General features: G+C 45.7%; 2 protein-coding genes and 1 long non-coding RNA gene across 4 annotated transcripts in view; 1 reads left to right on the top strand and 2 right to left on the bottom strand.

The window, feature by feature from the left end:
* The window catches only part of SQLE (squalene epoxidase), a 24,412-nt gene extending 21,842 nt beyond the window's left edge, over window positions 1-2,570 (bottom strand). The window contains exon 1 of the mRNA XM_059395152.1: window positions 2,279-2,570. Coding sequence (XP_059251135.1) covers window positions 2,279-2,569 — 291 coding nt within the window. The 5' untranslated portion in view covers window position 2,570. The remainder of the gene's footprint in view (window positions 1-2,278) is intronic.
* A 6,487-nt stretch (window positions 2,571-9,057) lies between these two features.
* Window positions 9,058-18,936, bottom strand: ZNF572 (zinc finger protein 572). 2 transcript variants are annotated; one of them, XM_059395147.1, is made up of 4 exons: window positions 18,832-18,936; window positions 17,938-18,009; window positions 16,773-16,883; window positions 9,058-16,110 (listed from the first exon to the last, which is right to left on the bottom strand). In XM_059395147.1, exons 3-4 carry the CDS (start codon window positions 16,849-16,851, stop codon window positions 14,603-14,605), a joined length of 1,587 nt encoding a protein of 528 aa, XP_059251130.1. In that variant the 5' UTR covers window positions 16,852-16,883; window positions 17,938-18,009; window positions 18,832-18,936; the 3' UTR covers window positions 9,058-14,602. The 2 variants fall into 2 exon arrangements, with proteins under 2 accessions (XP_059251130.1, XP_059251131.1); XM_059395148.1 differs by lacking the exon at window positions 17,938-18,009.
* Window positions 18,937-35,117: 16,181 nt separating this feature from the next.
* On the top strand, window positions 35,118-56,404 carry LOC132013269 (uncharacterized). Its single transcript, XR_009402948.1, has 3 exons — window positions 35,118-35,189; window positions 35,570-35,766; window positions 56,253-56,404. It is a non-coding gene; the product is annotated as an uncharacterized LOC132013269 (long non-coding RNA).
* The last annotated feature ends 14,895 nt before the right edge of the window (window positions 56,405-71,299 follow it).

Genomic DNA, 71,299 nt, shown 5'->3' with positions numbered 1-71,299 from the left:
GCCAAACAGCTGGTCCATTTAGTTATAAACATCAAACCTATCACTAGTTGGGCTGATGATAAAAACTTTAGTCATAAGATGATGAAAAAGTCCTGTTTTGAGAGATTAATGCCCGCTCAGAGTAACAGTGCCTGTTGGGTTTTTTAACATGAATAACTCAGGGTTAAAATGAGTTTTTTTCTTGGTATGTAGGTTGACAAATACAAATACATTTCAGATACAGAATTGCAAGGAACAATCTCCTTTGAGTTCTCTGGCCATGTTGATTAAGATAAGCCCAACCCATTCTGAAGGGATTTTAACAGAAGACCTGAGGCAAAAAGGAAGGAAATAAAATCTAAAATCTTTTAGAATTTTGATTCTCTGTGATTTTAATATGCATCCAGTCTTCCTTCACTCTACAGGGACTGGGGCCTTGTCCATTCCATTTTTTAAATAATTTTTCTTAGAGAAATTACCTTTTTGTCCTTTACTAAGATAAGACAAGAGTCTCCTCTTCCCATAAGTTTTTCTTAATGGCCAGCATAACTGACTATATTTAAACTACTCTTCTGAAAGCAAGATAAGCCCTCTTTGCATCTTAGCCACTTCGTAACTAGTTTTTCTTCCTTAGTCTTCCCTGTTAAACACATACACACACACTCCTGAAATGGGAGTTTAGTTAGTCATCCAGAGAATGGTCAGTAAAAGCACTAAGGGGAAATTAGCACTCAGTGAGTCCACCAAGTCCCTGATGTTTAGGAATAAGCAGAAAGCCTGAAGCATTCACAAAATGGAACCAATCATTGATCCCTGGCAATCCAGTTCTCCCTTCCCCAAAATGTCTCAACATCACATGATGTAATCGCATTCCAGGCACCTACCTACACGAGTGCTCAGTGTCCTTGGCAAAAGTTACCTCAGATAACGCCAAAGATTTCAAACTGAGATTAAGATTCCCTCTCCCTCCTTTCCTGCTGCTCCAAGCCATACCCACCATTACTGTTGCTCAAAGCACTTGTCAAAAGGTTCCCAACATGTTATGTCTAGAAGTACACTACCTTTAAACTAATAAGAGCTACTATTTATTAGCCGGTTACAGGGCACATTACATCATTTAATTCCTTAGCTAAGAACAAGACTGGTGCCACCCCGGTCTAATAGAAGAGGTAACTGACTCTTACAGAAACGAAGGTCTTGCCAAAGGTCTCAGAGCCAGAAGTGGTGGGGCAAAAATTCTAATTCAAGTCCCCCTTCTGCAAACCTTGCTAATCTGTACTGTGGATATAGGAAAATAAAGTAGCTCTGGAACCCTCAAGGAGTAAACGACTTTTTTAGGCCACTGGTCGTAACCTGGAATCACCATCACCGCTCACCTGGCTTCCTCCTCCAGTCTCTCACCGGACAGCCCCGCTACCATTCTCCTGCCCCTGCCATCCACTCTCCTCACACCAACTGGAAATGCTTTCTAAAGTTAAAATCAAGTATTGTTACTCCCTTGCTTAAAACCCTCCAGTGCTTTTGGGGAAAAAGTCCAAACACCCATGGCCAACAGGCCCCAAATGTTCCGGCTTTGAAGCCAGACCTCTTCTCCCTCATGTACCATTGTCCTCCTCCGCTGTCTTTGCAGAAGGCCTCACTTCCCATGTGATTGAAGTCTGGCCTCAGAATTAGGAACTTGCCTGAACTGTGGACCTTAATCAAGTATCCACATGATCTGGGACATTAAGGTACGAATATACTGAAGGCCCCACTGACAGCGAAAGAGGAGGGGATTTTGCCCAAGACTTTTTAAAATGCTCAACTAATTTTTACTCCACCAGCCTTCTGAATTGTTCTGTTACTCTTCCCAGACAGCTGTCATTTATAAACACAGGACATAAACCACAGCTGCTTACATTCTTCTCAGGTACAAATACAAGGATTTCAATAAAACGCTTTTTCCCAATAGCAAAAAGCGATTCTGTCCTCCTTCAAAATGAAATTCTAATATTTCATTTCCCCTTTCATAATCAAATCAATTTCAAATAGCACTGGCTCAACCAACACTAAATGAAACAAAGCTTTTCAATCACTCCTAACAGTGGCAAAAAATGTAGCCAAGGAACAGTCAAGAGCTTAAAAAGAAAAACACAACAAAACAACAAAAAGCACAATTAAAGGAGAATTTACCATAACCAGATTATCTATATTGCTGCCTTCTGGCCTTAGAGTAGACGAAAATTTACATCTGAGTGACCCCAACCCTAATTTTAAAAAGAACACCCTCACTCATTTGCCTACTTAAAATTCCACCTACCCGCCTAGACCCAAGTTGCTCTTTATTTTCTGATCCCGGGGGCGACTTGGCCCAGAAGAAGCCAATGAGAGGCAAGGCCGACAGAATGTCTGAGAAGAGCGCGAACTGGGAGCCGCTCTGCTGGCGCCCCAGGGCGGCTCCGCTCCGGTAGCGATAGCGGTAGGAGAGCACCAGGCCCAGGGACAGGAACACGAGCACGCACAGCAACAGCTCCTTGTTGGCAAAAGAGACGAAGTCTCCGCATTTCTTGTAAAAATATGTGAAAGTGGCAATGCCCAAGAAGGTCCACATCGTTCAAAGGCTCCTCCGGTGCTCCCGGGTCAAAGCTAAGATCCTCTTTTTCTCTGTAGGGTTTTGGTGACTCGAGGATTTCCCCAAAACGTGTCACCAAAGGGAGCACGAGGAATTGGCCAACCTCCAGCAAACACCGTCACAGGGTTACAATTCAAATCTGAGGAATCTACAAAATTATATCAAGTTGGTATAAAAGTACGGAAAGAAGGGAAAGTTGTCCAGACTTAGAAAGGAGTATTAAAAAAATCGACTGCTCCAACAGCTCCCGGCCAGGCTCTCCTCTTCCCAGCAATCCATGTATTTCTTCTGGACGGGCTTCTCCAGGGTTGCTGCTGGTGGCGTCTCCAAGGCCGCTGTGGGCTCGCCGTGCAGGAGAACCGTCCTCGCCCACCTGCAGCAGGTGCCCTTTCAGAAGCGGATGGGGAGACGGAAGAAACGTCTGGGCGCGGCCTGGCGGGGAAGCGGAGCGCGGAGAGACGCCGCCCCGCGCTCGGCCTGCCTCTTCCCACCGCGGACGGCCTCGGACTCGAGACTGCGGCCCCCGCGCACACAAGCGCGGCCGCTCCGCAAAAGCTCCGAGTCACCAGCCCCCGAACCTTCCAGTCCGCGCCTCCGTTTCCCCGCGGGTGAACGGCGGTCTCCACGGAGCTTCCTCAGAGGGCGGCGGCTCCTGACCGTCTCCTCGCCAGCATCCTTCGCGGGCTGCCGCTGCCCTCCCTGACCCCGTGCTTCCGCAGTAACCAAGTAACCACCACGCGCCCTGTGCTCGCCGCTCTCCCCAGCGCGCGGGGACCGTCCAGGGGCTCCGCCCAGGCGAGGACCAGGAGGCGGGGTGCCAGGGCGCGATCCCGCCCCGCCCTGCGCGCCCCGGCGCCCGCCCCGCCCACCGCCGCCGCTGGCCAATCAGGACGCGCACCGCGCGGTAGGCCGAGATGGCGCTATGCCGCGTTTGACCAATCGCGGGCAGCGCGGCCCGCGCGGCGTCGCCGGGTGAGGCGCTAGGGCGATGTTGCGTGGTGTGAGGTGGGGGCGTGGGGTGTGGGCCTGCCGCCGGGTGGGCGGGTGGGAGGGCGCTCGCTGGCTGCGAGGGTAGGAGGGGGCGGAAGGGGTCGTTCCCTGCGTCCCGCGGTCCGATTACCCGCCGCAGCCCGGGCCGCTGGGGTCCTGCGGGGGGAAGAGGGGGCGCTCGTTCCGAGGAAACCGCTGCCGGGAGAACGCCGCCGACTGTCGGCCCGGGGCCAGTCATCCCGTGAACGCTTTTGAGCGCTTACTACGAGGCTGGGGGACCCCAGAGATGAATCGGACACAGCCTTTCTGTCCCCAGCCGAGTGTGTGAAGAGGACAGTGGAGACCGGCACGTGGAGAACGTGACACATTCAGGCCGAAGTTCTGGAAGAACGAGTTGGGCTGACTTGTGTCAGAAGGAAGGAGAGGATATGCGGGGTGTTCCCTTCCTTCATCCAGAACTGTGGGCGCCACGCGCTTGTCACTGTGCTCAGCCTGAAGAGGCACTGATGTCCGCGGCTCTGTTCGCTCGGGATCAAGCAGAAGCGCGGGGAGCGGGGCCCGCGGGCAAACACGCGGTGTGTGGGAAGTCCCCTGAGTGCGCGAACGGGAGGCCGTGGAGGAGAAGGCCGCCCTGCCCCGCCCTCTCCGCCTCCGCCCGGAGGAGTCGGGGAGGACCTTCGGGGGGTGGACTGGATTGTGTCCAGGACAGAGTATTCGGAGGGGAAACGAAAACATGTGTAACAGCTGCAAGGTGAGAGGTGGGCCTTGTGAGGAAATGATGAAACCTCCCTCGGATTCCCTGCGGACCGAGACCAGTGCCTCAGCTCACCCTGTTACCTAACCCTGCACGGTCTACTTAAAACCAGTCCCTCCTGCTGCGAGCGGCGGTCACCTGTCCCATGAGTTGGTTCATACTTTATCGACCCAATCTCTGACTCTGCACTTAGGGCTGAGTCTTATTCCACATATGAATCAGGGTCACCCGAGCACACTCTCCCTAAAACTCTATTTAGTGAATGAACGAATGATCATCGATGATGGCGTAGTAGGAAGACCGAGTGACTAGGAAGTGGACACCTTGGCTCTGGCTGTCACTAACTAGCTTTATGACCTTGGACAAGTCAAAAATCAGTCAGCCTCTAGGGGGAAGAGAGCAGTATCTTCATGAAATTGAATCCTACAGTCCTGTAACACTTCCCTGAGTTTAAGAAAGTATGGCATCAGGGCGCCTGGGTGCCTTAGTGGGTTGAGGGTCTGCCTTGGGCTCAGGTCACGATCTCAGGGTCCGGGGATGGAGCCCTGTGTTGGGGTACCTGCTCGGCTCCGTCTCCTTTTTCCCCTCCCCCTGCTCATGCTTTCTCTCAAAAACAAATAAAAATAAAAATAATAAAAAGATGGCATCTGTCATCATTTTTTACCCTGAATATATGTCTTATCTCCTAATAAAAATAACTATGTCAAAATACTTTCACAGGAATCATTTAACCCTCAACAAAAATGAAACTTAAAGAGGTAAAGTGGCTTGGCCAGATCACAGCAGATACCTGATGAAACCAAGTCAAGCTCCCGGTCTCCAAAACTTGTGTTCAGTACTCTTACTTAACTATCAATTATTGCCTTAACATTCCTCCATTATAAAATCAAGACTTTAATTCCTTCCCTGACAACAATCCTCACTGGTATCAACAAATGGGACTGTTTGAAATATACATCAGATTTAAAAGGACTCAAGAAATTCAATTTAATGTGTGGGAAATAGTTTTCCTAAAAATAAATTCTTCAATAAACTTCAATAAATTCTTCAGTAAATTCCTATATTGCTAAAATGATGGAAGGCTTGAGCAGCTGACTTTTACAGATGAGAATACAGTATCACCAGGATGTTATTTGATTACCCTGTACTTGAAATTAGCATGAGGATATTTTTGTTTTATTTATTTTTTTAAAAGATTTTATTTATTGACAGGCAGAGATCACAAGTAGGCAGGGAAGCAGGCAGAGAGAGAAGGAAGCAGGCTCCCTCCTGAGCAGAGAGACTGTTGTGGGGCTCAATCCCAGGACTCTGGGATCATGACCTGAGCCAAAGTCAGAGACTTTAACCCACTGAGCCATCCAGATGCCCCAAGGATATTTTTCTTAACTAGGTAACCATCACTTGGTTTGAAAGTATGTTTGAATCTTGGAATATCTCCACTTACTCAAAAACAAAAATCTTGTCACTCGGGCCTGAAGCAAAGGCAATGAAATAAGACACAAACTCAGCCACTTAACTGGCAGAAAGTAATAAACTATAGAGTAAGTCCAGGAAAAATATTTGTAATCCAACCTAGGCAGTGTTAAGAGACCTTAGAGACAAGGGAAACCCCCCCACCCCTGCCCCAAAGAAACAGGAAACATGGTGGACCTGTCTGGTGGGAGCAGGAGTCTTGCTGGAGACATGGCTGCCACCAGAGGAGGAGGAGGCCAAGAAGAAGTGGAAGAAGTGCCAGGTCTTCTCTTCCCCAGGGGCCCAGTCTCACACTACTGTTCTCTCAACTGTTGGCTAGACACTAGTTGAAAAGAAAATTTGGGAAACTCAGCCTGCAGGGATTGGCCCACCTGTGATTCAGAGCAAAGCATGAGATATTTTCGGTAGGTTTGAGCACAGGTAGGCCTAGGATTGGCTCACTTTCTAACATTTATGCCTCTTGATTCTTTTTCTCATTTTGTTGTGTTGATGAGGACCTAAAGCACAATATTGAAGAGTGCTAGGGATATCAGCTTTCCATGCTTATTCCTGGTTTTAGGATTATTTCTAATGTTTTAATCTTGAATGGGATGCTTATACTTGCTTATAATTTCTCTATTACATTTTTTTAAATCAAATCTTTTAAAGTATATGCTAATATATATGTATATATATAAATTTATTCTATTCATGTAGTGAATTTAGGGTAGGGAAATCTTATGCTAACAGATTTGGTAACAGTGAATCAGCCTTCCATTGTCTGGCAAAATGCTACTTCATTATGGTGTATCATTTTCAATGAAGTGCCATGTTAGATTTGTTTCTTTAAAAAAACATTATTTGAGGGAGAAAGAGCAGAGCAAGCAAGAGAGAATACAAATGCGGGGTGGGGGGGGAGGCAGAGGGAGAGAGAGAAGCAAGCTCCCCACTGAACAGGCAGCCCAGTGGGATGTGGAGGGCTTGATCCCAGGACCTGGGGACCATGGCCTGAGCTGAAGGCAGAGGCTTAACTGAGCCTTACAGGCATCATTTGTCTTGGAAAAATACTTTGTAATCATGACAAGAGCTAATACTTACAGTCAATCAATTAAGGGAAAGGAAAGAAAGGGATGGAGGGAGAGAGTGAGGAAAGAGAGAAAGAGAGAGGGGGGAGGGAGGAAAGAAAATCTGGTTCAGGAATCTAGGATTGTTTGACTAGAATGCATCCCCCCCTAAAAGATCTAGTTACCTTAAAACAAACAAGAGCACATTTGATCTTCCGGTGACGGTGACGCCTCTACTCGCCCTGTTGGCCTAGATTTGGCATGGCAGGACTGGACTTGTGCCATTCTCAATTCAAGGAAAAACTTTGCCCTCCTTTCTTCAGTTATCCCTTCTTTCAGATCCAGATTAACCACCATCTCTTTTTGTAATTCTGCCTCTTGGCCATGGCAGTCACTGATTTATAATCGTCAACTTTCCTTTCTTCATTTTATTCTTTTTTGGTACAAACTGAGCAATTCCTTTTTCATCAATGTTTTTGTTTGTAACACATTATATCAAAACCCTCGGGGGCACCTGGGTGGCTCAGATTATGATCCCGGAGTCCTGGGATCCAACCCCATGCTTGGTAGGAAGCCTGCTTCTCCCTCTTCCACTCCCCCTGCTTGTGTTCCTGCTCTCCCTGGCTCTCTCTCTGTCAATAAATAAATAAATAAAATGTAAAAAAAAAAAAAAAAAAAAAACCCTCAAGAGTTACTTGATCACCATTCCTCCAGTCCATAAACTTTTTTGTTTGTTTATTTATTTGACAGACAGAGATCACAAGTAGGCAGAGAGAGAGGAGGAAGCAAGCTACCTGCTGAGCAGAGAGCCTGATGTGGGGCTCCATCCCAGGACTCTGGGATCATGACCTGAGCTGAAGGCAGAGGCTTTAACTCACTGAGCCACCCAGGCGCCCCCCATAAACTTTTTAATGCCAGTCATTTAATTATTCTGCATCCCCTTAGTGCTTATGTAATCTTTTGCAAATTCTAGCCGGAATTTGGAACTGTGTTTTCATTTTCTTTTTCTTCTTGAATACTCTCTTAAAGCCGTAGAGTATAGACATCAATGCAATTCAGTGTAATCAGTGTGTGTCAAGTGTCTACTTTGTGTCAGGCTCTGTGCTTGGTGTTGGGAGTAAAGCACTGAACAGAGCAGACATAGTACCTGTCACTTGGGGGTTCAGTTTCATGGAGAAGACAGCAGCATACAGGCAATTAAGGATGTGATATGTGTCCAAAAAAAGAGCAAGTACATATTGCACTGGAGGGTGAGAAGATCTAAATGAACCTAGGTGTCAAGGAAGGCCTCCCAGCAGAAGTTATGTTTAAGCTGAGGTTGGAAGAATTAGTAACCTGTGGTAATGGCAATGACCACAACTTACATCTCTTCCCCCTGTCCCACAGTGGCTGTTCCTTGATCCCTGCAGCTGACAATGCAAGTTCTTCCCTGAATTGTTGATGGCAGTAGGACAGGAAAGATGAGAATTCTAGCCTTCTGAGCAGTATCACTTGGTATCCTCAGAAGCTTCCAATGTGCTTTTTCCTCAACATCAATTTTACAAACAAAAAAGATACTCATCCATTTGCCAAAGCTGAATTTACCTTCGTCTCCTAAATTTGGGGTGCACTTCGTTCTCTGAGTCAAATGACAGGAGGTATTGAACTAAGTAGCCAGCCCCTTTCCCAATCATTTTTCTATTAGTACTTCCAGGCTTTGGGCATCACAATTGCTTCCCTAGATCTTAGAGCAGCTTCTAGCGCCATCTACTGGAATTGTTCTTGGAGCCTCACAAGGAAAAGTCTAAGTAGTTCTTAAAATGATCCTAACTCAAGAAAGGGAAAAAGAGGTTAAATAAAGGGGGGGGGGGGGGGGGGGGGGGAGGACAAGATGCCTTAAAAGAAGCTTCCATGATTTAGATATACTGACTCCGAATTACATGTTTACCTTCCCCAACCCCTCCAAAAAATGTTTTCACTGGGGTAATTTAAAATTATTTCACGGGGGTCATTTAAACTGATAAACAGTTCTGGAAAGAGATTAAGTAACAGGCCTTTAAAAAACTTTTGTGTCCTCTGACTCAATAATCTCACTGCTAGGAATTCATTCTAAGGAAATAATTAGAGATGGGCACTAAGAGTTGTGTACCAACAAAAAACAAAATAATTGATCGATCCCAACCACAATATCAAAACAGAACAAAAACCACCAAAAAAGCCTTGTTGACAATAACATTCTTTTTAATAGCAAACAACTAGAAACAATATCAACATCTACCATCAGAACAACTGAGTTCTTATGGTACATCATTCGGTATATTAAAAACCTCAAAATCATTTAAAACAAGGAAACTGGCAATGACAACAGATTAGAGAAAAAAAATCAAGATACAATACTCTATAAAGACATACACAAACACACCACATGATCCATTTTTAAAAAATACTTATTCAGATACACACTTAGAAAAAGGGCTATTGGGAAAGATTCCAGAACTTTCATGGTGAGTGATCTCTGGAAAAAAGTGATCATGGGCCATTTTTATTTTGGTCTTCATACTTTTATGTATTTCCTACTTTATACTTTTCTGTATATTTTACAATTAGCAATAAGTATTACTTTAATGTTTCAAAAGTAAGCTATTATGTTAAGGGGGAAAATCTTTCACCTGTGTTGTTCAGTCTAATCAACTAGAATTTTCTTTAATCTGTTACTCCATATGATGAAACATGGCTCAAAATTGACCATGACTCTTTTTCAACCAAAGGGTCCACTTCATCCCTTACTGTGTCCGGTCCTAGAACATATACTGATTTTACCAGTCATGCAATGTTAGATCAGAAATCTCACTGTCTTAGCCCTCTCAAGCTACCTCTGCTTGTAAGAGGCTCCATGCCCTTGAAGTCAGGACTCCCAAGCATCAGGTTTCCACCTGGACCTTTATAACCAAGAGTCTGGACCATCCTTAGCCTTGACTTCATTCCTTCTTCACTGGGAGGGAAGAAAAGGGGACAGAATAAAGGGTAGAAAAAGCCCAAGTTTGGGTTTGAATATGGATGGGCAAGGCAGAAAAGGTTAGGGCCAAAGAGAAGTAAAAGAGAACAAAAGTGAAATAAAAGAGACAGGAAATTAAAGGAAAGGCCCTTTTTAAACAGAAAAGGCAGTCATTGCCTAAACATGTGCCATAAAATAATAATGATGTGCTACATTACTAGCCTACACACTCAGCTTGCTACCTCCCCCTAGCCATGCCCCTTCATGTTCATGGGGGAAATAGTAACAAAAGGATTGCAGCATTCTAGTGGCCCCAGGGGATGCCCACATCTCTGAGGCTACCTTCAGAGATGATCCAAGGACCCATGGTTGTCAAGAGGCATTTTATAATGGTCTATCAGCTAACACTGAGTGATTACTACATCCTAGCAATGCTAAGCCCATTACATGATTATCTCACTGATCCTCACAACAAGCCTATGAGCTAAATGTTATTAATATCTGTGTTTTAGAAACCTAGAAATAATCAATCCAAGAAATGATTAAACATTTCTGTGCATAGAATCTATCCTTGGCAAAATTATGCACAGATGAGGGCAGATAGGGAAGGAAAATGCTGGTTTTTTAACACCTATAACATGCCAGACACCTTACCTCCTTCACGGCTAACCAGATCTTACAAGGTAGGTACAGAGTTCAAAGTGATGGAAACATGAAATTGAAACAGATTTTTAACCTATCCTGGACATTCTGAACCAAAAGCCTAGGGTCTTACTTCCAGAGGATTTTGAACAATTGGGACATTGAAGGGTCCTCTAGGGTCAGTGTGAGGATAGACCCAGCCTCTTAGGAAGTCATTTTCACTTCCCGGCTGGACTGGGTGATAATGGTGTTAGAGGGACCCAGGGGGATCCCGAAACTGGACAGCTTAACTTCACCATTGGCAAAGGCCCTTCCTCTAAAACCAATAAACACTTCACATGCCAGGCTTTGTGTGAGGCATCAGAATGACAAAAATGAAATCCATTCTCTGCACTCAAGGAGTTGACAGTCTAATGGGAAGGCACATCCTGGAAAAACATACTCTTGGGCATGAGCATAAACACATAAGCTCAGTCACAGTTGACTGCCATTATGTGCGAAGCACTGTGTCACACTTCACAAGCATGTGTTTTGACAGAGCAAACCTAGCCCATTTTAATATATAGTTATTTCTAGCTCCTTGGGATTATCAAATTATTTGAAGATGAAGATTTGAAGCTGGAGGGTTTAACACAAGTTACATAGTTCAAGAGCTGTCAAGAAGGTAGACATCCAAAAAGCTGCACATTTTCCAACTAGTCTATCCTTATATCTGCCCCACCCAAGGTCATTCGAACATCTGCTAAACACATATTAGGCATCAGGTAAATTTCTGTTGAATGAATGACCATACTGTTTGAAAGGAATTACAGAAACTCAAATACAAAATCAAGAAGCAATGACAGTTTTGTCACTACCCTGATTTCAGAAAGTGAGACTGGCCAAGATTAACACATTGGACTAACGGATGACAGGCAACAGTCACAAAACATATTCCACTACTTCCCACCATCAATGAGGAAATTTGTACAGCACTAAGGAGAAGGCTCATTTGGTAGCTCCACCTTGGATGACCTGGAATGATGGGAGCAAACCCTCACCTCGGGTACTATGATGAAAGACTCACTGTTTGCATGCCTTCTGGTAGACTCTACAGCAGCTAGGGAGTAAATTCCCCCACTACATTTGTGGGTATATGCATTGACATGGATTTCCTCATTCCACTGTAGGGGAAAAAATACAAGCCCCTTCTTTGAGTAGAATATAAGAGTCTCTCTATATATATATGGAACAAATCACTTAAATAAGAATGCTTTATTGGGGCGCCTGGGTGGCTCAGTTGGTTAAGCAGCTGCCTTTAACTCAGGTCATAATGCCAGGGGCCTGGGATCAAGCCCCAAAACAAGCTCCCCGCTCAGCGGAAGTCTGCTTCTCCCTCTACCCCTCCCCCAGCTCGTACTCCCTCTCCCTTTCTCTCTCTCTCTCTCTCAAATAAATAAAGGCCAAAATTCAGTTCCAAGGCAGGCACCATTGGGTGGGGTGGTGTAGCACCAATCACATTTTGTGTGACAAGTTCAAAAAAAGAAAGAATGCTTTACACATTCTTTGTGCTGGCAAGAAAAATAAAGAATACAGAATGTTTACTTCTCGGGAGGCTAAAAAAACTTGTTTGCTGATTAATGAAATTGAGGTAAAAGCATCAAATATGATTAGATTTACTATTAAGTCCTCCTCATAAGTGACACATCTCTCTTCTGTTTTCCTAGTTTTTAATCTAAAGAGACAATGATTCTTGCTAAATTGTTTTACTCATGGAGCCCATCCTAACCCATCTAAAATGGGGTCATCTATGATTCTGTAGACATCAAGGTTTGTGAAACCGGTTTTATGCAATCGTGGGCAGTCATAAAACAGAGTAGGTGATGCTATTAGGCCAGAAACTGTACCTGTTGTTAATCTCCTCAGATGGGGAATTAGCTGAAATTGAACTTGCGATTTTGTTCTTTCCTGCCTTAAACTGAATCCTTTGTTTCAACAACAAAAACATTCAATAAGCTGAATCAAATAAAAGGGTTTTCAAAAGTCCGCAAACTTGAAACACTATATATAGTCTTATTCTTTTACAAAACCGTATTCCTCAGGGTTCCTGAGGTTGGTCATAAAGAATTCTCACGTAGGATATAAGCTGGGGTTGCGTTGCTTCTTCTGCAAATGTGGGGAGGACAGTTTCCAATTTATTTCCACCAATAATAACAGACTGCCATGTATTTAGACCTTGTTATATTGTAAGTGCTAGCTGCTTTGCAAACATTTATTTAATTCTGACAGAAACCCGGTGAGGCAGCCATAATCTCTGCTTTACACATGAGGGGGCTGGTCCAGAGTGGTTCCTGCCACACAGAACGTGACTGATGATGGGGCACAACCCCAACAGCCCCTGCCTTGCAACTGAATTTCGGCCTCGATAGCAAATGACCAAATTTAATTACCCAACATTAATCAAACTCTTAGTTGTCTGTGGTAAAAAAAATACCATAAACACTTGTCCCCAGATATTACAGTCGAAGACCATTTGAATGATCCTACCGAACATACAAAGGCGAAAAGATGGTTAGGTGAGGGTTACATAAAAGCCAATGACACCCTATTATGTTCTCCCCTTTCTTGAGAACAGAAAATCACCCCAAATATTTTGTAAGTCTTTTTGTTAACTTTTGGTTTATTTTTCAATCTTATAACAATATGAAACAGCTTAATTGCCTAACCAGTATCAGGCAATGATGAAGTACATGAAGGAAGAAATATTCCCCATGCACTTCGGTTACCTACCAGCTACAGCCCTTTGCAGCAGCTCTAATTGGCCCTTTCTGGCTCTACATTCCTAATTTGTATGTCTACATGGTCTTCTGAAAATATATTTTGAATCCAAAAATGAGACCAGAAATCCTGCGCAATTCAGGAGTCTTGACTTTCCTACACATTTACTCCCTGCACTGGCAGGAAAAAATCAGGGCTAGGAGTATATGAAATAACTTAATACTTTACAAAGCATCCTACCCATTGGCCAGACAAACAGGGAGGATCCACACACCTTGTAAGTCAGTCAGGAGCCAAAAATTCCTGTTAAGACTGTAACTAAGGAGTCTCCATCTCCAATGGCCAACTGTCCCCGCAGACTGGCTCAGACTCGGGGTTGTTAAAAAAAGAAAAAGAACCCAGGATCTGATCTGTCTAGGAGCTGTGTAATGAGAAAACTGAGGGGAAAAGACTATTGGTCAGAATTTTTTAAACAGAATTCCAGAATTCTACTTCTTAATCTGGCTTTGGCCAAGGCAATGGGATCATATCACCAGATTACCAACATGGCTGAACTTAAGACATGCATGCATTAGAACGGCCAATCTCTAGACTGAGTGCCTCTATCCCATTTCTACTCTATGTTACAATTCTTCTTGGAGAGCAGACACCTCACATTACATTTCCTACAGTCTTATAGGGAATTTTTATGAGTCTGCCAAGAATAATAATCTTGAAAGAACTTTATAGGATATCCCATATAGCAGTCACCAGTCACATGTAGCTACTGAGTGCTTGGCAAGTGGTTAAAGCAACTAAGGAACCAGACTTTAAGTTTCATTTCATCTTAATACAAATTTATTTAAATAGCCACATGTGGCTACTGTATTAGACAAAATAGTCCTAAATACTACGGGAGTTAATTTTCAGCAAATAAAAATGCATTTTAAAAACTGAGCTTTTTCTTTCTTAACAGACACCAAAACAGCGTGGAAATCACATTATTTGTTCATAAAGAATCTTTCTCTGGATAAATCCATGAGGCCAAGAATAAATTATTGCCACCCAGTCAGGAAAAAGGAAATAGGCACATTCAATGGTAGCTCAGCTTCAAGCTCTCAGGTAGTCTTATTTCCAGCATTTCTCTTTGTTTGCCTCTGAAGCTATTCCAATCTTACCTTAATCAAAAGAACCATTTCTTCTCCATCGTTGGCAGCATCTCACTGGGCAGAGGTAATGAGCTGGGGATCAGGACCTTCCTATCATCTAACCTGGAAGTTGACTTTTTCCAGACATAATGGCAGACACACCAAAGAAAACTTTGTAGCCACCCCATCATTGTAATGGCCCAGTAAGAAAAAGAAAAAAAAAAAAATTAAAAAATAAAGAGGCTTTGAAACTCAAGAGGAAGATGGACTTGGGACTGAAAAGGAAGAGAGGAGGGCCATTTCCCCTGGACAGTTTTTCCAAGTCCACCCATGAGGAAACTCTGCAATTTCAGGAGACTCGAAAGACTTTTCTATGTGAATTTTCCGGTGCTGACTGAGATAGGCACTTCTGCTGAAGCATTTCTCACAGTCAGTGCATTTGTAAGGTTTTTCTCCCACATGAGTCCGCCGGTGCCTGATAAGATTAAAGCTCTGACTGAAGCACTCGCCGCAGTCAGGACACTTATAAGGTCTCTCTCCTGTGTGCGTCCTTTGGTGAATCACCAGGGTGGAACTTTGACTGAAAGTTTTCCAACACTCTGAACACCGGTAAGGTTTTTCTCCCGTATGTGTTCTCTGATGTCTAATGAGATGAGAGCTGAGACCAAAACGCTTTCCGCATTCACAACATTTGTACGGTTTCTCCCCTGGCTGGAGTCTGCATTCCTCTATCACACCGCAGTTCTGACTCAAGCTTTCCTCATGTTCGGAACTTTCATAGGGCTTTTCGCCTGTGTGGGTTTTCCGGTGTGTAATTAGGTTTGAACTCCGACTGAAACTCTTCCCGCATTCTGTACACTGATAGGGCTTTTCTCCCGTATGAATTCTCTGATGCTTTATTAGGGTCGAATTACAACCAAAGTTTTTTCCACACTCAAGACATTTGTAGGGCTTCTCACCTGTGTGTGTCCGCTGGTGGCGAATCAGGCTGGAACTCTGACTAAAACTCTTTCCACAGTCAGGGCACTTATAAGGTTTTTCTCCAGTGTGAATCCTCTGGTGCTCTATTAGGACATAACTGTGGCTGAAGCATTTCCCACAAACAGGACATTCGTATGGCTTTTCACCAGTATGTGATCTGTGGTGCTGAATCAGGTGGGAGCTGCTACTAAAGCTCTTCCCACACTCAGGACATTTATAGGGTTTCTCTCCTGTGTGAGTCCGCTCATGGATAATGAGATGGGAGGTGTTGCTGAAGCTTTTCCCACATTCACCACACTGGTAGGGCTTCTCTCCCGTGTGCGTCCTCAGATGTTGAATCAGGTGAGAGCTGTTACTGAAGCATTTCCCACACTCGGAGCATTTATAAGGTTTTTCTCCCGAGTGGGTTCTCTGGTGAATTCGCAAATGCGAACTGTTATTGAAGCTTTTCCAACATTCAGGACATTTGTAGGGTTTGTCTCTGAAGGTTGAATTCTGCTGGACAGAGCCACCGCCCTGTTCCCCTGGGTCCCAACTCCAGCGATTGGGTTTTTCATCTTTTCCTGTAGAATTTCCCCGATTCTCTGACTTGCCACCATTCTCATAGGAATCATTACACCAGATCTCATCTCCTTGGGACCATGTCAATGAAATTTCTTTTGTACCCTCATGCTTACAATTTTGCATGCCATCTCTTTTAGACCACTTTGAGGCTCTCTCTTTCTCTGCCTTGGAGTTATTGTGTTGAACAGTTTCCAAATTATTCTTACTTTCATGTCCTGTAAGAATAAACAAATGTTCTAAATACATTCCCTAATCTCTGCCGGGGGAAGGAAATTCTGAATTGCAGTGGAAGGGAGGGAATAGCAGAGTAAAACCTCATAAATTCTTTTATATTTAAAAAAAAAAAAGTTTAAAACTGGTTTTATTTTTTTATACTCTAAGTGTTCAGGAGAAGCAAGTGAATTTTTTGTGCTTGATAACAACACTAATGAAGTATTTGAACAGCTGTCAGCAATTACCAAGGAGGGGCATACTGATCTAAAAACTTCATTAAACTTTATTCTAGAAGACCTAAAAGAAAAAAGGGGATCTGAGTAGGGGAGAAACTGAATAAGACACATTCTAAAGGGAAAACTTGATGATACTTTAGTTAAAATCTGAGAAAATACAGAAATAACAATGATACCTATTATTTATTAAGAACAATAGCTTGGCATGTAGTATCTTGTTAATCCTAAAAAATATGAGACAGATATTCATTTTTCTTAAGGATGAAAAAATGGAGGTTGTAAAAGTTAACATGGTTTGTAGGCAACTGAGCAGGAATCAAAGTTTGTCCGATTCAAATGCTCCGTTCTTTCCACACAGTCTATAGCACTCCATGGCACATCTTACATTGAATTTCCAATGGATTCAGATCAATTTCTTGATCTCTCACCTGTAAAAGGGCTTTTCGAATTCTCCCTCTCCTTGAAGCCACTAGAGTCTGAGACCAACAGTTTTTGGTCTTGCTCCATCAGTGGTCACAGCAGGGTAGGGATCAGAAATCCTGTGGAAGGAAACAGGTTATGTTTGCAGGCATCAGCTAAAATGTGTTCTTTTTCTTTCCTTCCCAACCAGTGCAACATAACCACAGTAGGCACCCAGGCTGAAAAAAAGAAACATGGTCTTTTGAAGTCTTTTTTTTTGGGGGGGGGGGAATCTTATCTCAGATGCAAGTGTTTCAAATTAACTTTTTCGAAGGCAATGTCAATAAAAAAATTAAATCTTCACATTAAAGTCTGAGGATCAAGCTTCAAAAACAGAAGAAATACTAATACTCATTGTCCACTCAGAGTTTAGATACAGTTCTAATTGAAAACATGAAGGGGTTTTTTTGGAAACAGTAACAATAGCAGGACTTCAAAAAAATGGATATGTAGGTCTAAGAAGCTTGTTCAGAAAGAAAAGCTGGCCCTTGACAGAAAGATGAAACATTTGAAGTTCAATTTCAAAATGAAGTTAGAATTTATATCAGAAAAAAAAAAAGAAGAAAAAGAAAAAATAGGACAAAGCAGGGCGAGAATAATTATAGCCTATAACCCCTAAAGATAAAAAGGAAGGTAATGAGAGAACTCTTCCTTGCCTCTGACTTTCTCACTCTATCATAATCACAATATTCCTTTTAGCCTAAACTTTATGGAGTCAACTAGGATTCTTGACCTACTTTAAGGTACTGATCTATCACTGGAAGGCAGGTATATATGGGCTTGCAATTCATTTCAGGGTCTAGAGAACAGTATTATATGGGGAAAACAAGAGCCTAAAATAAGGATGTACAAAGGCACACATGGAAAACAGAACAAAACAAAAAGTTGTTTGGGGGAGTAAAAAAAGGTGTAATTTTTACTTTATCACAGCCTATTATGTGCCAGGAAGTAAGCTAAATACTTTACTCTCATTTGAATTTCATAATGGCCCTTGGGGGTCTATAAACAATTACCAGTATGTTATTACAGATGAACAAAAAAGACATTAATAAACTTTCCCAAGGTCATGCAACCAGAAAGCAGTAGAGCAGAATTCAGTCCCAAGCCTGTTTGGCTACTGACTTTCACTCTTACCTATTACAGTAAACCAGAGGAGGCGGCAGAGCTGGGCACAACCCCAAACTTCAAATGAATCTCAAAGAGTACCTTTATTTTGGAAAACATTAACTGGATTAAAAAAAAAAATTCTACATCTGTAGCCGTGATATCAAACGGAGCTGGCATTCCCTAAGCACTCTCAGGAACTACGGATTTGTTACAGGAAAAGGGGACACTAGTCTAAATGACAAATAGCCCTAGCGTTTGGGCGGAGGGGAGGGGGGAGTTCACACCTCTAAAAGGGGGAAAAAAAGAAAATTGTTCCTATGGAGTAATAGGTTTTGCTGTCCGAGTTATCGATTTCCATCAAAGTCTTTACAAACGAAGTAAAAGTCCATGTAACAGAGACCCGTGCGGCACTTTCCCAGCTAAGAAACTACTAACTTTGGTAGCAGGGGCCCTTGAGGAACACTGGCTCAGCAAATGGGTAGCAAACTCGGGCCATAAATGGTATTACAAGGCTGTCCCTTAGATGTCATTCCACAAAGATGAGCTGTTTTCACTGTCCCTGAGCAGAGGTGCTTAGGATGGGGCTGCGCTTTGAATTAAAGTCTTCCAAAGAAAATGCACTGCCTGAAGCTCAGAAGAACCGCTGGCAGGGGGCAGAGGCTGGGTGCACTGCGCGGTGAAGATCCAAGAGGCCAGACCGTCTCCAGCCGACAAGCTCCTTTAAGGGACCCGCCTGGCCAGGGCGGCGAGGGCGGCGAGGGAGGCGAGGGCAGCGCGATGGCCGGGGCGGCGGGAGACCCCGGGCCCCGGCCCCTCGCAGCCGCGGGATCCCCCTCCTGGCACACTCTGCAGCCTGGATGGTGCAGTGGCCACTCCTCCAGCCCGCAGCCCTTGGCTCCCTTCCCCCCAGAAGGAACTCACAGTTCCGGGGGCCACACACGAGGCGCCCAGCACCCCAGCAGGCCCTGCTGTCCCGGAGCAAGGAGCCCCCAGCTCCTCCCGACCCCACCAACCCAGGGTCCTAAACTCCCCAGCCCGGAAGACACAGACAGGAAGTCACCCTAGCCCCCCTGCAGGCTATGCCTCAGTCTCTCTAGGAAGCAGGGATGGCCAGGTCTCGATGGTCTTAACCCTTACGGCCCCGGACCAAAAAGGACGTGCTGGCGGATTTCCTTCCCTCGAGCTGTCCGTGGTCTGTCCGCTCGATTCTCGCTCCTCACACTTGCCAGGAGCCTTATAAGAGGGGCCGACTGGAGCGAATACTTTCCCTTGCCACCAGGGCATTGATCGGCTTTATCATCATCAGTACAAGAGAAATGAATCTAGCATTTACTAAGCTCCTGTTGTTGCCGTTGCCACCGCTGTGAACAGGGATGTATATTTAGCTACCTGCGAAACAGCTGAACAGCTGAGGCATCCACCCACGCACAAAAACACTTAGTTAACAAGGCGCCCTTACTAATAACACCCGGAGAAGCCCTTGAACTCTGGTCTTTCATCACAGAGAAAATGGAAGGCAATCCCTTGTCTCCCCCATAGCAAGCCTACAAATCTACGTCTGCTCCCTAACCACTCTCTCCCTCCTGTTGCAACGGAGGATTGGTCTACATTTAAAAGGAGCCCTTTCCTGGTACTCACTTTCCTTCCCACCTTCTTGGAATCCTTACACTAACAACTAACCTCTCAATTCTACCACTTCCATCCCAAAATAGTTCTTAGGCTTTTCCCCCCATCTAATTTCTTTTTTTTTTTTTTTTTTTTAAGATTTTATTTATTTGTCAGAGAGAGCGAGCACAGGTAGACAGAATGGCAGGCAGAGGCAGAGCGAGAAGCAGGCTCCCTGCCGAGCAAGGAGCCCGATGTGGGACTCGATCCCAGGACGCTGGGATCATGACCTGAGCCGAAGGCAGCTGCTTAACCAACTGAGCCACCCAGGCATCCCATCTCTCACAACGTTTTCATTTAATGGTTTTCCCACTGACCTTTTTTTTTTTTTTTTAAAGATTTTTATTTATTTGCTAGAGAGAGAGATACAGAGCGCAAGCACAGGCAGACAGAGTGGCAGGCTAGAGGCAGAGGGAGAAGCAAGCTCCCTGCCGAGCAAGGAGCCAGATGTGGGACTTGATCCCAGGACGCTGGGATCATGACCTGAGCGGAAGGCAGCCGCTTAACCAACTGAGCCACCTAGGCGTCCCTCCCACTGACCTTTTAACTCATTTCTCCCGCAGGAAAAACAATAAATCACCAACATCACCATTGACCTCTGTGCTGGTATTTTTCAGTTCCCAAGTCTTCTTTCGGGAGTTTTGAGCCTGCTGTGAATTCCTCTCTTCTAGAAACACTTCCATTGTAACAGAGCCTTGTTAATCTTTAGTTACCTTTGCCCTAGATTATATTATCATCTTTAAAATAAATGAGAACTTTCACAAAACAACATGAACATAAGACATCAGTGTAATTTTCTTTTAGATTGTTTTATTTATTTGAGAGAGAGAGTGAGCCTGCACAAGGGATTGAGGGACAGAAGGAGAGGGAGAGAAGCCGACTCCCTGCTGAGTATGGACACCAATTTGGGGCTCATTCCCAGGAGCCTGAGATCATGTCCTCAGCCAAAATCAAAAGTTCACTAGTCAACCAACTGAGTTATCCAGGCACCCCAAGATCTTGGAGTATCTTATATAAACTGATAATAGAAACACTCTTAAAGTGACACCACATTATCCTCATTATCCTCCAACATCTTTAGCAGTCCTGATAGTCTCTTTTGCAAGCTCGGTCTTCTCTAAATGTTGAGGTTCCTTAACGCCGTCCCAGGATTTCTCTCTTATCCTGAAATGTCCTCTGTCTGAGCAACCTCATTCACTTCCACATTTTAAAATACCTCCTGTGGGGCACCTGGGTGGCTCAGTGGGTTAAATCCTCTGCCTTGGGCTTGGGTCATAATCTCAGGGTCCTGGGATCAAGCCCCTTGGCCTCTCTGCTCAGCAGAGAGCCTACTTCTCTTCTGGCCTCTTGTGATCTGTCTGCCAAATAAACAAATAAATAAATAATAAAATCTTTTTTAAAAGTTAATAAATAAAAACTAAAATACTTCCTGTGCAGACGACTCACAAATTTTATATCTCCAGCCAAGCTACACTTCTGAGCTCTTTACTGTTATCACCAATGGGCTACTTGACATCTCATCCTAGGGATCTCAGTAACACCTCAAAACCAAAATGTCAAAAGTGAGGATCTTCTCTCTGACTTTCTTCTCCCATATATGCAAACGAACACAAAATAAACCTGTTCTCCTTCCGATTTTCCCTCCCAACCAACCATCCAAATCTGCAGAAGCCCAGAAGTCCTTTTCGGTACCTACTTTCCCCCTCCCTTCCTGTATACAATCCACAGGCCTCATCTGTTGTGTACTTCACACAGAATCCTCAAACCCAGATACTTCTCCCAACCACCTGCACCACCCTAAATTCAGACAACTATCACCTTCACCTGAAGGATTTCAGTAGCACGCTAACAATCCTACAAATACCCATTGTCCCTTCTCATCCAATCTCCTCAACGAGCCCAGAGTGATCCTTTCCGAAGATAAATTTGAATCTGACACCTTTCCTCACCTAGTCAAAACCCATTATTAATCCTTTAGACTTCAGGTCTAAAGCTTTCCTCACTTCCTCACAAAAGCTTTCCACACCCTTCCTGACAGGGACAAATCCCTGTTATGTGCCCTTCTAGCACCACATTTCTCTCCAAGGCCTATCTTCTGACTGCAACATAATTTTTATTTGTGTGATTGTTATTTTATTTTGCCTCCCCAAACATATGTCAAGCTCCATGAACGCAGAGTTCATCCCTGTTTTTGCTCACCATTCTATCTTAGAACCTAGCACAGTGTCTGACTCTAACAAACATTTGTCAAGAGCCTCCTATGCCCCTGTTACTGTATATTGTTAGGCACTGAGGGAGGATATAACAAAATAATGTGGAGGAGATCATCAACAAGCAACCCAACCATGTCTATTTAATCTATAAACCTATGTATATTTCTCTCTCTCATGCTGAGGGAGGTCTACTATTTTGGTTAAGGTGGTCATGAATGTTCTCTCAGATGAGATATTTTAGCAAAAATCTGAAAGAAGAAAAAGTAAGAACCATACAGTTATCTATCTAAACAATTAGAACAGAGGAGCAGTAAGAGAAGAGACCTTGAGATGGGAATGTGTTTGACCTGTTCAAAAACAGTAAGGGGCAAGTGAGATGAACAATGGGAGGAAATAAGACAGAGAAGTCAGGCCCCATAGTCCATTGATGGACGCAGAAATGCATCACTCAGATTCCCTTTTAAGAAAAGACTCATTGGGGCGCCTGGATGGTTGAGTCAGTTAAGCGTCTGACTCTTGATTTCAGCTCAGATCATGATCTCAGGGTCCTGAGATTGAGCCCTGTGCTGGGCTCCATGCTGGCTGAGCCTGCTTAAGATTTTCTATTTCCCTCTCCCTCTGCCCTTTCTCTCCACCCCCTCAAATAAGTAAATAAATAGATAGATAGATAGATAGATAGATAGATAAATAAATAAGGCTTGCTGCCCAATGTCTGGGAGTGCTATGAGCAGAGAGCTCTCAGCTCTCAGCCCCCCTCAAGGATTGTCTCCATTGCAGAGAACAGCCTCTCCCAAAGTCACAGTCTTCCTGGGCAGCCCGAAACAATGACTGATAGAGGCAGAAGTATAAAAGCCTGGACCTTTGCACCCAAAGCAGACAACTCCCATGAACAACTTCAGCTCCTAACTTGGCGGTGCGGTGGGCAGGAGAAGCTGTGGTCAGCGCCTCCAGGTCAGAGGCAAACCTCCCCTTCGGCTCAGGCCTGAGTTCTTGCCCTCCCTTCCACATCTGAGACTGGCTTCAGGAATGAATAAATGAGTGAATTTGCTCATCAAATCTTCTTATATTGTAGGAGGCTGTGACCGATATCTGACCCCCCAAGGTAGCAGGTGAGCTGAACACAGAATCCGGTGTCATTCTTCCATTCCAAGCACGTAGGACACAGTAGGAGCCGATGGCTATTGAATGCTTTCATAAACTCCTCGGATGTAAGGTCGGGAAGGCAGAGGAGGTTTATCCTTGGGTGAAGCTGGGAAAATTCATCAAGTCCTTTTCTTTTTTTTTTTTAAATATTTATTTATTTATTTATTTGACAGAGAGAGATCACAAGCAGGCAGAGAGGCAGGCAGAAAGAGAAAAGAGGAAGCAGGCTCCCTGCTGAGCAGAGAGCCCGATTCGGGACTCGATCCCAGGACCCTGAGATCAGGACCTGAGCCGAAGGCAGAGGCTTTAACCCACTGAGCCACCCAGGTGCCCCTCATCAAGTCCTTTTATTCCTTCTTCCATATCCCTTGTTTCTTTTGTTCTTTCATTTGTTTATTCAACCGACACTGAGTGTCACCTAACTTCCCGAGAGGGCCCCCCTGCACTGGGGTAGGGATCGCTCGCCCTTGCCCCTGGCTGGCTGACTAAGGGCGCTGGCAGAGGAGGCTTGTGCCCTTCCCCAGCCACAGCTGTTTTCAGGCAGCCGTGTCACTGAGAACAACAGTTGCAACTGTCTTACATGGGTTCTCTTGGGGGGGGGGGCGGTTTCAGCCTCACATTGCAACTTACCTTACTTGCAGTTGTTTAAACCATGAGGACTATATTATTCACCTAAGAAATGTCTAAAGTAGGCACTGGGATAGATTGGGCCACCCAAAAATTCTCCTGCGTCCAAGAGAGGGAGGGGCTTGGTACTTGCTGTCAACTGAATTAAGTCTCTTCAAAATTCTTACGTTGAAGCCCTAACCCTTAGTGTGATGATCTTTGGCCACAGGGCCTTCAGGTGGCAAGTACGTTTAGGTTAGAGGCGGTCATGAGAGTGGGGCCTCATAATGGGATTATTAGAGCTCTGATAAGAGTAGACTACAAAGATCTTTCTCTCTCTCCCCTATGCGAGGACACAGTCGGAAGGCAGCTGTCTATAAGCCAGGGACAGAGCTCTCACCAGAAGCCCACCATGCTGGTGCCCTGATCGGACTTCCAGGCTCCAGAATGACGAGAAAGTAAATATCTGTTGTTTAAGCCACCCCAGCCTGTGCCATTTTGTTATGGTTCTCTGTTACTTGAGCAGACCAACGCAGTACTGCGCTGACGATGTGATCATAATGGCTTGCGTGAAATCGTCAGTTGTCATGTTTTATTCTTTGCAGGGATATTTGCATTTCAAAGGAGAAGGTGGTTAGAATGGTGGTGTCCCTGTCCCTTGTTGGCAGGGGGACAAAGCCATGGACATACAGAGATTTGCTACTGCAGTGATCCTTAATCCACGAACCTTTGTGCCTGATTCAACGCCTCCGGGTGCAGTCAAACAGAGCAGAGACTTGGCTGAGCAACAGAGTATGGACTGGCACAGAGCAACAAAGGCATCAGAAGTCCAAGAGCCATCCATCCCCAACGCAGAGGATTGCTTGGGTTGAAACTGATACTGAGGACATCCTGCCATCTTTTTTGAAGGTGGGTGGGTGGCTGGCTCGGAGGTTGGCAGGGGCAAGACACGTCCAGGTTGATCAGATTCTGTGCTACAGCAAGGCAAAGGATCAACAGAAACAAGCCTACATCGTGCCTCTCTCATAATCACACAGGAGGGCTCTTTCCTTAGTTCTAGTAAATGCTGAGGACTCTAAACTGCGTCAGCAGGGGGCCCCAGAGGCAGCTGTTTGGCAAAATGTACGTGACTGCAGTGACTGAATCCTGTGTAAGCTTGGAGTCTTGACACAAACACAAAGTGGTATTTGTACCAATTCGGGTTCACCAGGATAAACCTGGGTGTAAAAGAGGATTACAAGGATTATGGATTCTCTCTAATGTGAACCATTCGGAATTAATTAGCATAGAGGAAGAGAGACTATTGTCCCGAGTGCCAAATAGCACTCTTTAGAATTTCAGAGGTCACTTCTCCTCCTTGGCCACAGATTTTCTCCAAGGTTAGTTGTCTTCAAATGTCCTCATCTTGGCACCCATTCTGCTGTAAGCCAGTCTTCCTCCAGAAAGGAAAAATCAAGGCTAGTCAGACCTCATTCCTGGCTAGGGAGAAGAATTCTAGTTCTTGGGGTCAGGTCTAATTCTTGGAGTCTCAGTTCACCTGAGCCATTGATGTGCTTGGGGGATATCATTTGTTACTGAGGGACTGCCAAGAGACAGACTGGGGTAATATTTTGCTGTTGACATTCAAAAATAAGATTTTGCTGCAGGACAACCTGGCATTCTTTGCCAAGCTCTTGTCTTGAGAGAGGATTATTTAAAGTCCTTTTCACATATGAAGGGTCTGCTTTGAGGCTCAAAGAGTTTTTCCTGTAGGGGTTCCCAAAAGAAGACAAAGCCCTTCCTGGGAATAGGAAGCTAGTGCCCCTCCTCCCTCTCCTAGCACCCCTGTCTAGAAATTGTACCCCAGTCACTTATGGTTACCTGACAATCAGTTTTATATTTGTTTCTTTGTTTATTGTTTTTCTCTTTGACTAGTGTGTCGATTCTAGGAGGCAGTGTTTCGTTTATGTAATCACTGCTATAGTCCAAGCATCTAAAACAGTGTCTGGTAGTTCAATAAATATTTACTGGACGAATGAATGAGTTTCCTTTTTCTTCATCTCCCTTCCACATCTAAAGAAGAAAGAGAAGAAGAAATAATTTAATACGAGGGGGTATCTTTAAAACTTTTCAACTCACTCACTGGATTTCCTTTACTTGGAAAGGAAACCCTAAGAACTGGTTTCATAAATTCACATCCTGGAAGACCTCAGGACAGGCCCATCTCTGACTCACTGCTCATTGTTCCGCACTCCAAGTTTGCTTCCTTCGGATTTCTTCTCAGAGTTTGTGGTGTGACAAATGATATTTCTAATGGCCTTGGGCCACTAACTGTTCAGAAAGTGTGTAAAGAAAGTAGAGCCGAAGTCCTGCTGCCTGCCTGTTTCTGGCAAGCAAACCTGGGAATGTGTTACATAGGCAGTGGGGACACTTTCCCAGTCGTGGGTTTAATGGCACTAGGGCTAGGAGGAGCTGCCCAAAAAACACGCTGTGTCCCTGAAGGAAGCCATCCCTTCTTGAGCATCTCTCTAGGAAGGGAGTATGGGTGAGAAGGTGAAGACAGGATTCTGCATCAGAAAACAAGTCTAGCGGGAAAGCCAGTGTATTCAGGTCACTAGATTTAGCAGTCGGCCTTGGGACTTTCCTTTTCTACGAAAGAATAGATGTCCAAGCAAACACCAGCCTGAGTGACCAAGAATGCGCATTTTCACAAAGGATTGGGACCATTACGTTCTTTGTTTACCAGGATCCAGAAAGATCAACCACATTCCTTTGGGATAAATGACACAGTGACTCTTTATTAGGATGGGAAAGGGAAGGAGAGAGAAGGAAGGCACAAAGAACGCGGTGCTTTACAAGATGACATCCGCACACTGTCAAGTTCAACGAGTCAGCTCTTACCCGTGACAGTCTCTATTCTAAAATGGAGTCTCATTTAGTATTTTGCTATTTCCTTATTATAGAATTAACAGAATTCTAAAGCCAGTTGGGAAGTAAGAGGTGTCACCCAACCTTCTTTTGTGGATGAAAAAGTGAGCAGCAGAAACATTAAGTAACTTAGATGGGTGACGTTGCAGCCCAAGTGTGAATTATGTCCTTGCTTCATTTTAGTAGGAAACAAATACTTATTTTATGAAAGAAGAATATTGCTGTCTGCTTTCAGGAGACTAATTAATGGAGTTACATAATATTTTAATTAACTTGGGAAGATAATAAGGTCACTGTAGCACCAATGCGACAGACATTTTTGACACTTATGTTACTGGCTTTAGATAGAAACTTAACCATTGTTGAAATTTCTTTGCTACGAAAGCATTTTGCTAATAAATACATATATTGGGTAAATACAGAGACAAAAATTAAACAATGCGGCTGTTCTCACTATAAGCTGAGGAACCTAACAAATATATGCCAGAGAGTTTTTGTGCCCTGTGGTGTCCACTTGCCATGAAATTTTCCAGAATATTTTCAGGTTTATGTATTTTTACTCCTTTTCATGAATGTTATTTATAAAATGTGTGACTACATGTGATTTAATTTTTATATTTTGTATGACTTTTCCATAAATAAATTTTAAAATTAAAAGAAAAAGAATAAAATGGAGTCTTTTCATCTGCCTAAAGGACAAGCCTAGTAAGCTGTTAGTCAATAGTAGGAAACAATGGGCTGCTAATGTAAATTGTCATCATAAAAAGAGTTTTCATGTGCTGAGTGTGCAAAGCTCACCAAGTACTTCCCTACCAGTTTGTCACGTATTCCACACCACATGTCTGTGAAGAGAACAGAACAGGAACCATGCCCATTTTGCAGACAGGAAAACTGAGGATCCGGAAGAGGAAGTGAGTTGCCTAAGCCCATAGAGCCGGTGATGGAGTCGGGTTTTTTATTTTAATTTTTTTAAAGATTTATTTAGAGAACGAGCATGTGAGTAAATTGGGGGCGTGGAGGGGTTGGAGTAGAGGCAGAGGAAGACAAGCAGATGACTTGCTGAGTGGGGACCCGATGCAAGGCTAGATCCCAGGACCCCTAGACCATGATGGAGCCAAAATCAAGAGTCAGATGCCCAACATCTGAGCCACCCAGGCAGCCCTGGAGTCCGGTTTCTTACAGCCCTGGTCTTCCAGCCCCCATTCTCAATGTGTCTTTCACTACATTTGGACTCAGCCCTTCATGGTGAGTCACCAATAGAGTGACCATGAGATTATCAAACCAGGACACTCTAGAGAGTGAAAGAGACTCTATGAGAAATTACTCCGAGACAACACCCAGAAGCCAGAACTGTCTCGGGAATATTGGGATGGACAGTCACCTTAATCACTGGGCAGAAGCAGAGGTTGACAACACATTGTCCTGTTCCTATTTCTATGGCAGAAGACATCAATCTTCATCTTTTTTGGGGGGAAGCTTGTGACTTTTCAGTCCTGAGCAGCACAGTTCGATAAACAGACCTGGTTGTTTCAAGTAATGAGGTGGTAGTTCTCTACGGTGGGCCAATGGGTTTGATCAGTTTGGACCCCAAAGCTCAGGAAATATGGCCAGTGTTTGGAAGATGCAATCAAGAATAAAGGAAGGAGGGGTGCCTGGCTGGCTTTGTTGGGGGCATGTGCAACTCTTGATCTTGGGGTTTTGAGTTTGAGCCCCACATTGGGTGTAGAGATTACTTTAAAATAAAATCTTAAAAAAAAAAAAAGAGGGGCGCCTGGGTGGCTCAGTCGGTTAAACGTCTGCCTTCAGCTCAAGTTATGATCCCAGGGTCCTGGGATCGAGCCCTATGTTGGACTCCCTGCTCAGCGGAGAGCCTGCTTCTCCCTCTCCCTCTGCTCCTCCTCCCTGCTTGTGCTTTCTCTTGCTTGCTCACTCTATCTCAAATAAGTAAATAAAATCTTAAAAAAAAAAAAGAGTAAAGGAAGGAAGGATGAAATGGCTTCTGTTGGAACGAGAGGAGGAGGTTGATGAGAACAGTCAGGAAGGACAACTCGGCAACTCATGATCTGACAGCTGAGCAGCAAGCAACTCGGGGGTTATCAGTGTCCATGTGTTTCTGCTGGGGGAGGCAGATTTCTTTCATGGATAAGGCCATGAGGCTTGTGGAGTCTACCCCATCTGTCTGGCTAAATTATTTGTTTTCCGGTCCCTGTTAATATCTCAGTGGTCCCGTGATATCTGTTATGACAAGAGCTTGCTTCTGGATAGAGCTACTCCTGCAAATGTGCCTGATAACAATGAACAGGAATTAATATTTCTAATAATAGCACATTTCCTTTGCCGAATGCATTTATCATTTTGAATGTTTTTCCCACTGTCTTGAGTTCAAACATGTAAAGTTCTTACATCCGTACCTACCATGTAAGAAGTGCTGTGGTTTTCTATTATTTTATTTCACTGGATTCTCATAAACATCCTACAAACTAGATGAAACAGATATGACAGAAAAGAAAATGAAGCACGCTTTGCCTCAGCTTATTTTCCATTGTTAACCAGCCTGCCTATTTCAACAGCATGACCCTGGGCAGAATTCTTTGAGTCCCACAAAGAACATCTCCAAACCTATGATCTTAAATTCAAGTCTGGACTCCCTCCTGGTCCAGGCCACTGGAATATTTGGTAACACTTGGATATTTGGAACCTTGAAGAGTGTATGCCAGTCCCCAAAAGCTCATCAGCATCTTAAGGCGACAGTATGGCCAGCTGATGGTGTCTGTCTGTGCTGTGTCCTGTCTCACTCACTCTCCATCACCAGCTCAGTAAAACAATGTCCCATCGCAGGAGACACATTTTGGAGTCCACACTACATAGCTGTGTTTGCAAAGGCACTACGGGAGCCAAAAGCACCTGTCAGAGTACATTTTTGCTGCATTTCCAAAAAAAGCTCAGTGAAAGAGGAAAGAATTGGCTTCTTTCAATCACGTGGGAGGGCATTGCTGATTTCTGTCAGCTCCCAGCAGCAAAGGTGGAGGAGTGAGATTGATACAAAAGCAAACTGAGGCTGTTTCTAGGGTAGACATGTAGATGGTTTGCCAAAATCATGTCTTTAAAACAAAAGAAGAATGGAAGGGAAAGGTTACTGTGGGATCGCCCGTTGAGAAAGGTCAGATCTGAGTAGGGATAAGCCACATGGTGCCAGCGCAAGGTCAAAGCCATTTGAGAATTAAATGTGGAAACCAGAAGAGTGAGTGCTTGGGTTTGATTCTGACGAACTTCAAGGCTGGTGACATCTTGTTGGGCACTTCTCTGGAAAGGCCCAGTCCTTGGGACTGGAGGTGAACATTTGCTGGCATATTAGTCAGGGTTCTCCAGAGAAACAGAACCAATAGGAGACAGCAGGGGGAGGGGAGGGAGGCAAAGAGATTTGTTATAAGCAATTTGGTCATGCAGTTATACAGGCTGACAAGTCCCAGGGTCTGCAGAGTGATTAGGCTAGCTGGACACCCAGAAGAAACAACGCTGACTTCTAGCCTGAGTCCAAAAACCTGAAACCTAAGAGCCAGCCTTTTGGTTTGAGTCCAAGACAGGAAGAAACACCAGTGTCCTAGTTCAAGGCTGTCAGGAGGGAAAACTCTTTCTACTCAGGAGAGGGTCAGCCTTTTTTTTTCAGTCAGGCCTTCCCCTGATAGGATGAAGCTTTACCCTCATTAGTGAAGGCAATCTACTTACTCAGTCTACAGATTTAAATGTTAATCTCATCCAGAAACAACCTCACAGAAACACCCGAAATCATGTTTGACCAAATATCTAGGCACCACGGGGCCCAGTCAAGTACTAACCATCCCAGCTGGGAGCACAGGTGCAGCAGAAATGACCAAGAGTCATCCGGGAACTGCTGGAAGCAGACGTCCATGATCTTGGTGCACATGTAACGAGATGTTCAGCTGGCCAGGGCCTTCGGTAGAGTGCTGGAAGTCAGGGAGACATAGGGAAATTAAGACCATGAAACAGCCCACCAGGGAATCAGCACAGCCAAGTATTACTGGTATTCCTGGACTGAGAGCTCTTCCTACATCTGGCTGTTTAGAAAGTCCATCTCAGGGGCGCCTGGGTGGCTCAGTGGCTTAAAGCCTCTGCCTTTGGCTCTGGTCATGATCTTGGGGTCCTGGAACTGAGCCCCACATAGGCTCTCTGCTCAGCAGGGAGCCTGTTTCCTCCTCCTCTCTCTTTCTCTGCCTGCCTCTCTGCCTACTTGTGATCTCTCTCTGTCAAATAAATAAATAAAATCTTTAAAAAAAAAAAAAAAGCACATCTCAGGCACAGGCTGCATTTACCGCCAAAACAATCTGAAAACCTAAGAAACTGCGATCAGAATTCCATCAGAATCTAGCAAGGATTGTTTCTTCATTGTTTCTCCCCATTTTTATTCATGTATTTACAGGTTTTCATGGAGCGGTGGTATATATGTTGAGTATGTGTTACACTTGACCAAAGGCAAATTTGCCCCCCACGGGACATTTGGCAAAAGTGTAGAGACATTTTTGGTTGTCAAAACTAAGCAGGAGGGTGTGCTACTGGCCTGTTGGTGGAAGCCAAGGGTGCTGCTGATATCCTGCAAGACACAGGACAAACCCTGCCACCAACAGAGAATTATGTGACCCAAATGGCAACACTAAAGGTTGAGAAACCAAGTCCTAACAAAGAAGTTTAAGAAACCAACAGTTGAGAAACCAGCAACTAATTTTACTTCTATACAGTGTTCAATATTATTGCGTGTCTTTTTTTTTTTTTAAAGATTTTATTTATTTACCTGACAGGCAGAGATCACAAGTGGGCAGAGAGGCAGGCAGAGAGAGAGGAGGAAGCAGGCTCCCTGCCAAGCAGAGAGTCCAATGCGGGGCTCGATCCCAGGACCCTGGGATCACGACCTGAGCCGAAGGCAGAGGCTTTAACCCATTAAGCCACCCAGGCACCCCTATTGTGTGTCTTTGATTTAATTTAGTCTATGTGTTGAGTTGTTGGCACTGAATTGTGGACACTGAATGAAATTTATAAATGCATAATATTCCATTGAGTTGATGTGCAGAAATTTCCAAAACTATCCCCTTATTGTTGAACATTAACTTGAGAGGTTTTGTCACTAAACATAGCACTGCAATGAACGTTTTGAAAATACCTTGGTTTGAAATATTTCTTTTGGATTAATCCCTGCTTGGAGAGATACATGTACACACACACAACAAAACAATAAATCATAGCTTCAACACATGGCCTCCCTTTTTAGTATCTTTAAAGAGAGCAGAGAACTAGTATGATGCCAGACTAACATAAATCTCTTTCAAGTAAATAAATGAATGAATAAATAAATAGCCTTCCATCCTCAGAGAATTTATTCAATGCTTTTACATACATCAATTATTCAATAAATATTTACTAAGCACCTAACACAACCAGCCATCGTGCTGGATGCTATAGATATCATGGTGAATAATTTATTCTGTCTAGTGGAAATAGCCATATCTTGGAAGGTACACTTCGGGCAATGCTACTCTTAATTCAAAGTGCTGGGGGAAAAGAAGCGATTTCTTTAATTTTGGAATTTAACATATGCTTAGTGGAAAAAAAAAGAAAGAGAAAAACACCAAGATGTTTATATATATCCATAGTTCCATTACCATTCAAATATAGCTGTTGTCTTGTTGTGTATAAATGTGTAACAAACAACCCCCAAACATAGTGGTTCAGACAATGTATTCATGTCTGTCAGAGTTCTGGGCCTGATGCGTTCAGTGAGGCAATTCTCACTAGAAGGGTCTCAGATGATGGCATCCAGAGAGAATCTTTCTACACAACCTCCCTGTGTGCCTAGCTCAGGCTTCCTCAGACATGGTGGTTTCTGGGCACTCAGACTTCTTAGGCAGTAGTTGACTTCTCTCAGAGCAAGTGTTCTAAGAGATCCAGGCAGAAGCTAAAAGGCCTCTTAGGACCTAGTTTCCAAAGCCACATAACATGACTTCAATAGCATTCTGCTGCTCACAGCAGTCCTAAGTCAGGCCACATTCAAGGGAGCACAGGAGCAGGCTGCACTTCTGACTTGTGTACACAGGGCAGAAGGAATTCATGGCGGTCAGCCATGTTGGAGACAAGCTATCTTAATTGCTCATCGTCATCTAGAGCATGTTGATAATTATTCTATGTAACCAAAATATAAGCATTAAAGTCAGGAAGCTGACATTGATAATTATGACTATCTACACAGAATTCACTCAAGTTTTGTCAGGGATTCCAACAGAAAAATCACACACTGTGTTGTGCTATCAAGGCTCTTTAGTCTCCTTTAACTTGGAACAGTTCTTCCCTTGCCACTCATGACCTTGACACTCTGGAAGATTACAGGCAAGTTAGCACATAAGACTTACATAAGACTCTGTGTTATGGGTGGGCTGGTGGAAATAGGAAGTCCCAGACCTCTGTTGCACTCATTTGGAATTTAGACTGTGCCACAGGTCTTTGGAAGGGTCAAAAAATGCTGGTGGCCTGATCCTTCAGAGAAAATATCAAAGTGCTTGACCAGGAGAACCATCAAGGTCCTATTGACTCACCACAGTGTCTCCTTCTTACTTCCATTCTGGTCCTCACCACACCTTCTACTTGACCATGACAAAAGCCTCCTACCTTTGTTCCTGCTGATTCCTCACCAACAAGTCAGTTAACTCATTTCCTTAAAAAGTCACTCAAGGGTCTTCCAGAAGGTGTGCAGTCTCAGTCTTCATTGATCATTCTTCATCCTTTTTCTTGATGTTTTACCTCTATTGTTACGCATGCCAATATCCAAAAGTACAGATTTTCATTGGGGGGATACCATGTGTCAAGCCCTCTGTTAAGTGCCCCCCCGTTCCGGCTCATTTGCTCTTCAAAACAACCCTATAAATTTGGCACTTTCCTCGTTCTACGGACAATGGAATGGGAGCTCAGAGAAGTAGAAGAAGTAGGCCTCTGTTTCACAGCTAGAAAGTGGGAGGCTGGATTAAATTGAATGAGGACCCAGGGTCTCTGGCCCTGATGTCGTTGGCATGTACATGGGACAACAAGACAGTACATGTGAAACAATTAGCAAAGATGTAAGATGTGTTCAATTGCTTTGTTTTCCTAATTTTATTTTATTTTATTTTTTAAAAGATTTTATTTATTTATTTGACAGACAGAGATTACAAGTAGGCAGAGAGGCAGGCAGAGAGAGAGAGAGAGGAGGAAGCAGACTCCCTGCTGAGCAGAGAGCCCGATGCGGGACCTGAGGATCCTGAGATCCAGGACCCTGAGATCATGACCTGAGCTGAAGGCAGCGGCTTAACCCACTGAGCCACCCAGGCGCCCAGTTTTCCTAATTTTATTATGGCTTGTTTTTTCCCCCTCTCCCAACTATAACTGCAACCAGAGCAAAGACTATATTTTCCATTAACTTTATGTTTTAGAACACTCAGTGCTCTGCGGGGCATAAAAAGAGCCCCCAGTAAACTGGTGTGAAGGGACAGTGAGCAGAGAGACTGAATACTTTACAGACTAAATAGAAGGTATGAAATGTTAAGACAAGTTCAGGTTTCACTAAATGCCAGCCAGAGTGAGAATCTGAAACTCAGAAAGGAGGTAATCCACTCAAGATCACACAGTTGATTAGGAACAGACTATGCAGAAACCAGTCCCCCAAACTCCTTGCCCAGCATACCTTCCCTAGAACCCACTGCCTGCTTAGGTCAGTCTATTTCCCCATGGTGTCCACACCATACTTTCCTAGCCTGTGGGACTCCCTCACCCCAAAATATATTGCTTTTCTCTTTCTAGCTCTTACTTACACTTAGCTCAAGAGTCATTTCTTAGAAGCCTGGCCAGAGCCCTCTAGTCTGCTTGAGATGCTCCTCTTGTCTATTTTTCTTTCTTCTACCAGAGCATCCTTGAGGGATCACCCTTACTTCCTGCCTTTCCATTAGATCAGAAGCTTTTTGAAGTCAGGAACCATGTCTCCTTTGACTTGGTGAAATTACTGCCTAACACAGCACCTGGCACATGGCATTTTAACGTGGGTGGCTTAAAAAACAAATGATGGCAGTTCTGGTAACCCAGAGTGTGATAGGAAGGTCAGAGTCAACAATGGCTTCTTGGGATAACAGGCAATTGACACGAAATGGTGAGTCCAGTTAACAAACTGGTGGCAGGTGAAATAACACAATATGTTCCACAATGTGTTCCAAATATTTGTTTTACAAATATTTGCGGGCCCCCACATGCTCTGTTTGCTTCTGGAGAGACAACAGGGAGTGGGACAGACCTGGTCTTTGCCCTCATATGGAGTTTCCTGCTTAGCGATGGATGGTGGCAGACAATCAAGAGACAAACACATGAATAAGCAAGATCGTTCCTGAGAGTGGTTAAGGGTTTTGAAGAAAACAAAAGAGGGAGATGTGGTAAAGAATGGAATGGCTGGGATGAGGGCGTCCCCCTGCAGAGAAAGTGATCCAGGGAGGCCTCTCTGAGGAGGTGACCTTCAGCTGAGATCACAAGATGAGAAGGAGCCAGCTTTACAGTTCTCAGGAGAAGGAGTAGCCAGTGCAAAGCTCCTGAGGTGGAGAGACTTGGAGCTGTTCAAAGCACAGCAAGAGGACTAGACAGAGCTGGAGCACAGGATGAACAGGAAAGTGATAAAGACGAGGCTGGAGAAGCGGAGTCCAGATCACGGAGGACCCAGAGTTCCAGGTAAGGAGCCCCGAGGGACTCTAATCACAATGGGATGACAAGGGAGGGTTTTGCAGGAAGGGGAAATGGGGGGCAGGTGTAGGCCGGGTACGTTCTGATTTTATGTTAAAGGTGCCTCCGTAGCACAGTAGGCAGCGCCTCAGTCTCATGATTTGTATGTTGGGAAGATTTTCTAGGGTGGAAGTCAGGTCAGAAGAGTGAACAGTGGGCGAGCCGCCCCTTCAGGGTTGAGTCCTGTAGTCCCTAGTGGGACTTCTGGTCGACATTTGAGAGGGAGCCGGGAGCTGAAGACAAAGGACCGGATCTGTAAGAAATCTGTAGGATGTTTAACTTCCCTATATTTGCTCTGTTTGTAATCCCATGTTCTGCAAAATCCTTAGGCCTTGTGGTTTTGTTTCTGGAGAATGGGGCCATTGGGTGGAGTTGATGACAAGGAATCCCAAGGAGTAAAGTAGGAGGCCTGTGGGAAAGGAGATGAAAACCAGCCAAGTGTCCAAGTCCTGTTGCAAAAAGAGAAAAAAGAAGAAGAAAAAGAAGAAGGAGGAGGAGGAGGAGGAGGAAACACCAGTACCAGCAGGTTTGGCTTGGCACAAAGGGGAGAGAGAAAGAAAGCTTTCACCTGTGATTCTGTCCATTTGGTTATACAGGTAGCCCCTTTATCACAGCATTTTATGGCTCCACCTTCCCAAAAGTAGTGAACTGCGTTGCCTAAATAACACATCTACATCCCTTCCCAACATTTAACTCACTCTTTCCTGGATTTTAGCTCTGGGACCCTACGTGGACAGTGGATTTTATTGGCACTAGGGAACCAGCTTGGGTACTTATGATGCAATACTCACAGCAGACTCAAGAAGGACTTAATCCTAGTAAGTTTTGAACTTTCCATGTGCAGAGGGTCCCACTGAAAAGATGGTCCAGCAATCCAGAGCCCCATCGCCTGTGAGTTAGGGCAGCTGCTATAAAAAAGAAACCAACCTGAACATATGGGAAAGGGTGGTTCAAGACTCTTTTTTTTTTTTTTAAGATTTTATTTATTTATTTGACAGAGATCACAAGTAGCCAGAGAGGCAGGCAGAGAGAGAGGAGGAAGCAGGCTCCGCGCTGAGCAGAGAGCCCGATGCAGGGCTTGATCCCAGGACCCTGGGATCACGACCTGAACTGAAGGCAGAGGTCCTAACCCACTGAGCCATCCAGGTGCCCCTCAAGACTCTTCTTAATTTCCCTTCCGGCCTTTCTACTGGATGGCAAACATTGCCCCACACATTTGAAGGAATGTTGTTGGGTTGTTGTTTTGTTTTTTCCCGTCTCCAAGCTCATGGATGCTGTGCTCAGCATGTCCCAGTTACTTGCAAGAGTTATGAAACAATTCTTAAGAAAGAAATAGGCCATAGATCTACCAGGTGAGTGAAACTAGGTCATGGCACGAAGATAGAGAAGTGTTGCTGGCCAGAAGGCGGCCTGCACAGATACGTTGACTTCTGCTTCCAGCCATGAGCCTGGGCTGGGACCCTTGTGCCGAAAGCAGCCACGGCTTCTCATCTCTCATCTCTTTCTGTTCCTGAGCCACCTCACAAGGTGGAATCCCATGTAGCATTCGAAACCTGGCTTGCTAGCTCTGTGATGCTGCCAAGTCACATCGTTTTTTTTTGTTTTGTTTTGAGTTGCAGTTTTCTCATCTGTAAACTAGAAGGTGATGATACTTACCTAGGGTTTCCTCGAGTTTGGTTAGAGACTTTGATTAACTGAGCACCTAGGTACTTGAAATTTCTTTCCGTGTAACAAAATGGTGGTATTGCATTTTGCAACTTGCAACCGGCTTGGCAAAGTTGGTCCAGTCAGTTTTCTGAGCTCAGAGTCACAGCAAACCAGTTGCTCTAGAGAGGCCGCAGGTGTAACCAGGGCCTAGGACAGGGAAAAGCAGGTTCAAGACACGGACTGCTCTGCTCTAGCCTGCATCCAATGACAGCTTGTTGTGCGGAGATGAAGGCTGGTTTGTCTCTGCTGAACTCAGGACAATCCTGCAGGGCCATTCTAGTTCCAGACTTCCACACAGCATTAAGATTTGATCAAGGAGGGGTGCCTGGGTGGCTCAGTGGGTTAAGGCCTCTGCCTTTGGCTCAGGTCATGATCCCAGGGTCCTGGGATCAAGCCCTGCGTTGGGCTCTCTGCTCATCAGGGAGCCTGTTCCTCCTCTCTGCCTACTTGTTATCTCTGTCAAATAAATAAAATCTTAAAAAAAAAAGAGAGATTTGATCAAGGAGTTTTTGACTCTGTACAGACTGTACTCAAATTACTATGCTTTTTTGCTGCCCAGAGCTATGCAGAAAACAGCAGGGAATGAAAGAAAACAGCAACATCGCAGTGTCTTCCCAGTGAACACTTGGGCCGAGAGCTGTTGCCAGAAATTGCTTTTGTAGCACAAAGAGGCATGGCAGCTTGGAGCGGCAGCCGTATCTAAGGGGTCAGAGATAAGGTAGACAGCTGTTATGTCAGTTTCCTATTGGGTTTTCCTGGTAAGTCAACAGAAGTGCCTGACTGATGGAGACACACACAGCAAGACTGAGAGAAGATGTTTTAGGGACTGTAGACTTGGATGAATGGAGGTGGGATATTAAGGCCCGAGGTAATCAGCACCATTCTACATGATTATGTGCAGAGCAGTAGGACTGATGAAGTCAGAGGATAGGTGGATATCCACAGGAGCTTTAAAAGAGCTGGATTCTGTCCTGAGGACTCTGTGCTCCCTTTTGATCATTCTCCTATCCTCCTCGTTGTCCATCCCTCCTCTCATCCAGCCAGTCATCAAAGATTCCCTCGTGACCTCCTGTATGCTGGGCTCTCTATTAGGTTCTGGGATGGGAAGTACCAGCTCGAGGAGCCTCCCATCTCTCGTCTCTCGGTGTTGACAGATCTTTCCAATACAATGGCATCATTGCTCGAGTCTGTCAGATTTGGGATAATCAGGCTCCAGGAACAAATGACGCCCCAAACTGCAGTGGCTTACAACAGTCAAATTTTATTTCTCCCTCACATTACTTGATCTTCATGGTTTGGCTGAAATTCTGCTCCACATCCTTTTCATTATGGGACCAAGCTAGTGGGAGCAGCTGCGATCTAGAATATGTGGAGTGGAAATATACAGTAGTTCTTCATTGGCTCACGGCGCGTGTCACTTGCACTCACATTTCATTGGCCAGAGCGAGTCACATGGCCTGGCATGACATCAGTGAGCCAACCTTGGGCCGTTAACAGTTAGCACTTGGCAGTTAACAGTTGGGAGGGAAAAATTTACACTCCTCCATAGGGCCCTCACAGAGAAAGGCACCAGGCATAGACAGCAGGCGGAAGGACACCTATGTTTTGGAGCTCCTTAATTCTCTTTATTAATTGATACATTTTAATTAAGCCCACAGGTTTTTTTTTTTTCTTTGTCTGTTCAGCCTTTAGAGGCAATCTTTGCCAGAACTAACAGTGAGAAGAAGGCGTTAGAATTAGTGTTACTGTTTCTATAAAATTGGAGACCTGCTTAAACGTTCAAGCAAAAGGGAAATCTGCTTTCATGACAACCCTACGCGATACAGAAATGTTGCTATAAACTGGGGGTATGTTTCCGGACAAGCCACTGGGCTTGAACCCAGGTTTGAGTCCTGCCCTGCCTCATTCTAGCTGTGTGATTTTGAGGAGCCCATTCAGGCTCTCCCGAGTTTGAGTTTTATCTGTAAGACAAGGGTGATTGTGAGAAAAGGACATTGTCAACACTGAAACACTATTCAAATGCTGAGCCTTTGCTAAAGTGTGATGCCCACTAAGAAGCAGGCAGTTGTGCTTTTTGTTTTTGTGTTCTTGTTTTTTCTTTTGTTTTTTGGGGGGTTTTTCCCTATTGCTGTGGGAAACTAGCGCACAGAATCAGAAAGTTTACTACAGCAGCTGAGATCTCAGTGCAGAAGCTGGTAATTATCTGCAAGACGGGCTGACTTTTGATTGTAAGTGTGCCTAGCAAACCTATCAATGAGACATGTGCCATGACAAAATGCTGACAGTCTATTTACACAGAAGCAGCTGCGATGTTATAAAAGAAAGAAAGGCAAGCTAGAGGTCAATGTCTTTTTGAGGGAGATGACTTCCATTTCTCTGTGTGGTTGATTGTTCCAGTTTGGTAAAGATGTGGTATAAACATGAACAAAACAGTTCTTGAATTTTAATAATAACCCAGTATCTTAGAGATGAAGGCTTACCAATGATTAAATCCAACCCCCTGTCTATAGAGATGAAGAAACTGAGACCCAAAGGAGTTAATGAGCTATCACACCTGTTCTTGGCTAGGCACAGTGCTAATTTCAGAGGGGCTGTTAATACGGAGAGGAGAACCTACCTGTCTTTTATGTAATGAAGGTGCTAACTCATTAATCTCTAAAACAACATTCCCTTTAATATTTAGCAATTGCATTTCAAAAATATTTATTTGCTATTTACACATAATCAACTAAAGCAGAAAGACTTAACATTAAATTTCCCCGGACATTTCAACATCAGTTAGAAATTTGTAATCAAGAGCTTACATAAACAAATAATTAAAACTATGAATCTAATAAGTAAGATTCTTTTGCATGCTCGAAACACTTTGAGAAGCAGACAACACATGCACAAAATGTCACGTTGATTACAGAAGTGATTACTCTGTGGGGAAACCGTTTTCTCAGACACTAGAAAGCCAGAGGGAAGATACTATGTTTTCTTCTTCTCTTGTATGAGGAGGGAGTCTTATTCATGCTGTGCGGCTCAGAACCTAGAAGGTGGTTTATGATCCTACTGCCAAATACGTGTGTGAATTGTTGGCATTAATTCTTCCTGAATGACAATATTTAATCCTGTAGCAAAACACTCACACAGAGAGGCTGTGGTGGACTGGAAATGAGCTTGGGTCTGTCAGTCCCCCACCCTGAGAATAATACTTCCAAAGGGGCTGGCTTCTCTTGGGAGTTCTGGGGTCCATGATCTCCACTATGGATGTGCTTAGCTATTCTTATCCTGTATAGCCCCAGACTTCTGAGGACATTCTGTATCCTTAGCTAATTCTATCAGGAACTTTACTTGAAGGAGAGCAAGAGTCAGAATGGGGAAGGTCTCCCCTCACTAATGTGTTGCCCACCTGAAAAGTTGTATACTCATGTGCTGCTAATACCAACAATACAACCACTAATACTGTGAATTTGCACTTGTCTCTTTATTATCTTCTAATCTTTACTCTTAATTCAAAGCTTTCCAAGGTTGCTGCTTTTATGGCTTTCTGGTATCAGTAATATTTTTTTAAAGATTTATTTGACAGAGATCACAAGTAGGCAGAGAGGCAGACAGAGAGAGAGATGGGGAAGCAGGCTCCCCACTGAGCAGAGAGCCCAATGTGGGGCTCCATCCCAGGAACCTGGGATCATGACCTAAGCCAAAGGCAGAGGCTTAACCCACTGAGCCACCCAGGCGCCCCTGGTATCAGTAATTTTTATAGGATATGGTTTCTATACGTTCTTAGAGTCACTGAATTCGTAAAAGCCTCAAAAACAAAAGTTTGGAGGTTTGGGAGTTGTGACACAGAATCAGCCATTCCTTGACTGCATAGTCCAAAGTGGTTGTCCAGCACAGCCGAATTCCAGCAGCAGGGTAGGGAGAAGGGAGATAAGTCCCTTCCTTTTAAGGGCTTGACACAGAGTCGTTTATATTACTTCTGCTCATTTTCATTCAGGCCCTTGGCCACACTAGCAGCAAGGGAGGCTGGAAATAGCTTGGCCAGGTGTCCAGACAAACACTGAGTGTCTTCTTAGCTAAAAGAAGGGGAAGAACTAGCAGTAGGGTGTTGTCTAACAGTGCCTGAAGCTATCCATGCTTCCAGCCACCAAGTGTTCATGGTCCCTCGTCTTCTCACACCTAGACACAGTCACACCTTCTCCGAGGGAGATGAGCTCCAAACCCCAAAGACTTTGATGAGCACAAAACCAGGAGCTCCCGAGTGCTAAGCATTCAGGGTGAGTGTCATTTCTGTTGGCACCACAACTTGAAGAAACAAGAGATCTCCCCCAACTTCTCTACACCAATAGACAATGCCAGGTAGGAACAGGAAAACTATAATAAAAAGTCCCATTCAGAGGAGGCATACAAAGAAAACCCGAGGACGTGACTGCACCATAGCAGTGATCAAATCCCACTGCGTGGGAACAGAAAAGACTTTCTTCCCCACCAGTCAGTGAGTCACTTGAGGGGTTCCTCTGGCAATTCTGGTCCTGCCCCCCAGGGGAACCTCCCCTGGCTGACATGCTCTGTAGCTGTTGACTTGTCCCCTTGGGAGGGCCCACCTTGATCACCTGAGATGGCATTCCAGGTTTATACCCCTTGGGGGGGTGGGCTGCAATGCTATTGCAGTCCCTTCCTGTAGGTGTGGGGGAAGAACCAAGACCTGCCTCTGGGTCAAGGGCTTTGGCAGGTCAGCCTTGTAGTTTCAGGGGCAATAAAATTCCCCCAAGAAGTCCCAAGTAGGCTTCAAGTCTATTTGCTCAAATAAGGACAGCCGAGATCTCGTTTGACCTAGGTTTCTCTAAAAACTATACTTACTGACCTCCATGCTCTTAATCTAAGTGTCCTGAGTCCACCTGAATAAACAGCTTGGGTAGGAAGGCAACACCCTTAGTTCTGGCTTTGCTCTGACACGTGGCAGAGAACTCCGGATGGCGGTGCTTGGGAAAAGCCTGGGGACAGAGGCTTATTTTTTTTTTTGCTAAAGCCCCTTAGTCCACTCACCCTACCCTACAAGGGACTCATGTCATGTCATCAGTTCTCTCACTCTCCACCTGTCCCCTGTGTTGGGTTTCAGATTTATTGTCACTCAGGCCAGCTCTGCCAGCACCCCTAAGCCTACAGAGACCTGATTTTAGGGGAGGACCACATGATTGCTTCTAGTATCCATGCATAAAATCTTAGGGAAGTTCTTGATTGGCCCAGTTTCTGTTGCCTGCCTACCCTGAATTAGTCATTATGCCCAGGAAAAGGAGTTCTTCAGTTAGCCTGAGTCATTTGGCCACCATAGTGTGGAGCTTCATGATGGGGGACCTGGCTAGGACCACATAAAGGGCAAAAGAGTCAGCACCCCCCCCACCCCGCCCCACCCTCCACCTAAAGTGAAGAAGGTGCTATGAGACCAAAGAGGAAAGTGTGTTTGGGGGGGAAGAGATGAAAGAGACCCGGGACATTCAGCCACAAGCAGGGGCAACAATGCTCTTCAGAACTTGGATGTCTTGGTAAAGATGGTGGAACTACTAGGGCACGCTGATAATTAGTTTCATTCAATAAGATTTGTTAAAACCCAGGCCATAGCTCTCTAACTGCCCCTCACTAGTTCTCTGTTCCTTTGCACAGAGTGGAGCAGGATGGAAATCACACAGAGATGAAGAAGCATGGTTTCCTCCTCCTCAACACTCATGGTAGACAACCTACATTGCTCCTGCCTGGGCCCTGTCCCTGGTCCTGCCCGCAGCTGGAGGGAGCGAAAACAAAGCTCCTCTCCCTCTTCTCCTCTTCCCCTTGCCTCCCTCCCCCAGACCACGTGTGTCTCATCCTGGTGCCCTTGCCCTGAAGGGGCAGCTGAGAGCCCCTGGCCGTGGAGTTAGGCCCACAGCTGGAGGAGAGGAACTGAGCTTGGTAGAAAACAAACAGGTTTACAGTAAAATTCTTTATCTCTGGAAGGAGGTAGGAGAGGGCAGAGGCCATCAACTCCCACACCAGCCCAGCTAGGGAGTGTTGTGGCCTGTACCCCACTTATGTCCACAGTGACCCCCTTTCGCCCCCACCCGATCCCACTTTCTCTAACGGGCTCTTCCCTTCACCTACGTACTCCTTCCTAGAGCTTTCCAAGCATGAATGAGCACCGTGCCCACAAAGCTGCCGGTCTCCACATGGAGAAGCTGTCACAATGAAGAAGCCCTTGGACAATATTTGTTCCTTTGACATTGGGCCCCTCCCTCCTCCCGTGCTTCCTGCGCCCATCTGCCCCAAGTTCCTGAAGTACCCCCTTGACCCCAGCCTTCCTGTGTCTTGGCCCATCTCCCAGGGCCAGAAGGATGGTGAGAGGCAGATGTGGGCCAGAAGGCGCAGGTGCTGGGTGGTTTTGAGAGATGTTTTCCTGGTCTTTCCACTTCTCCCTCTGTAGCAGCCTCCTTGTTAGGATCCAGACCAGGAGGAGAAGCAGGCAGTTCTCTGGATGGGGCTTTCTAAGCTCAGGTCCCTTCATTGCAGAGGCAGCTGCGAGCTTCCTCTCTCGGTCCCCAAACTGGGTGTCAACCCACTGCCTTCGGGGGACAGGCAGCTGTGTCTGGAAATCAGGAGTAACCCAGAGAGTTCTGGAAAACTCTTGATGAATCTCAAAGTGTTAGCAAGCTCACGTGGGGGAAAGGAGGCTGGGAATTTGCCATTCCCTGAGCTTCCTAGAGTCAGAAGCCCTGTTTGTACCCCCTGGTGGGGAATCTGGGCCCTGCTCTGTCCTCATCCACCACCTCCCTGTGACCGACTGTGCTGTCGGAAGCTGCCACCCAGTACCTCCATTCTGAATACTCCTCTGCACTGTGACCTTGCCAAGCCTCCACTCAGAAGTACAGTTGGTTTTACCACCTCCTTGACGCCAGGTAGACCTGAGGACTGCTTGGGTGTAGCCCTTCACTGGCCCAAGATTTTGCTTTCTGCCTCTTTGGAAGACAGCCACACTCTGTAAGCAGTCAGTCTATGCCCTGAGACCCCAGTGCCCCATGGATGCCCGAGGCACCAGACATGGGAATGTTTTGAGATTGCAGAATTTTCACTTAATTTCTCTGATTCTATTCTCGAGTCTCTTTTCTCCAGTGCCCCAAATCTTGAATTCTCGTGACATGAACACAGAATAACTTATCCACCTTACCTTACAACATACCGATAAACATTTCAAATGGCTAGAGAGTTGTCACTATTGTTTGTAGAATATTTGAGATTGTGATCTTGAAGAGCTAACTTTTTATTCTTTTTGCCTTTACAATTTACTGCTTTAGGGCAGGATTTCCCAACCTCAACACTGTGTTTTGGGCTGGAAGCATCTTTGTTGTGGGAATACACTGTGGGTTGTAGTCTCTTCCCCCATTTAGAGGCCAGGAGCCACCCTCCATTGGTGACAGCCCAAAATGTCCCCAGACACTGTCAAATGTCCACTGGGGTGGGGGGCACTGCTCCAGGTTAAAGGCTCCTGCTTTCGGGACATACAATCAAAATACTGAGCTTAACGTCTTTTGAAAAGTTTTGCTTTCTTTTTTTTTTTCTGTATGACGATGCTACTCACTGGACTATGGTTAGGTTTGTTTGTTTCAGTGGTTTTCAGGTTTTAAAGATTGCTTTTTACTCATTTAATGTTTATTAAACCTATGTAAAACATTTATATTGTTCCAAAGTCAAAATACATAGGCAGGTAGTTTTTTTCACCCTTGCTTAATTTTTCTTAAATCATGTAAAACATAATACTAAATACCAATACTGTCAAGGAAGTTTTAGTTCTTTTTCTCTAGCCTGCTCCCACTCTTCCTCTATGACAACCATTTTCATTCCTTTGGGGTTATCCTTCCATTGTTTCTTTTGGGAAATACAAATAAATATGTATTTATATGGGTTTAGGTTCATATTGGCTTATATTTATTACCCCCTTTCTTAGACAAAAGTTACCACCCTCGGCACTGTTGGGTATACCCACAAGCAAGGATTTCAGTCCATCCCTTTTGAGACGTAGCCTGATGTGCCTGGGATATGTTCACAAAGACGCCTCAGGAGATGCTGACACAAGTGTAGAAAGAGCACTAGAGGGAGCTTGTCTGGAACCCCCCTGTCCATGTGCACCAGCTAACGGATTCTCTTACAGGAGGTATGGAGGTCAGTTACAGGAGGTCTCAGGGTCAAGGTTAGCCACCTCACCTCTGTTCCTTCATTGTCGAAATATCTATGGGTAAAAATTGCATATGGATAAGTTTGTTACTTTTCATGATAAAAACTTCCAAACAGAAACAGAACTAGAGAGTACAATAAACTATACGGTCAAAGCCTGGTTTTACCAGACCTGCTTTACTAAATGCAACTTATTTGTGCTGAAGTTGTAACACCAACCGCATACAATATGCCATTTCACCCTTACATCCAACTTTTTAGAAAAGTAAGGGGCGGGGACTTGGGTAGATCATTTTCTTGCATAATTACAATGTCACTATCACACCTACCTATTGAAGAGAATATGAATTTGTTAATATCACCCAACATCGAGCCCAAATGTAGATTTCTCTTGTCATCTAAAACAAAAACAACCCCCCAACAACTGTCTTTATCATTTGTTCAAATCAGGGTCTAAATGAAGGCCACTTGCTGTCTCTGGGGAGCCTGCTCTGGGACAGCAACTGAGAAAACACGAGCCCAGAGCACTCTGGGTAGCTGGAAACACACCACAAAGCCTCCCAAGATCCTGGCTCCCCTCCGGTTTGATCCTGGCTCCTTGGGGTTGTTGAAAACACCTGTATTCCCCTCAGACTTCTCCAAGTCAAGCATTGCCAATTCCTTCCATTGTTTCTCTGTGATAATGATTTCTTTCCCCCTTCCCTGTCTTCTTCTGCCTGCACTCTCCACTTGGCTAGTGTCCCTGGCAGATCCATTACAAGGAGATGATCTCCTCAGTCATCAGTCCTCAGATCAGCACTGGTGGCCCTGCTTTAGAGATGAGGAAAGACAATAACTTCTTGGATGGGTGACTTGGTCTTCAGCTCAGTGTTATGCATTCCAGAGGTAGGCCAACAACTCACAGTTGGCTTTGCCTGATTCTTCTTTTTGTAACACGAACAAGCCATTTTAGTTCTAACCATGCTTTGGTTCCTACAAATTTCCCATTTTACTACTTGGTCTTTTATGAATATTAGGTGCCCAAACAGCAGAGTATGGCTAAGAGCTTGGGTCCTTGAGTCTCAGAAGGATGACTTCCTGGTTAGATACACAACCTTTGCAGGCAGGCTCTCTCCCAAGTTCAAATTCCAAGTCTGCCAACTGTGAGCTGAAAGACTTGGATAATTCATTGAGTCTGTTTCTCCACTTGTTTCTCTACAAATGCTCATGGGGACAAAACCAACCCCATTAGGCTGTTGGTGAGAAATAAATCCATTAGTGCTTATAAGGTTCAGGGTACGGCGCCTGACACGGTGTTCAGTGTTTCCTGCTATTCCTCTGCCGCCCCTCCCCCTTAGATGGCGGGCGAGTCATCCGGCTGGAAACTGTCTGTGAGTCCTTATCTCTTAACTTGGCAGTTACTGGGAAACTTACTAAGAGGAGGAATATTGGGGACAATTGGCAGATAATTCACCATAAGCTGAAAGAAGAGTGTCTTATACATAATAAGCACTCAGTAAATTATAGCTAGGATTACTGTGGGGCTTTGAACTTACCATGGTTCAGATCCCAGGCCAGAAAGTCAGGCGCACCAGAAATTATGGCAACTCTCCATTTTCAATAAATGAACTTGATTTCGTCTCCAGCTTCATACTGCCTCAGTGCTTCTTGGTTTCTCTTCCCTGAGTCCTCCGGAGTTTGTAACAGGGATCTGACATCTGACATGATCTCCTGATTTCTGGAGGGTCCTGCTGGTCATCAACCTCCATCTACTAAGGTGCCTATGGTCTCTGACCAGGAGGTCTCTGCCACTTCTGTGCCATACCTGGGACTCGAGGTTTTGGGTGAGCCCATGGGTCCCTGCCCAGGACCAAGGCTTCTGGTGTATCATTTCCGTCCACAGGCTCAGAAGATTCCTGGGACTTGCTGACTTTACTCTCTTACCTCTTGCCCAAGTCCCTGGAAATCTCTTCTTAATCCAGAGGAAAATTTTTGGTTCTCATACCCTGTTCACCTCAATGGGTTTTGGAAATAAAAGTCTGAGCACAGGAAGAAAAAGATGTGCAGGGCCTGCCACATACCTGGGAGTGGGAGAGTCGGATCAGGGAAGGGGGACAATGGGGGGAAACATCCTACATCACCGTCTCACAAAGCCCTCCGCCTGCTACATCTGTCCACGTGAGCCACCGCGCCGAGAGGGGCTCCCTCACGGTCACCGAGGAAGCACCTTCCAAGTGTCAGGCACCAGTGGCAAGCTGTGACAGAAGAGAAAGAGCTGACCCATCCATGAACCCTGCCCTCAACAAGCTGTTCCCCCGAGAACTCGTACTCAAGCTAGGGTGATGTGGGCCCCCAGGAGGCATTTTCAGTTGCCACGACTGGAGTGGGGGTGGGTCATGTAGGGATCCAGGCTCTAGTGAGTCGAGGCCGGAGGAACTGTTAATGCCCTACAATGCACAGGACAGCATCCTGCAGCAAAGAATGATGTGGCCCCCGATGTCAATAGTGATGAGAATGGGACAGGACAGCGGTCATTCGAGGTAGAAGAAAATAATGAGATGTTTTTCCGAGAGTTCGTCCAATGGAAATCACCAAAGGGCACCTCTCTAACCAGAAAGAATATTCCTGGGAAGTTTGTTTGTTTTTTTTTTTTAATCAGAGAGGGATGACTGCGGATAAGAAGGAGCTGAAACTTGAGCTCATAGCCCTTTCCACAAAACTTGGGCATCAGCAGTCTAGAAAAGTTGTGGAGAGCGAACCCTACCCAGCTCCCGCAGGCCTGACAAACCAAGCTAGAGCTGAGCTACGGTCATGAGGTCCGGGGCCAGAGAAGCACCTGCCCAGGGCTCAGGGACAGTTGGGGTGCAGCTGGGGGCTGACTTTCTCCAGCTCAGGTCTGTGTCTCTGTCATCCTCCCAGTGACCAGTGACCAGGCTGCTCAGATGAGGAAACTGTTCCTGAGGTTCTTGATCCTGGGCCTCATGTCAAGTTTGCCCAGGGATTCTGAGAGCTTCAAGGAAGGGCTCAGGTGGGGCTTTTTTTTTTTTTTTTTTTTTTTTTTTTTTTTTTTGGACTCTGTAGGTAATTCCAATGTGTAGGCAGATCGAAAGATCTGTTTTGCCAAAAAAAACATGTCTCATTGCTTTTGCTGTGGAACATAATTCAAAACTATTTCCATGGTGGTTGCCTTGGATGGGAGAGGAAGAGTGGGTAGAGGTGGTGGCATTTGAGTCTGGTCTAGAAAGACCACAGGCTCTGGCTTAGCCATGTGGGAAATTCCTCTGGTGACTTGACCGTGGAGGGCATGGGGCGAAAACCGTGGGATGGGCACCTGCCCTGTTTCAAATTTCAAAACTGAAAGGGGTCTGTTACCCAGGATGTGAAGATCTATATTTAGAAAATAGATCATGTCAAGAGTTTACTCTTCGCTTTTATTTCTAGCCTCTTCTAGGACATGGAAAATAAAGTTCAATTTACAGAAAACCAACATTCTTAATGACAGACCAGCCAAGAACTCCACAGGTCTCTTTTATTTCCTGCTATAGTTGGGGGGTGAGGGCAGGTCTCAGCCCACCCCCTCAAACGTTCTCTCCGAGGCTATACTCAGCTCCTGAGCCATCTTGTCTTCTCTGATGGCTTCAGTGACCAGTCTGTGCTGCTGACCCTCAGTTCTACTCCCCAGATGACCTTTCTCCAGCCAAGCTAGGCAGCTTTCTCCTGGGTAGACAACATTATCAAACTCAACATGTCAATAACCACTGAATTATTCCCATGTTCATTCCCCCAAGCTGGATTTTCTATCTCAGTGATTAACAGGCAAATCCACATTCCTCATTCTCCACCCCCACCCCACTTGCCAAGAGCCACTCATTCCAGAAGGTTCTCTGTTCTCAACATCTCCCATTTCAGCCTGCGCTGTCCCTCCCCAAGGCCTCCATGTTAGCTCAGGCCATGATCACTTCACACCTATACCATGGCAATTGTCTCCTCTGTGGCCCTCCTGGTCCACTTCGGTTCCATTCTACGTTATTCTCTACCTAGAAACTAGGTAGAGTGATTTTCTAAAATGTACCACTAGTGAGTTTATGACTTGTGGAACCTTTACTATATGTGCCTCACTGTGCCGAGTTCTTCACATGCATAATCTCTTTAAAAACCTGAAAAACTGGATGAAAAAGGTATTCATTATCCCCATTTCACAGATACGGAAACTGGGACACAGAGAGGTTAAGTATCTTTTCTGGGGTCACACAGCCATTCAAAGGAAAAGTCTCTGTTTCAATGTTACTCTCTGGTTTAGAATCCTTCAGTGACTCCCCAAATATTGACCGTCAGGGCAAAATGCACACTTTCAGCTTGGTCATAGGGTCCTTTGTGACCTGGGCTTAGCCTCTCTGACTGGATTTATCACTCACCACACTTCCCCCCAAGCCCTGGGTCTTCAGCTTGTGGAGCTTCCCACAACTGCTCGGAGACCCATGCCTCCTCCTCCTCCCCCAAAATGCCCTCCCCATTCGGTCTGTGAGGCAGACCCATCTCCCAAAATTCAGCTTAAAGGATGCCTCCTTCATGGAACCTTTCCAGAGTGTGTCCCACACTTAGAGAATGGACCTCTCACTCTCTGGGCTTGGCTGTCACCAGGCTATAAGTTATGATTTTGTCACCAGCTGTGAGAGCAGGGGCCAAATCTCCATGTGCTTGTGCTTTATGGGTATTTACTACCGGTGCTCTGTGGTCTCATTATTCCAAGCTGCCTGGAGAGGGTGTTTCTCACTGTCTCAGTGGTGTGGGCGATAATGACTGGGTGTGAAGTTAATGTCTCTTAGTGTAAAGCAGAGTGCACCGGTGGCCAGCCAGTTGTCCTGGGGTTGGGCTGCATGGTTCAGGGAGCAGGGGGTCCCCTCACAACCTGGAGAATGGCTTCCCTGGGACAACAGAGAGCTCAGGCAAGGTGGGAAGAGCTGGCCAGCGTCCTTTGGGTTCTAAACTTCTCAAATTCCCAGAGGGGTCTTGTGAAGCTGAAGTCTGTCCGTGATGCAGTGGAAACTACCAGGTGGAGATTCTTGGCCCAGGCTCTGGTGTGGCTCTCCTCTGGTGTCCTGTGGCTCTGAGCAGTCCCTTTCCTGTGGGATGGGGGCCCATTCCGCCGGTCCCTTCCTAGGCTTCTCCTGTCCCACTCCTATGGGAGACTGCCCAGGCCACCTCAAAAGACCTTTCCTCACACCATGTTTGGTTCTCAGAAGTCTTGCCTCACCCCTTAGCCCGCGGCCTGGGCAAGTCTGTCTTCAACATCCTTCATTTTACAAGGGAGCAAATTCCTTGCTCCTCAGTGCGGCACACTTGGCAGGGGAGAATCTGGAAGAAGTGCTTTCATTTCCTCAGGATTGAGGATGTGGAGGCAGCTCCATGGAGAACTAATATCGAGTCATAATTTAAGCCCAAGCCGTGGGGAGCCGGGGTTTGGGGAGTGGGGCAGCCTGCTGTCCCTGTTTTCCTTCCCGTGCTTCTCCAGTCCCCGGGCTGAGACCTGATGTGGCGGAGGGAGCCCACCAGGCTGCAGGGGTATCTAGAACCCGCCCCCCCACAAAACCACCCTGCCACAAACCATCCTCCAGGGGAAGGCATCTCTCCCTTGCGGGCAAGCGGGGCAGGACCGCGCCTCTGGCTGGCTCTTGGAGGCATGCAGGAAGAGTGTTCAAAAAACCCTGAGTCGGTTTCTACAAAGGCCTGTATCTTTGTTGACCGGGGATTAAGTTGGTCTCTTAGATATTCTTGGGCTTCTGTTCTTCCTCCAAAGGGCCACAGCGGTGCCTGCTTTGGCCCTCTGAGCCCTTGCCTTGCACCTCCAGGAACCTGTATGACTCTGGTTCTCATCACTATGATTCGCATTCGTGCCTTTGCCCTCGTCCCTCGAACCCTTAGCTGCTCTCATCCTCATATTCTCAGCGCGGGGCTTGGAGCCTGACCTTGGTGGGGAGCTGAACACATGTCGAATAGGCATCGCTGGGAGGTCATGGACCGTCATGACCTTGACCACACAGCCTCTCAAGGTGCTTTCCGTTCTTCCCTCGTCATCTCATTGCTACGCTCTTTCTTATTATTTTACTACTACTACTATATATCACTTCCTATCTGTAGTAGCGTATGTTATTACTAATATATTATTTGAAGTACATCACTAACATTATGTACTGTTACTACAGGCAAAGGCATTAATAGAAGTCTCATGTATATAAAAAGGAAATAAACACGACTCTGACGACACATCTTTCTCTTTTCACTCTTTTTCTTTTCACCCTCTCTCCCTAGCTTTCACTGGACTTTTGCATATGCTGTTCCCCCTTCCTTGGCACTCCCTTTCCTTTCATTCCTCCTGCTTCAGAACCCAGCCCACATGCCACCCACTTGTCTGATCTCCGGGACACTGAACAAGTCTCCCTGGAATTTTTAGACCATCTTCTGCTAAGAGATGCAGAATTATTATGTCCCTTTATGTGTCCACCCTTCCACTCGAATGAGGCCTGACTTCCTTTCCATGCCTAGCCCAGGAACGCGTGGAACATGCGCATCCACTCACGCATTCAACAAATGCTCTTTGAGTGCCGATCACGTGCCAGGACCAAATAAACTGTCCTTGCGGTCGCCAACCTCCAAGATGGCCCCCAATGTCCTCCTCTCCAATATTCATGCCCTTGGGTTTCCTCCCACCTGAATGGAGATTGGACTGTGTGGCCCACAGATTGTGGCAGGAGGCTCTGCGACTTTCAGGCTCTGTGGCCCAAGATTGGATCATAAAAGCGTTTTCAGCTCCCTCCCTGGTCTCTTGGTGTGCTGACTCTAGGGGGGACCAGCTGCCCTAACAGGAAGACGGTGCAGCCCTAGCAAATGTCCAAGAGAGGAGCCAGCTGGGCAGCCCCCGTCAGCCATGCGAGTGAACCACCTTGGATCCCCTGGGCTCTGTCGAGCCTTCAAACGATGACAGCCCCATTGGCGCGTGGGAGAACCCTGAGCCAGAGCTGCGCTCCTGAGCCGCTCTCAAACTCCTGATCCACAGATGCCAGGATCCCGGTTGCTAAAAAACACTAAGTTTGGAGATGATTTGTTATGCAGCACTAGATAACTGATGAGCTCTTCTCACGAGGTTTACATTCTAGTGGAAGAATTAAAGGAGCAGAATCCATTCCTTCATTGACTCTGTACTAGTAAATCCTGCCAGGTGTTAAGATTCCAGTAGCAAGCAAGACGCTAGGCAAAGTTCCTTTTCTTGTGGGGTCTATGCCATAGTGTGGGAGACACAAAATAAACGAGTACACTCTATAGAATAGGAGGTCATATGTGCTAAGAAAAAAAAAAGAAAACCCAGTAGGTCGGATAAAAGGAAGGGATGTGACTTAGATGGTCTCTTCTGTACGAAGCATTTTTCATCTTGATGTCCATTTTTCATCTTTGTCCTCCAAAGATTTTGAAGTAGGTAGTTTATCCCCATTTTACAGATGAGAAAATTGAAGGCCAGAAGAGTCCGATGACCCAGTCAAGGTCACACAACTCTGGTCTTTGCCTGGCCCAGAGTGGTACCTCAGGTGGACTATTTTGGATCTCCTAGTTAGTCCTCACGTGGGCGCTCTGCCTGGACTTGGAACACACTGGGAGGAGGAGGGCCGGAGATAGTCTGCAGACAGGATTACCACAGGCTGGCAGGGGGCCGAGGCCACCTCTTTCTCTGACTCTGGAAAATACCTCCGAGGCTGTAAATCCACCCACTGGCTGGGAAGATCTTCCCAGTCCCCTAAACCTTAGTTGCTCTGGTTGTCACTAAACAGTGATGTCCTCTCCTGCAGGCTCCTTCCTCCCCACTTCCTGTTCTGCCTCTCTATGGCCACTTCATTCGCTCAGCACTGAAGGAGCTGGGGTTTTTCCTGCCAACCTCAGACCGTCTGCTCCTCCTCATCCATCCTAACTCCCCCGGGCCTCTTGCCCCTCGTCATTTTTTTTTTCCTTTTCTTAGGCCAAGACCACTAGATGGAGGTATACTAAAACTTAAGTGGACACGAAAGTGCAAAACACCCTTCTATGGGCTTTTCCTGCATGGTTTTGTCAAATCTTCATGACAACCCTTTGTAGACATCTCATGATTTTCCTCATGGAGCTTAAGGCTCAAGGTCATTCCGCTGCTAGCCAGCAGAGCTGGGATTCAAACCCACATCTCTTTGAATCCAGATTTCATTGTTGGGCCAAGATCACACACGGAACTGGATGAAGTCGGAGGAGAAGTCAGAGGTCATCTTGTCCATTTCTTTGCCCTGGGCGGAGTCAAATCCGGACGATCTCCTGAAGGTTACAAATAACTACCTTAAATTAATGCTAGAGAAAAGAAAAAAAAAAACCCAAACAGCTCATTACAGCTTAGACAAGGATTTGCAGGTTTAACATTCTCATTCATGTCTCACATAAGTAATTCATTGGCTAAACTTTTATTAGGCGCCTCCTGTGTGCCCAGCGCTGTGATACGGTTAGGCATGAGGATGAATTATTATCCTGTAAGAACAGGGCGGGGGCATCAAACAGACCGGCAAGTCAGTGAGGCCCCCAGCTGAGGCTAAGTGAACCCTGACAATCTTGCAGGGGTCCAGCAGCAGAGATGGGCATGCCTACAGAGGGGACAAGCATCAAAGTCAGTCAGAGGTGACTGAGAATGGCTTATTTCAGCATATGGCTGGAGTTGACAGGAAGTGCTGGGGAGGGACGAGCGATGGGATTAAGAGATAAGCAGGGGCCAGCGAGGTGCCAAGGTAAGGAATTTGCTCTTTATCTGGAAAGCACTGGGGAGCAATCTGAGGTTTGGGGTAAGGCGCTGATATAATCAGATTTCATCGTAGAAAAATTCTTCCACCAGTGGTATGGATGATGAATGGGAAAGACCCGTTCAGGAGGATATTGCAATGGTTTGGCCAAGAGATGATGAGTAGCTGAAAGAGAGGGAAAGGTAGAAGAGATGTGGAGGAGAGACTTACAAGTAGACAAGTTAAGACTTGGCAACTGCTGGTTTGTGGGGGGCAGGGAAGAAGGAAGGGCCAAGGACAGATTCAAGGGGCTTCCTGGCTCAGGCACATGAATGGGGAAGTAGTTTCCTGTGCTGAGATGGTGATCAGGAGGAGGAACAGGTTTGGGGCAGAGTTACTGAGATCTTATAATGCCTAGACTCCTTAGCGCAATCCTAATTTCAGATGAAGAAATCAAGACTCAAAAAGCTGATGAGATTGGGGCACCTGGGTGGCTCAGTGGGTTAGGCCGCTGCCTTCGGCTCAGGTCATGATCTCAGGGTCTTGGGATCGAGTCCCGCATCGGGCTCTCTGCTCAGCAGGGAGCCTGCTTCCCTCTCTCTCTCTGCCTGCCTCTCCGTCTACTTGTGATTTCTCTCTGTCAAATAAATAAATAAAATCTTTAAAAAAAATAAATAAATAAATAAAAAAAAAAAAAAAAAAAAAAAAAAAGCTGATGAGATTTATTCAACTTCAGCTGGACAGAATAGTGTCCGAGGTGGGACTCCAACCTAGGTCCTCTCCTTTTCTGGAATTAGTTTCCCATGCCTAAGCAAATTTGCTTTGCAAGAAATGTAAGGAGGGCTTAGTACAGAGTAATGTGTGGTAAAGCAAACATTTCTGCACATCGACTTGCCATTTTTACATTTGTTCATTCATTCATTCATTCATTCATCAAAACTTACTGAGCACCTACCAAGTGCCATGCAGGTGGGGGTGCATTGGTGAACATAATAGACAAGGACATCACCCACACTGAACCTCTCGTCTCCCCTTTTCTACGGAGATAGGCAATATGCAGATAAGCAAATACTGACAAAATACACCATCAGAGTGCAGAGAGTGTGGCAGGAATGACAGTGTGGACACTCTTTTGGATAGAATGTTCCAGAAAAGCCTAAGACCTGATCATTTGATCAAGACCAAAGTAATGAGGGAAAGTCATACAAAGATCTGAGTGAAGGCGGGGGGGGGGGGACTTGCACCGCGAAGGTCCTGAGGTAGGAACCAGCTTGAATATTCAAGGGATTGCCAGGAAGCCAGTGTTCCAAGAAAAGAGTGAGTAGGAGATGGAATTGGAGGCAAGGGTCTGCGCCTGTAGGATTTGTGACACATGATCAGGAGTTTAGACTTGTTCTAGGGGTGATAGGAAATGCTTAGAGATTTGGAGCATGGCTGTGACATCCTCTATTTTTAGATTTTACTTTATCTTTTAAGGTACTTGTAGATTCACATGCTGTTGTAGGAAACAATAGATAGGAATCCTGTGTACCCTTGTCCCATTTCCCTCCGACTGCAGCCTTGTGCTAAAGTAAATGCAATGTCACACCTACGCGTGCTTGCTGTGGTTTTAATTTGCATTTTCCTAATGGTTATGTTGTTTGAATGGTTTTCATGTTCTTATTTACCATCCATTACATCCTCTTCAGTGAAATTTTTGTCTTTTGTTCACTGTCTATTTTTTAAAGATTTTTAGTAGTTTTTTGTTGCCCACATTTGGGAGTTCTTTATACACTCTAGACACGAGTCCTTTGTCAGACAAATAATTGAAAACATATTTTCCTGGTGTGCAGCTTGTCTTTTTACCCTAACAGAGCCTTTTGCAGAGCGAAAGTCTTTAATTTTGAGGAGGTCTAATTCATTACTTTTTCCTTTCATAGATTGTGCTCTGGGTGTAAGTCTAAGAACCTGTGCTCAGCCCTACTGTCCATAGTTTGTCTGCTGTGGTCGTCTCGGGAAGTGGAAGTGTAAACTGACTACAGAAACGTAGGCCAGAACTGAGGGCCCACGTGAGATTTGGGGGCAGGAGGCAAAGCGATGGGAGAGGGAAGAGGCTTCAAGTTCCTTTCTACTCCCTGGAAGGGACTCTGTGGGGTACAAACTCCTTCCCCTTCTAGCTTGAGTGACATGGACACAGAAGACAGTCACCTTGGCCTTAGGACCACAGGCCTAGGCTTCTCCCTTCCTCAAGAATACTCACAGACCCTGAAAAAAATAGCCTTTTTATTCCCCCAGATCTTTACCCATACCAGTGTGCTTTCACAGCATCCGGGACTGACTTCTCACAACAATTCTGTAAGGAAGCTATTACTATCCCCTTTTACAGAAGATACAACTGAGGACCGGAGAAGGGCTGGAACTAAATACAAATCTCCTGACATCCAGAGTGATGATGATTCTTCTCCACCAGCTGACGCTGAATTTCCACCACCAATTATTGCTTGAGGTCAATGATTCTCAAAGGATGGTCTAAGGAACGCCCAGATGTCCCCCAGACCTTTTCAACAGGGCTTCAAGGTCAAAGCTATTTCCTTAATAATACTAAGACCTTATTTGCCTTTTCTCTGTGTTGACCTTTTCACTAATGGTGTGAAAGCGAATGAGGGCAAAACTGCCAATCACCTGAGAGTGATTCAAAGCTGTGACTCCACCTGTCCTTGTTGTCACCTGGGGCTCATGGAACCCAAATAGCCAGTTTCACACTGCCATTGTGATTTTATGGGAACTATTCAGAGAGCATTTCCGCTGCACCCCGAAGCAAGACTGTTCTCTTGCAGAAGAGTGTTTCTCCAGTGATTTGAGTTGCAAGCTAAACTGTCCTCACTTCCCCACGCCCCAGAATACAATTGGCACATGAGAGAATGACTCACAAGCTCTAGGTATTCAGCCTTGGATGTATGGGCTCCTACCAAATGAACCAAGCAAGGCTGTCGCATAAAGGCAAGCCATGGTTAATATTTTTTGCCACGGATAAAATCTGAGCATTTGAGTGAAAAATCAAAAATAGAGAAAAAGCTCGTTTGCTCCTTTGAGCTTGACAGCTTTCCAATATTTAGACTTTTCTGATAAAATCAGTGATAATATTAATAAATGTGGTTTGTTGAAATTGCATAAAGAAATGTGCTTATTCTTAGAGGAGCTGCATAACTCTGTAAACTGCAGAGTTTCCGAGTGACCAGTACATGGCGGAACAAATACGTATGGGTCAAAGATCCATTTGAAGCGTAAGGTCCAACAGAGTAGGAATGTTTCCTTGGTACGGTTTCAGATTCCACATTGCAACTAATCTTTGGGAAACTTCCACTTGCTGAGTTTTGGGAAGCATCAAGAAATAATATCCCCAGTTATCTGAAGAGGCTATGAGAGCACTCCTTGCTTCCCCCACTGCCCAGCTGCAAGACGCTGGACTTTCTACATGTACTTCTACTGAAATTTGTTGGAGGAGACGGAATGCAGAAGGAGACTGGAAGCTCCAGTGGTCTTCCATGAAGCCAGACAGCTTGAAGCACAGCTGAACCCCAACTAGCCCCGGCCCCCTACCACTTATAGTTCTTCCCTGCAGAGTTCAGAACACTTCGTCTACCTCTTAACCACTGCCTCCCACAGACTAGGGTCCCTCTCCCCCAACCCCAGGAAATTTCCAGCATCTCCTAGGGGTGAGGATCAACCTCCCCTAATCTCCAGCTGTTCCCAGGGGGTCAGAGGTGGTGTTCCCAAACTTCTAACTGTCCCAGGACAGGGATCCCAACTCTCCCACACTCTCTCCATTGCCCCCAGGAACCTATGGCCAAGTAGACATGGTCTAACCTACCCTGAGTATGGGCCCTCCAAATATAATTGAACCCGGTGCAAGGGGGGGGGGGTCTGAGCCTGAAGACCTCTCAAGTCCCTGCCTCCAATTCCCAAAGTCCCTGCTGAGTCCTTTTGCTTGGGACCCCCTTCCCAAATGGATGGGCAGATGATGATGCTCATTGGAAGCAAATTCGAGAAAAACAACCAAACATCATTCATTTTAAAGATGAAGCAACTGTAAAACGAACTTTACCTTAAATTTTTACTTTCAAATTAATACATATGTATTTTTAAAATCCCTCAATTTTAATTTCAGTTCATTGCAAATATCGCTAGGCACAACCCATATAAACGAAAGCTCTTTTAGGTCCTCAATAATTTTTAAAAATATATAGGGGACAGAAAAGTTGAACTGCTTTATTTGAAAATGGTGAGGGGCATTAGCCGGGGGTCCCAGCGCCTGCAAGCTCTCCGCTGTCCCCAGGAGCCTATGGCCAAGTGGACAAAATCTAACCAACCCTGGGTGGGGGTGGGGGATATAACTGACATTAACATCCTTTTCCAGATTATTCCCCAACCCCAGGCTTCAATATGACCCTAAAATAAGGGACTTGACTTCAAAGGACAGCTGAGAGTGCGAACAGGGGACCAGGGCTCTGATAAGGGCACATACCCTTTCCCTCTCCCTTTCCTGCTCTCCCTCTTGATGGACAGAACATGGACCCTGAAGCAAGCCTACTTTGGTCTCAGTCTCAGCCCTGCTTTTAGCCAGTACAGGGACCCTAGGCAAGTCTCTCAATTCTCTTGTTTCCATAAAGCAAGGACCCTGCCTGCCTTCCCTTACTGAGACTGTGTTGAGGATTAAACCAAGGAACGGACACAGATCTGTAGAGGCCTTACAAATGTATGTGATGAACACTGCCAACAAAGAAGTCCCATACACATGTATGGCCATTCATTTCATAAACATTTACCAAAAATGTGTCCCAATGCAGGCCTTGAAGGCAAAAACAGTAACACAGAGCCCCAGTTTGCAGAAAGCTCTCTGCCTAATAAGGCAGAGGAGTGAATGACTACAAAACTGCGTGATGTGGTAGATCTTTGAAATCGTAACCAGCCCCCCCCCCCCCGCCAAGCTCCCGCTCATGCTCCTTGCTGCCTTGTGAGCCCCCTTTCCTGCAGACAACCAGACGGTGCTGCATCTGGGCTTTGGCAAGGAGACGAGCCCGAAGAATTCGAGAAAAAGAAGGTTTGGGATATTTTGTCTGAAGCCTGGACTTGAGGAAGCCTGGGGGGTTAGAAATGACGAAAGTGAGGCAAGATGAAGCTTCCCCTTCCCCTCCAAGACTAGAAATTGGGCTTTGTGGGCACTCCGGAGGGGAGACGTTGGGGTGGGCGCCCTGGGGCTCCAGAGAAATGGTCTCAGCCAAGGGGAACCCCTGGAGCAGGGCAGTGCAGAGTTCATTTCAACAAACGCCATCCAACATCGGAACCAGGGGACTTCCTGGAAACAGACCTCTGAGCAGCACTGATCAACGGCGCTGGGGACCCACGCTCTCTGTCCTCCTTGGCGTCCGACCTTCTGGTCAACAACCAGCGTATTGGCTGCTCATCAGTGGAAGTGGCTCCCATGTGTGCATTCAAGACTTGGCTCAACCACATTCTGACTATTCTTGCATAGATGACCTTTCTTTATGGATGGCCTGAGGCTCTGAGTTGCTAGGGGCTAGAAGGGAAAGACTCAAAGGAGCTTGGGCTGGGGTGATACCAGAAGGAGCCAGCCCAAGACCTCTCCCTGTTACCCGAGAGATAAAAGCTTGAACAGAAATGGGCAGGGAGCAGCAAGAGTACTGAGGAAGTGACTCATTCTTCCAGGCCTTTCTAGGCAGGAAGCAGATGGGAGGAAAAGGGTCAGGGAAGGCTTCACAGAAGAGGTGACATTTGAACTGGGTGTGGGTGTTGGGCCACCGGTCATCTCTACAGAGCTCGGCCTGCCCAGCTGAGGACAAAGAGAGGAACACATTGAGAAGGCACCACTGGGAACCAGATGTCAGGCAGAGAGCCAGCAGACTTCGGCTCTTCTCTAGAAATCGGTGCACGGTATCTTCCAGAGCCAACCTATTTACCAGATACCAGATACCAACTATTTACGTTCCTATCCACAGACAAACAGTGATGGATAGCCCCTGCGCTAGCTTTAGGATGGGTAAGTGGTGAAACAGCAGCGGAAGAACCACAGGTGATTTACTGCGGCTCGATGCCCGTCAGGCACCGTGCTATGCACTTGCGTTCATTAGTCCGTTTCGTCCCATCACGGAGTATTTTAATCTTGAATTTATAGATAAGAAAGCAGGCTAAAGTTCCTGCAGCTGGCTAAATGACAGAAATAAGACGTGAACCCATAGCTTACACTCCACCTGGACTTCAGCTTGGACAGTTTAGGATTTAGTTGGAATAAATGATTGAAAGGGTACATAAGACCGCAAGCCGGAAGCTCACGTTTGGGGGCAGTGTCCTTCCGCAGCCCCCTGTGCTTACCCCAGACGGAAGGCCCTGTTGGTCCTCCCTCTAACTTGGACCCCACACCTGTCCACGTCTCTCGATCTTCGCTCCGCCAGCCTGTTCCATCCCTCACCTGGACCACACGCTAGACCGGACACCGAGTACAAGATCTTGACAGAAAGAAAGCTGGTCCCCGCCATGAGTTCCCCATAGTCAGAAAGGATGGCAGGTGGAACCCGCTCATTGTCCCCAACACCAGTCCCTCTGCTGACCCAACAGAATGCCTGGTTTTTAGCTAGGTGAATAGATGCTCAGAATGAAGACGGGGTTGCTAGCGTGCGCTGTAGCTGCACCTGGCCAGGCTCTGACCAATGGGATTGGATTGGACGGAACACCTGCAACTTTGGGCTCCAGCCCTTAAAGGGAAAAGGAAAAGGACTCCCCTTCCCCGTTCCTCCCTTCCACTGGCAGGAATAAGGATATTATGCGGAGCTATTTTGGGGCCATGTAAGTGAGGCGACACCTAAGGGATGGCAGAACCAGTGAGTCTGTGAAGCGGAGCTGCTCTTCCAATTCCAAGTTTTACATGAGAGAGGAAGAAATTTCTGTTAAGTCGTTTGGAGGTTATATATACACCCAAATAACTACAGGGGAAGGAAAAATCGAAAAAAGCCATCACTCGAGTATATAATCTGTATAAGTACAAATTATAATAAATGCAGTGAAAACCACATAGCATTTTTCCTGAGAGAATAGAATTTGGGGGGGGGGGGGCTGACTTAAATTGTCAGTTAAGGAAGGTTTCTGGCTTAGTCCAGGCTGCTATAACAAATTCCACAGACTGGGTGGTTTCAACAACAGACATTTATTTCTCACAGTTCTGGAGGCTGGGATGTCCAAATGAAGGTGTTAGCAGATTCTGTGTCTGGCAAGACTCCTCTTCCTGGCTTGTAGATGGCTGCCTTCTCGTCACGTCTTCACGTGGCTGAGGAAGAGTGGGTTCTGGTCTCTTCTTGTTTTTATAAGGGTGCTAATCCCATTGTGAGGGTCCTGCTCCCAGGACCTCATCTAAACCGAATTATCTCCCCAAGGCCCCACCTTCAAATACCATCACTTTGGGAGTTAGCACCTTGAGACATGAATTTGAGGGCTCAGGAAACTTCATTCATATCAGCTAGGCTGAGAAAGAGATACTTAAGTTGAGAGAGATTGCATGGGTAGGATTTGGTCGGGAAAAATAGAGGAGCAAGGAAGGAGAATCTGTGATGATTCCGAGGCCATCGAGAATTTAGCCACTGCTGGAACCCCAAGAAATGATGAGGGAGCAGGAGGCTGGCTGAGGACAAAGCAAAAGCTGGCGCCTTGCACCCTTTCCCCTCCATAAGTGTACCGTGAGAACAGGGGCCCTCTGTACCGAATCATCAGTCACTTCTCAGGCTCGCCATCCTCCCCTTACCGTAGTGGATAAGAACCTGGGCCCTTCAGAACGTAGACATGAGGCCACACAATGACTTCTGTCCAAATACCTCTTGAGGGGATGGGTCAGTGCCTCTAGAAAGATCTGGAAGGCAGATGCAAACCTTCTCCCAGAAAGGAGCCCCTCCCCCCACCTCGAGTCAAGCCAGAGAAGCCAAGTCTGCAGTTGGGGCCCAGGAGGAGCATGGGCCTGGGAGGAAGGGGAAGCCAGTCTGGAGGAGAGGAGAGGAACCGGACAGGTGTATAAGCTGAGGCTCTGAGGTGTTGGGGGTTAGCCGCATGCTCAGAGCTGCTCTGTGTTGATGTGTGAGTGTGTGTGGTTGGGGTTCATTGTGCAATTCTAAACTATGCTGGGAAAATGACAAATTCTCTCAATACAGAATCTCTCTGAATCCTCACACACTGACTGACGTTATGAAGAAGGCATTATCTCCATTTTAAAAATGAGGAGGCTGAGGCTCAGAGAAGGGAAGGTCACCCACCTGGTCCAAAGTCACCAAGTGGGAGGTGCGGGCCTGGGGCTGGGGGTAGATCTGGGGCTCGTCTGTGTTAGCACCCAAGTTTATGCGAGGTAACACAACACATTCACCCCGTCAGAAGACCTCTTGGGCAGGGTGTGGAAGACTCTTGGCTTAGTAACCAAGGATGGTCCACAGTTGTGCTCAGTTTGGCTGGTCCATGATCTAAACAAACACACAACTGAATTGAATGGCTACGAAGAATGGACTTTGTAGATTGTCATAATCTCCCCTTACTCATTCTCATCTACTCCCTGCTGTGGTCCCAGAGACATTTCAGTGTTAACATGACCTTCACTCTAGAAAAACCCTTCTTTAGCACCAGAAGCCAGTTGAGGAAGCTTGCCTGAGCCCCTTTTCCAGTCACTCTGGGAATCCATCAGAGACTTGGAGCCTGAGTCGTTGTGTAATATGTTACTATTAGGTTCGTTATCAAATGAAATGAGACTGAGACAAAGTGAAAGTTATTTAAAGCTTTATTTTATGATAAGTATTAGAAATCAGATTGACTGGCCAAGGGAACGAGACTGAAACAAAGTTAAAGTTACGCAAAGCTCTATTCTATGCCAAGCATTAGAAATCACACTGACTGGCCAGCGCTGTCTTCGAAGAGAGTGACCACCCCCAGCTTACAGGCTTAAGAATTGACTGACTGACCCGTCAGCCGTCTCCTAAGAAAGCGACCCCTCCCAATCTTACAGGCTACCTTTTATTGGGTAAAACTGTAACCCATATCTTGGTATCTCAACCCACCGGGTTTGTGTGTCTCTTGTTGATTGGCTAGTTTCATCCGGTCTGGTGACATGTTATTCAAGATTACTCCATACTAGGACAGTTACAAATAGTACTTTCTGGGAAGGCTTAGTCAGTTAACATATTCAGTGTGAATAATAAGATTGTCGTCCTTCCCAAGATGGAGTCACTTAGGTTTGGGCAAGACCTTCTCACTGTTACAAACAGTACTTCGAACTGATTAGATGTCTCTATCTGGCCTGACTCGTCCTTGTATTCTGGGCTCTGTTATCAGGAACTAGCCAACTACCTTTTACTGGTTCCCCAGACTTGCTTCTAAGTAAGTTTTGCTGCGGGGGAGAGTCAATTTAAGTTTACTGCACAAACAACAAAATGGCTGTTTACCTAAGATGGAGTCGCTCTGGCTAAATAGGTCCTTACAGTTATATATCGAATATCTAGTATTGACAACATAATTGCTTTCGCATAAGGAGGGTAACACGTGTAGGCAAGGATCCTGCCCACTGCAAGCAAGTGAAGGAAGACCGTGCTGGCTGGGTCCTTGCCTGGCGTTCTTGAGGAACAAGGTGGGGGCTGTGTTCTCCAAAGCTGGAATACGGCAGGTGGGCAGCTGGGACACTGAGGTACAAGGTTCGAGGGAGCATGCTTAGCGTGTCTGTGTCTTTTTCCTGCATTTTGCCCAGCTTGCTGGCTCTGTGGCCGCCAGACGCTTGAGTCTTAACCCCTGGGTTTCCCCATCGTACACCCCGTCTGTCCGGTCTGGAGTTTAACCGGACACCATCATTAGGCCCAGAGTTTTCTTTGCAAAGCACTGGCCCCTGGATCCCTGGAGTGTTTGGCAGCACAATTTGCAGACCCCTCTTGCCATTTAGAGTAGCAACCATTTAGTTCAAGGGGATAGTTAAAGGACTTTTGAATTCCTTTGGTTGCAAGTTGCCTTGGGCAAGGGAAGTCGTTTTCCTGAACTCAAAATAGGATCTGTGTGTTAACTACTCTTTTTTTTTTTTTTTTTTTTTAGATGAAAGCAATGACATTTCTTTTTAAACCAAGATAAATTTATGTTGTCCATAGTATGTCTAGGGAAAACCTATAATCGAGGGGCTTATGCTTCCTGAATGCCTTGAAAATTAAAGTTTAGCAAAAAAGATGGGATTGAGTGCAGGCGGGATCCCTGAGAAGGAAAACAGCACCCCTCTCTGTTAACTTGGGCTTCCGAGGAAGGCAAAAGTCTCATCCTTCACCCAAACCTCACCCCTAGAAAAATAAGTTATGCTACAATGAAATAAGCAGGAAGGGGTGGGGCTCGCGGGCTTATGAAATTTCATCTCATTCAAAAGTGAAACACATTTTGCCTAGGGTCACAGTCTAATTGCCTCTGAGTAAGCAGGTTCTGAACATGCTATTCTTCAAAATCTCCAACCTGCTTCCCTGTGCCTGTTTTGAATTTCCTCTTCTCTAACGTATATTTATATCCTGCCTGTTACAAGCCGACAAGAACAATCACTAGCACTATCTGTTTCCTTTCAGATCCTGGTGTAACTCGCTTACCTTCTTCCCACGGTTCCCCGCGCCCCTCCTTGAAATAAACCAGTCACATAAAGATGAAGGGAGAAGAGAGGTTGTACTTTGGGACTTTATTAAAACAAACAACAATCACAACAAAACTACGGTTTGGTGCTGGGTACATGAAGAAGTGTAGTAAATTCCCACGTTAATTTATTTCTTCCCTCAAGAATTTATGATGTATCCGGCGCTGTGCCAGGCAGTGGGAACAAAATGGAGAACATGACATGGTCCCTTTTCCTCAAGAAACTCACAGTCTAATGGAGTATGGGGACGAAAAACACACAGCTCTGGTTCATACAAGCGAAGGCAGTATGAGTGAGCTGGATGGTTGTTGCCTTTTCAGGTTGTAGGCCAGAGGAGGAGGAGGGAGGGTTTCTGTTGATTTGACTTGATTGAAGTTGTCAGGCCATTCTCCTTACTAACAATAGTGTATTAGGGATTCCTTAGAGGCAAAACAAAGCCTTCTGTGGACAATTGCCGTCTGCCCAAGATCACCAGTGCCTCTGGCTGTAGCTCAAGTGCTGTGATCTTCCACTCATTTTCCTAATCCCCGGACAGAAGGAGAGGAGGACAAAGCACAAGAGAGCTGGAAGGTGGGAGCAGGGCAAGAAGCCCGTCTTTGAGAAGGTCCTCTCTCCGGTGCTCATGGCAGCAGAGGTCTTGGAATGGCCCATGTGGGAGCTCTCCCAGGAGGGGAGGCTGGCCTGCCATGAGGACGCGGGGCATAAGGAAGGGCTAAGGCCCAGCACCCATGCCATGGCTCTCCTGCCCGGCACCCAGGGCACATAGCAGCAGCTGCTATCTGAGGGCCTGACCTCAACCAGCGTTCCTCCTCAGAATCAGACACAGTAATGACGACTGCCTCAACTGCCCTAAGAATTTACGCCATTCATCCCACCATAGGGACCCAAGGGGGAAGTTACTGCCTTCTCATCCATGCCCCAAGGCGCGGGGGCTTCCTTGTCTGTGGAACCTCACAAGCAATCCTACAGTCCTCCTCCATGGGTGACATGAGGCTGCCACTATCTATCCCAGCAGGCTGGTGAAGGAGCCGAAGTTTATTTGTCACCCTGGGCCATTTGGCAACCTGAGGGGAACGAAGGAGAGGCTACAGAGAGATTATCAATTAACACTTCCACTAGGGGTTTCTGAGAGCTACTTTGGATACAGCCCTGAAGTGGATCAGGAAGACACGAAAGGAAACTGGGCGTCGTAATAAACCTTCCTCGTGATGCTGCTGTGCCTGCTGTATTGGTAGATATTGTGGCAGGCAGACTTCCAAGATGGCCCCTGGATTCCTGCCCCAGGTGTGTACACATGGTATAACCCCTCCCTGAGAGAGTGAGTGGAGCGGGTGGGACGTGAGAGTCTGGTGGCATCTCCGTCCTCTTTTCAGTTACACTGTGTGGCAAAAGCAAAGGGACTTTTCAGATGTCCCTCATTAGTTGACTTGAGTTCATCAAAAAGGAGAGTATCCTGGTGGGCCTGACCCAATCAGGCAAACACTTTCAATGAGGGTTTAGAGGTCAGAAACGGAAGAGTCAGAGAGGTTCAAAGCAGCAGACACTCTCCCCTAATGACCTTAAAGAAACAAATTACCATGTTTGGAGAGTGTCTTGTGACCAGAAACTACAGGTGGCCTCCAGGCACTGAGGGCCTTAGTCATCCAGAAGCAAGGAATTGAATTCTGCAAACAACCGGTGAGCTTGGAAGAGGACCCTGACCCTCATCAGTGATGGCAGCCCTGGCCACCTGCACTTGGATTTCAGCATTGGGAGACTGAGATGAGAAAGCCAGGTGAGCCCACGAGAACGATGAGATAATAAATGGGCATTGGTTTCACTGCTAAACTGTGGTACACAGTGATAGAACACTAATGCAGATCTTGTTTACTGTTAAGACCATTGAGTGTAAGACATACCACTGACTTCATAACATTTGGGAAAACAATAAAAACTCTGACATTAAATGTTCGCATCAGCTATAAGGCAGAAATTGTAAGACATCTGATTAAAAAAAAAAAACAATAAAATGAGAAGTGTAGAAGCTTGGTATTTAAAAAAATGTCAATATGATTACATTTGTGAAGCCCTAGAAATTTCTGCAAGCTTTTCATACAAGATTTGTTTTTTAACTCCAGCTAATTGACATACAGTGTTATATTAGTTTCACATATACCCTCGAGTGATTCAACACTTCCATACCTCACTGTGTGCTCATGACGACAAGTGTCCCCCTTAATCTCCGTTGCCTACCCTCCCATGCCCCACCCCACCTCCCCTCTGATAATTCTCGGTTTGTTCTCAATAGTTAAGAATCTGTTTTTTGGTTTTGTCTCTCTTATTTTGCTCATTTCTTTTGTTTCTTAAATTACACATATGAGTGAAAACACATGACATTTGTCTTTCTCCAACTTTTTTCACTCGACATTATACTCTCTAGATCCATCCATGTTGTGAATGGCAAGATACCATTCTTCTTTATGGCTGAATAATATTCCATCATATATATACCACATCTTTATCCATTCATCAATCAATGGACGCTTGGGCTCCTTCCATAAATGGGCTATTGTTGATAATGCTGCAATAAACATAGGGATGCGTCTATCTTTTTGAATTATCTTTTCACATAAGATTTTATTTAATTCTCCTTGGCCACCCTGTCATATTTGAGAGGGGAGGGCTCATGATGAGAAAGCTGAGGTGCAGAGAAGTTAAATGACTTAACCAAGGTCACCACACCAGACAGAGCCAGGACCAGAATCCAGGCCTAGGCTTTCCATCATATCAGGACCACAACATGGCATCTCATTTTGCCAACAAAGTGAAACTATGCCAACAACAACCCTGTTTAAAGGAGAGCCACAGAGGCCTTATTTTTTTTTTTCCAACTGAGCTCATCCCTTCTGAGACATTCTTTTTTTTTTTTTTTAAGATTTTATTTATTTGACAGAGATCACAAGTAGGCAGAGAGGCAGGCAGAGAGAGAGGAGGAAGCAGGCTCCCCGCTGAATAGAGAGCCCGATGTGGGGCTTGATCCCAGGACCCTGGGACCATGACCTGGGCCGAAGGCAGAGGTCTTAACCCACTAAGCCACCCAGGCACCCCACCTTCTGAGACATTCTGAAGGGATTAGAAGTATGTCCCAGATCCAAGGCAGCCAATCCGTAGTCTGAGAAACTACTTAGGATGTGGGCCAACTCAAAAAGATGAGTTGGGCTAAGCAGATTCCCTCTTTCAGGAATTATGAAGCACTAATTCAGTAGTAGAGTAGAAAGGCCCTGTGAGGTGGGACTAGATACCAGGAGGCCCACGGGGCCCATGAGAAGATGGTCCCTGGACCTGTTTCTGGTTTAGACCTGCTCCAATTCCAATGCTCCAATTCTAATTCAAACCCTTCTGTATCCTTAAAATCCCCTCCCCAGGTTTTCTGAGAAACTTGAGTGTGTCTCTTCAGGGCAGCTGTATCTTTAAGTCATGATCTGTGTGGTCCAGTTTTTAAGCAGAGTTATGGTTAAAGAAATAAAATTCATGCAAAAAAGTTATGTCCGAAAACCTGGTAGTTACCGAACACCATGAATATTTTTCTCCCTGAACACCCCCTGTCCTCCCATACTGCAGCTGCACGGGTCCTTAAGAAGCCCTCCGGGAAGACACGCTAGCCTTCCCTCCGTGTGCATTTCGTTGTCTTCCCCGCTTCTTCACTGTCTTATAATTACCCATCAGAGAAGCCCAAGAACTGGTCTAACCAGACAAAGTCCTCCTTGGAAGGTGGAGGAGGATTAAAAACCTAAGTAGTACAAGTCAGAATCCTCCTTAATGAGCAGGGGGTAGGAAAACAGATGACTACACTCACATTTCAATCACTATTTACCCTGTTGCACACAGTCAAGAAAAAAGCCCTTAACTAAAACAGAACCTAATTCTGAAATCCTGGTCTCTGTAGGGATATGCCATATACTTTGAGTGTATATATATATATATATATTCTCTCGCTCTCTCTCTCTCCATATATATATATATATATATATATATATATATATATACACACACACACACACACACACACACACACACACACACATACACCTCATATACCATAGAGCCAATATAAGGAACTGTGTTTCTGAGGTGTACCCACACATCTTCTGAATTTTCTGGGGGCCACACCCATCAAATGAATTAGATGGACTAAATGATCATTATCCAGACGAAAACAGCTAGTGAAGATGCAGCGGGACTGGGATGGGTGGCCGGAGATGTGGCTGAGGGGGCATTCCCTGCTTTGTCCTGGGAGGCGTGGCCGGAAGTGGTCTGGAGACAGTGCGGAGGGAGTTCAGAGAGCGGAGTGAGGAGGTGGGCGGTGAGCCTTCGGGAAGCAGGAGGTGGCAATCATGCTGGAGCGCCATCTGCCCAGGCGCCTCTCTCCAGCCGGTCCTGCAGTGCCAGCTGTGGGCTTCTTCTGGGTAGCTCACAGCAGGAAGGGAGCCTCAAAGGGCACTTTGACTTTACCCAGCTCCAAAGGAGGCTGCCCAAGATGACAGGCCTAGAGGGGAAGTCATGCCATGCCAGAAACTCCCTCCCAGAATGGATGGCAGAGGACTGTCCCTTAACAAAGAGGGTCTCCCTCAGAAGAGGACATCTTGGGAACTGTGCCTGAGAATCTGTGAAATCCTTCACAGAGCATAGCTAAGCATCAGGAACCATTCCAAATCACGGCAGAGTTGCCAAGGTAGGCTTCCTAGTGTCTACCTACTGATACTCAGAAGAATTGGTATTCTAGGTGCAACTACCCTTTATGGGTTGGTAGCTGGTCAATGCCAGACACCTTGCCCACCTTTCCTTTCGTTCCTTCTTCCCTCCCCACGTGCAGGAGGCATTATTGTGTGCATCTTATGGATGAGGAAACTAAGCCATGGGAAAATTAAACAACTTACTCAAACTCCCTTGGCTATTAAGTCATAGAGCAAGGATTTGAATACAGGTCTCTCTGACTCTCAACCTGAGCTTCTTTGGAAGTGTTGGTGGTTGGGGTCAGAGTGCTCTGCATTCAAGATTTGACCATCGGGTCAAATCAAATTTACTGTAGTAAAAGTTAGCCCCATTAAAGCCCTATGGCCCTGCTGCCTTCACCCTATATCTGAAGAAAGCTGGACACCCACCTTCCACCTCCCCTTGTCCAGTGACCAGCATGGGCAAGCCCCATCAACTACAATGCCTCCAGGTCTACAATTCTCTACCAACCACCCTCGCCCCCCCAGTCCCAATCTCGGCCAGATCTTCTACTCTGATTTTTTAACCCCATTTTCAGCCATATCCATTTTTTGGAATATGTTAGCAGATCTCAATTTCCCCAGCTCACCCTGGGGTAAACACTCATTTAGATCAGAACACACCCCGCTGGCTACCTTGGGAAGAAGCCCAGTGGTCCAGCTCTGACCTCTGTGCTGTAAGCCACAGTGTTGCTCACTGCCTTGTGGCCCTTACACCCCACCGTACTTCCTCAGTAGAGAGTGTGGTGAGAACATGCTACTCAATCCTTTGGTGGCCTAGCCTTTTCTTCCTGCCAGCCTCTGATCTTGTGTTGTCCCAACAATTCTGGTCTGAATGGGCATTTCCTACTGGTGACTGGGTTCCTGCTTCCAGCCTACCCCTTCCCACTTCCAACAGCCATTCCTGCACAGTTTCCACTGTAGCCACCACACCCTCCTGTTGGGCACCTGACCTTGACTCTTCCAAGTTCTCAGTTTCAAAAGTAAAAATGAGTACTACAAAAGGAAGTTTCTCAGGTGCTCCTTCAGAGTCTATTTCTTCTTTATGTTTATGCTTTAATTTTTTAATTGAAGTATAATATGTCTACCGAAAGTGCATAAATCATAAGTGCTCTGTGAATTATCCCAAAGTGAATACATCTCTGTGTATACCTCTCTGGTTAAGAAATAAAATGTCAGAGGCTAGTATCAAAAGGACAAGGAGGGGTGTCTGGGTGGCTCAGTCAGTTGGGTGTCTGACTTCTGCTCAGGTCATGGTCTCGGGGTCCTGGGATCAAGCCCTATGTCAGGATCCCTGCTGAGTGGAGACTCCTATTCTCCCTCTCCCTCTGCACCTTCTTCCTGCCCATGCTCTCTGTCTCTCTGTCTCTCAGAGAAATAAAATCTTAAAAAAAAAAAAAAAAAAAAAGAACAAGGAATGGATGTCTGAGTGGCTCAGTTGGTTAAGTGTCTGACTCTTGATTTCCACTCAGGTCATGATCTCAAGGTCATGAGATGGAGCCCTGTGTTGGGTTCCCTACTCAGCGGGGTGTCGGCTTCTCTCTCTTTCTCCCTCTGCCTCTCCCCAACTCCACCACTTGCACACATTTTCTCTTAAAAAAAAAAAAAAAAAAGCTAAAGAATAAGAAGTGTTGGTGAGAAAAAGGAACCCTTGTGCACTGTTGGTGGGAATTGCCCCGGTGCTGCCATGCAGAAAACAGTAGGGGCATTCCACAAAAACTTAAAAACACAAGTACCATATGATCCAGAAATTCTACTTCTGAATAGAAGTAGAATTTGAAAACAGAAAATGAAAACACTAACTTGAAAAGATACACATGCCCCTATATTTATTGCAGCATTATTTATAATAGCCAACATATGAAAATAGCCTAAGTGTCCATCAATAAATGGATGGATAAAATAAGATGTGGTGTATACAACAGAATATTACTCAGCAAAAAAAAAGAATGAGATCTTGTCATTTGTAACAAGGATGGACCTAAAGGGAAT

This window comes from Mustela nigripes, chromosome 3 (assembly GCF_022355385.1).
Source record: "Mustela nigripes isolate SB6536 chromosome 3, MUSNIG.SB6536, whole genome shotgun sequence".
Taxonomy (NCBI): Eukaryota; Metazoa; Chordata; class Mammalia; order Carnivora; family Mustelidae; genus Mustela; species Mustela nigripes.
Note: the sequence above shows the minus strand (reverse complement) of the source record. Positions and strands in the feature narration are given on the sequence as shown.

Excerpts from the sequence above, each read along its gene's own strand:
- ZNF572 (XM_059395147.1), bottom strand. The coding sequence starts at position 16,851 with ATGGAGCAAGACCAAAAACTGTTGGTCTCAGACTCTAGTGGCTTCAAG. Across the intron at positions 16,111-16,772 it reads TTCGAAAAGCCCTTTTACAG|GACATGAAAGTAAGAATAAT; the intron begins GTGAGAGATCAA and ends TTATTCTTACAG.